Below are 72,089 nucleotides of genomic sequence, written 5' to 3' on the forward strand. Positions count from 1 at the left end.
CGGAATGGGACGTTTCGATGCCGCCGGTTCATCGCCGGCCGTTTCGATGCCGCCGGTTCATCGCCAGTCCATTTAATCGCCGTCATATCTCGCATTTCCTAGAATTCCTAATTAATACTAAAAATAACTAATAATTGTAACTGTCGAAAATTCGGAAATATATCAGATAGCGATTAATTGACTGGCGATGAATCGGCCGGCATCGGCATCGAACTGGCGGCATCGAAACGGCGGCGATGAAACGTCCTAGACCCCACCGGAGGGACCGCAGACGTTCGGATACAATTAGCGTTTCTTTGCAGAAACAATGACGTCGACTTTGCTAAGTAACAAGACATTTACCCAACACACATTACACATTACACTCATATGTATACCTTGGAACAGTGCTCAACTCGAAATGGGATCAAACAACCGAAATACGATCTAGAATTGAAAAGGCCAGAGCAACATTTAACAACATGAAAAATATATTCACCAAATTCGACATATTTTATCTATCCCACTAAAAATTCGACTGCTAAAATGATATATTTCCGGTCTTGGTGAATGGAGCAGAGGCCTGGACAATAACGGAAACATTAATGAAAAAGCTAGAGGAATTCGAAATGTGGGTGTACCGACCTATCCTCAAAATATCCTGGACGACTCACATTACCAACGGAGAGAGGTATTGCGCCGAGGGAAAAACAAAAATTAAAAATCTCTTTCACAATTTATTTATTAAGCGCAACAGGCCTTGTAGGCCTAGGGCTAAAATGTTTACATTTCTGATTACATAACTTAATATAACTTACATAACTTATAAATTTTATTTAAATACACTTCAGTCTTTTTATACACTCCTTCACAACCTCTCTCCATCTCCTTCTGTCCAATGCTAGTTCTTTCCACCTCTCAATGTTACTTTTCTTCAAGTCTTCATATACACTGTCCTTCCATCTTTTCCTTGGCCTGCCTTTCCTCCTCTTTTGTATTGGTCTTCGTGAAAGTACCATTTTTGGCATTCGTTTACTTCCCATTCTCTCTATGTGCCCCAAGTATCGTATTCTCTGTGCTTTGATCGTCGTCGTAATCGTTGGCTCTTGATATAGTTCTTCCAATTCTTTATTGGTTCTTCTTCTCCACTGACCTTCTATTTTCACACCTCCATATATTGCTCTTTGCATTTTTCTCTCCCATCTTTCTAACAGGTCTGTTTCTGACTTTTTGAGCACCCATGTTTCGCTTGCGTATGTTACTGTAGGTCTGATAACAGTCTTATAAATTCTTATTTTTGTTTTTCTTGATACGTATTTGGATTTCAATAATGTGCGTAATGCTCCATATTTTTTATTTCCTTTAGCTATTCTTGCCTTTATCTCCCCTTCTTCATGACCATTTTCATCTATTTTGGCTCCCAGGTAAATAATTTCTTTGGCTCTTTTAAACGAGTATGTTTTTTCTCCATCTATTTGTACTATGATGTTATTCTCTTTTTCTTTTTGGATCTCTCCCATTATCATATATTTTGTCTTTTCTTCATTTATTTTAAGTCCGAATTTTTTGGCTTCTGTTATTATGTTTTTCATTAACTTTTGTAGTTCTTTTTTGCTTGTTGCTAATAGCGTCAGATCATCTGCAAATGCTATGCATTGGTGGCCGTTTTTAAATATCGTTTCTTGCATGTTTATTCTGCTTTTCCTGATTATTCCTTCCAATGTTAGATTGAATGCCATTGTTGATAGTGGGTCTCCTTGTCGTAATCCTTCCTTGGTTTCAAACTTTTTGGATGTATACCCTTTCCAAGCTATTTCGTTTGTTGTGTTTTCCATCGTCATCTTTATCATCCTGACAATTTTACTTGGTATCCCCAATTCTTTCATCAGTTCGTACATCTGCTGTCTATTTACTGTGTCGTAAGCCTGCTTAAAGTCTATGAACAAAGCATATAGTACTGTTTTATGTTCGTAACAGGTAGTCTGTATTTCTTTTAAGGCAAATATTTGGTCAGTCGTTGATCTGTTGTTTCTAAAACCTGCCTGGTATTCCCCCAGTATTTTTTCCGAATAATGACTTAGCCTTTTTCTTATACTTTGTGCCAAGATTTTGTAAACTATTTCTAATAGTGCGATGCCTCTGTAGTTTTCGCATCGCATTCTATCACCTTTTTTATGTATAGGGCATATTCTTGCTATGGTCCACTCTTCTGGCATTTTTTCTACTTCCCATATTCTTTTTATCAGGTCATATATCTCTTTCTGTAGTCTTTTCCCTCCTGATTTTATCATTTCGGCCGATATTTCTGTTATTCCTGGGCTTTTGTTATTTTTCAAGCTCTTTATTTCGTTCTTTATTTCTTGTTCTGTGGGTATTTCTATTGCTATCTGATCATCTTCAATTTCATGGTTTGTTTCCTTTTGTACTTCGCTCTTATTTAGCAGTTCTGTGAAATAGTTTTGCCAGTTTTCCATTATTTTTTCAGGCTCATTTAGCAACATCCCTTTATCATCTCTCATATATGGGTTGTTTTTTTGATATCCTCTTTCCATTTTTTTTGCTTCCTGGTAGAATGATCTTATTTCTTTTTTTTGAAATTTTTCTTCTATTTCTTTCAGTTTATTCTCGTTGTATTTTCTCTTTTTGCTTCTACATTTTCTTTTCATGATTTTTCTCAATTCTCTGTATTCTTCTCTAGTGCTTTCTTCGTCATTTGTGAGATTTTTGAGTCTTACTTTTCTTATTGCTTCTGCTACTTCTTGACATTCTTCATCATACCAATCTTTTGTTTTGTGTTTTCTTTTGGTTTTCGCTAGGATTGCTTTACTTGTGTCCAAGATTACTTCTTTGATATTTTGCCATTGTTTGTCTGGGCTTGACGTTTCTTGTTCCCTGATTAGTCTGTTGGTTATTCCCTGTTCATACTTCTTCTGTGTGTTGTTATCTTTTAGTAGTCCTATGTTAAATTGTTTTCCAATTTTTTCTGTTGTTTTATTGTTTCGCTTTATGTTATGCTCGATTTTATATTCTGCTCTCACCAGGTAGTGGTCAGAGTTACAGTCCGCTCCTCTCATGCTCTTTACATTTATTACATTGTTTGCATGCTTCTTCTCTATTAAAATATGGACTATCTGATTTACTGTCTTCTTATCAGGGGAAATCCACGTTCCTTTATATATATCTTTTCGGCGTAATTGTGTGCTTCGTATCACCATTTGCCTTTCTGTTGCAAAGCCTATTATTCTTTGGCCATTATCGTTCGACATCTCATGCTTACTATATTTACCTATTATGTGTTCGTATATATTCGTATATATTCTCTCTTCCTACTTTGGCGTTGCAGTCTCCCATTATTATTTTGATGTCAAACACTGGTTTTTTATCATATTCTCTTTCCAATTGCTCGTAGAATTCATCTTTTTCTTCTTCTGTGGCATCTTCAATCGGTGCGTGTACATTTATTATACTTATGTTTCGTTTATCCCCTTTAATCTTATTGTGCATAGTCTATCTGATATTGGTTGGAATGCCATTACTCTTTCCTTTCATTTTCGCTGTATTATAAAGCCTGTTCCTAACCTTCTGGTTTTTCCCCCGCTTTTAAAAAATACCACGTCTTCTATTTCTACTATTTCTGTTTTCATTTGTTTTGTCTCTTGTAAAGCTATTATTTCTACATTATATCTTTTAATTTCTCTAATTAATTCTTTGAGTTTTCCTGTTTCGTATGTGCCTCTTACATTCCATGTACCCAAGTTGACTTTAGTTTTCTTTTTGTTATCTTTACTTATTGCCTTGTCCATTGCCTGCGTCGTTTCCGTCTTATTTATCTCTGTTGCAAACTGTATCTTGTCATTTTTTGGCTTTTCTTTTTTATTGCTGTCTTGATTTGTTTTATTTCCATAGTTCGTAATCCTATTCTTTGCATTTTTCGTCGTCATTTGTTTCCTTTCATTGCTATTGCTTAGTTTTTTGCTTTGGTCTCTACCACCAACGTTTGGTTCATTCCATCCCAGCGCCATATTTCATGATCGGCATATATTTTCTTATACCCTACTTTCACTTTTCTCCTTTCCTTTCTTAGTTCTTGCGTTTTTTGTCTGACACGTTTCTGTACAATTCTGTCGTTCTTTGATAGGTCATCGTTGATATATACTAGACCTTCTTCTCGATTTCTCAATTTGGTTTTGTTTCGCATGATTTTTCTTTTATCTTCTTCCTTTTCAAGCTCAACCAGACAAAGTTTTTCTCCTAACTTCAGAGCCTTCTCTATTTGTACATCTACTTCTAATTCTGTCTGCATAAAATTTTTCATTGCATGTTATAGGATATCTGGCCCATTTGTATCTATGTTCAATCCCTGTATAATTATATTTTTCCGCCTTTTTTGATTTTCTAAACTTTCAAGCCGTTCTTCTATTTGATAAACTGCCTGTTTTAGTTTCGTGTTTTCTTCTCTTAATGTTACATTCTCCTGGCGTAGCTCTCTTATTTCATCTCTATATTCTTTCTGCTCTCTACGCATCTCGCTAAGTTCTCTTGATTGTTCCTCGATTTTTAGACTTACTCCTGCCATCATTTCCATAATTTTTTGTATATTCTCCTCCATTTTCTCCTTTCTGTAGGAGGGAGATCTGCTTATTTTTCGACTTTTGTTAAAAGCCCGTTCCAATTCTTCCTCTTTTCTCTTCTTGCCGTTTTCGTCTGTCGTGGTACCGTCACTTTCTGTTCGAAATAATAGCTCTTCGTATTTTTATCTTCTCTGCTCATTACAACTGGTTCGTTTTACTGCGATAAAGGTCTCGTTCGGACTATCTCCGCGGAAACTTAACCTTTCTCAGTGTAGCGTCTTACTTTTTTTCTTTTTTTTTTTTGTATAAAATTATATTGAGCAGTATATACTATTTCGCTCCTCCGTACTTACAGGACTTCCCTGTCGACTTGGCAACACCGCGTTCCAATCAAACAAGAATCCACTTCGAATATCGTAATATCGATGACGTTTTATTTGTTTATGTGTTACGCTTACCTTTGATTTTTGCCAATTTGGAGCACAATTTCAATATTTAGTTTATTATTTTTCGTTCAGCGCGAAGATTACTCACTTAACTTCACACTTTATGCGTTTGCTGTAATTGATTTACTCTGCATTTCGCGAAAAACTTTCACAATTAAGGAACGGAAACCTGAATATTTTGATCATATTATGAGACATGATAAATATCGTATACTGCAACTTACAATACAGAGTAAAATAGAGAGCAAACGTTGACCCAGAAGAAGAAGAAGACACTCATGGCTTCAATAACGTGCCAATGTCCGCAACGGACGAGGTACATGAAGAAGAAGAAGAATAAGTTAAATTGAGATATTCTTCTATTTCTCACGGTGCTTATCCGTTCCGGATGTTGGCGATCAGCATGGCTATCCTAACTTTGCTTGCTGCTATTCGGAATAGTCTGTTTGTCGATGTATTGAACCAGTTTCTCAGATTATGAAGCCAAGATATTCTTCTTCTCCCTGGTCCGCTCTTCCCAAATACCTTGCCCTGAAGAATGAGTAGCGGCAATCTCTGTTCATTCCTCATAACATGGCCAAGGTATTCTACTTTGCGCTCTATGATAGTAATATGTGTTTATAATCTCGCATTCCTTGCCTATTGCCCATTCTACGTTAGACCTAGGGATGGAGGTTGTTGATAAAAAACCGGTATTCGGTTATACCGGTTTTTTTACTTACGGTTTAATCTGACGGTTATAAACGGTCAAAAAAACCGGTTATTCGAAAAACCGGTTTTCGGTTTTTTAACCAATAGCTAATACTTAATAGGTTAAAATGTTACATTTATATTGTTCTTTAGTTTGCTCAATTTTCCTCCCGAAAAATTCCCCAACCATTTCAATTTATAAAAATTTTCCCAGGCGCTTTCAAATTACCCTAAAATTGGGCGAAAGTACCCCAATCTGGCAACTCTGACTCGTCGCTCGTTGTAGACGGCGTCGGCGTGTATTGCGTTGGCAATTGGGATATTCCCAAAAGTGATGATCCTATCGATCTATCGGAATGTTCCTTGAATCTACCGAGTTTTAAAAAAAGTATCCAAACGCACTTATATTTTACTTACGACAACCCAATTCATCTTTTATTTCTATTGCCATAAAAAATAATTCTGGAGTATTTTTAATACGTTTGTATAATACCTTTTAATTCCTAAGAATAATGTACTGTTTAAAAATTACATAATTGAGATTAATAATCATATTCCGGTATTCACAATCATAATATGTCATACAAGAGTCTCAAGTACTCAAGTATAAAACAATTATTATAGTAGATGATGGTTGCAATATCGATTTGAACTAGAGAGAAAACTCTGAAACTTTTTCTCTGAATTAATTTTTTTCCAAAAGATTTATTCGGTTTTCACCGGTTATTGCTTAAAAAAAACGGTTATAACCGGGACAAAAAACAACCGGTAAAACCGGTTGCTGCGAATTAAAAAACCGGTTTTAGGTTATAATCGGTAGGTTTTTCCTATCCCTAGTTAGACCTCAACATTAGTCACACGACCCATCCACGAAATTCTTAAAATGCGACTGTAACCACATCTCGAATGCCTTGAGTTTTCTTAAAAAAGCTTCGGGAAGAGTCCAGGCTTCTACTCCGTATAATAATCTAGAAAATACATAGGATCTGATAATAGAAATTTTGCTACCAAGTGGTAAATCGTGACTTCTGAAACGAGACTTCATCATTATGAACGCTTATCTCGCTTTTCCTATGTGTTGTTTTATTTCACTAGAGTGGTCCCTTTGACTGTTTATGTTGGTACCAAGGTATGTGCAGCTGTCCACTCTGTCAATTGGTTGTTGGTTAACCAAAAGCCGTGTATGTAATATATTTCGCTCTTACCAATTCGCTGACTACCATTACTTTCTTTTTTTCATATTAAAATTAAGACCATGTTCACTACTTAAAATGTATATCTGATATGCATGATATGCACTTATTAAAATAAACATTATAGAAGTTTTCAGGGACTTTCGGCCCTAAATAATAATGTAATCTTTCATTCTGCCTTTATATTTTTCAAAAATATTTATTAGTTTTCACAGGACTCGAAAAAAATGAATACATTTAAAACACATTGAACATTTTGACAGGCGAAATTTTGCGCCTATGTCCTTAAGAAAAATGTGGTAAAATAAAATATTCATTAACTGAGATATACATAACAATGTGAACATTTTGAAAAAAGTAGCATCATATTATAAGGTTATGTTATTTATAAGTTATGTTTTTGCTAAGAATGTTTTTTTTTCGATAAAATATTAACTTTTTGGAATATTTGCAAGAAACCGTCTAAAAACGTGGTTATTTTGTTGGAAAATGAACATATTTACTCACAAATAACTAGAAAATTATTGACTTTGTGAAAAAAGTGAAAAACCGCTATAGAACAAAAGTTGCTTAGAATTAATCAATTTATCCATTTCCGGGCTTATTTTGAACGTGTATTTTTTGCCAGGACCAAAGCATACATCGGCACAGTATTACTTTTTTCTTTGACGTATTAGCTATATGTATGCCAAATTTCATGTCAATCTAAGCGATTCTTTAAAATTTGAATGTTACAAATTTTACCGTGAGTGAACGGACTATTATGAAACTGCATTTTGCATACTTTTTCAAGTCCAGAAGAGGAAATGAAACTTTTTGAAACATCAATAAATTAAAATATAAGTTTCTCTTACCTTTATAAAAGTGATTACCACAAGCTATTTTTACTTTTGATGAACAAATACTTTGTTTATGAATGGATGAATGAACTTTATTCAAGAAAAAAATTACAGCTTTGTATACATATATAAATAAAATATTTGAATAAAGTAGTACATATACCGATAAGTGTCTACACACTTGTTTCGGTTACATAATAATATAAATAGGTATAATTTATAATCTATAAAACTATGTATAAAAATTTGAAATTAAAATAATATAGATTATTTAATTCGAGGGAAATATAAATTCAACAATATGTACAATATAAAATTTATAAAAATCAATTTAAGTTAAAAATATGGGCCGGTTGTTCGAACGCTAATCAAGAATGATCATTATCAAATAATTAATTACTGTCAATGTCAACTTTGTTTGGGTTGTTAAAAAGTCTGTGGAGTCTATAATCAATTAATATAACAATCATTATTAACATAATTAATAATAAATCTCATAATTGTAATTAATTATGTTTTCAGCAACCCAAACAAAGTTGACATTGACAGTTTTGGTGACAGTAATTAAATATTTGATAATGATCATTGTTGATTAGCGTTCGAACAACCGGCCCTGAATGTCTAATAATATACTAAAAGGTAACAAAAACATTTAAATCTAACAATTCAATCTACCAATGGATCATTATAATATATCAAAGTAGTTGTGTATAATTGATCTGTCTGTATTCAAAAGAAATATTTTCAATTGGTGTTTAAAACTATATAAATTAACAATGTACCTAATATAGTCCGGAATAGTATTATATAGTTTGGGAGCCATGTAGGTATACGATTTTTGTGTACTAGTTTTATTCATAAGAGGAACAATAAAATGGTCTCTTTGACGAGTATTATATTGGTGTGTTGGTAGTGCATCTAAACTTTTATTTGAATAATACCTGATGCCAGAACACAGATAGTATAACTGCCTTACATCCAAAATTTTCATTTCAGTATATAGACTATCAGATGCATACACTGTACTTCTGGACAAGATTAATTTAAGAAATTTTCTTTGCATAATTTCTAGGGAGGTGATATGTGTTTTATAAGTTGAACCCCATACTAAAATTCCATATCGCAGATGAGTTTCAACCAATGCAAAATATAAAGTTTTCAAGTGATTGGTAGGTACCAGTTGTTTTAGTTTTCTAAATTTGTACAGTATTACTCTTAATTTATTTATTAAATACTTTATATGTAGATCCCATTTCATGTGGGGGTCTATAATAATCCCTAAATATTTCATTTTCTTTTCAGGTGCAATGGACATTGACTGTGTAATACATAAGTGGTTAAATTGAGGAGCACCCGAAGAATAGCAACTAAATGGTAGATAATTGGTTTTACTTAGGTTGACTGTTAATAATTTATAGTCCAACCATTTTTTAATTTTTAGAAAGTCAATTTCAGCTGTATGTTTTAGTTCTTCCCAATTGGTAGCATTATAGAATATTACGGTGTCATCTGCAAAGCCGATAATGCTTCCAGTAGATTCCAATGAAAATAAACCATTATATATATATATATATATATATATATATATATATATATATATATATATATATATATATATATTAAACAGGATAGGTCCAAGTATTGAACCTTGTGGAACTCCATAATCAATAATACGTGGACTACTCTCTACATCGCTTATTTTTACAGTTTGTTGTCTGTTAGTTAGATAACTATCAAACAGTTTTAGTGATTTATTTCGTATACCAATATCTTCCATAGCTTGCAAAAGTAAATGATGACTAACTGTGTCAAAAGCTTTTGATAGATCTATAAATATGCACAAATACGGCTTACTTTCATTAAGAGATTTATTTATTTTTGAGGTTAGTGAAAGAATGGCGTCTTGTGTGGATGTATTTTCCCTAAAACCAAATTGTTTTTCTGAAAGTATTTTGTACTTTCCTAGGTTTTGATTACATTTTCAAATATTTTTGAAATGTGGGTAATGAGAGATATAGGTCGATAGTTATTCATATCAGTCGAGTTTCCTTTTTTATATACTGGAGTCACAATAGCATGCTTAAAAGCTGAAGGATAAATAGAACTGTCCACACATTTATTCAGTATGTATGTCAAAGTTTCAGTGATATAATCAAAAATACTTTTAATTGTTTCTGCTTTTATATTGTCAATACCGACTGCTTTACCATTTTTTAATCCGAATATTATATTTTTTATTTCATCACTTGTAATCGGTGCAAATACAAAAGAATTAGAGACAGTATGTCTGTTAGAAATGTATTCATGATCTTGATGTATTTTAGTTGCCAGTTTTTTACCGATTTCACTAAAATGTTTATTGAATTCATTAGTAATATCCAACTTTTCGCTTAATAATTTGTTTGTGTTTGCTTGCTTTATACTGTCAATTCCTTCATCTCGTTTTTTCGTCTTGGTAATTTGTTGTACCACTTTCCATAGACTTTGACAGTTGCCTTCGTTGCTCTCAATTTGCTGTTGGTAATATCGAAATTTTGCTTTTTGTATTAGCGAAGTTAATTTATTTCTGTATATTTTGTATCTGTTTTTTAGAATAATGTTATTTGGGTCGTTATGAAGTTCAGTATACATTTTATTTTTTTTATTTACAGAAATTAGCAGTGCGCTTGTTATCCAAGGAGCGATTTTATCACGTTTCCTTCTTAGCCGTTTTTTCTCACTACACGCTTCCAGGTTATGTTTCAAGATTCTCATAAATGTATTCGTCGCAACTTCTGGGTCCTGTAAAGAATATATTGAATCCCATTTAGTATTTTGAAATGTATAAGTTAACTTTGTTGTATTAATAATATTTCTGAATTTTCGAGCGTTTTTTTGTATGCTTCCACCAGTTACTAATTGTAGAATTGTTATATAATGATCAGTAACTGAAGATTTCAAGACTAGTGGCAAAACATAGTCCAAATTGTTAACTTCTATTTTCAAAAAAATATGATCTAAACATGACTTGCTGCTGGCCTGAACCCTAGTAGGTTCATTTATTGTTGAGATATAGCCAAACTCACTTAAAATATTTAAGTACTCGGCAGTGTAGTTATCATCAGGCTGCAACAAGTCAATGTTTATATCTCCCACAAATACAGCATACTCATCTGAATCAGTCTCAGTCTTTTCTAGAAACTCATACAAACTGTGATTAAAATCATTTAAGTTACTACTGGGTGATCTGTACAAAGCAGTCACTTTAATTAATTGACGATTTTCTAGTTTTATCTGAATTTGCAACAAATTTATATTATTATAAAAAGGAAGTATTTCAAATTTGTACTTTAAAGATGTTTTTATGTATATAACAACACCATCGTTTTGATTGTAATGGCTCTCACTATATACGACATCATATCCCGGAACATCAAATACATTTATATCAATTATTTCCCATGTTTCACTTAAGATTATACAGTCAATATCAGAATTAATTTTATTTAATGTTATTAAAAATTCATCTAGATTTTTGTTTATACTGCGAATATTCATATGCAAAATTTTTAAATTTTGATTGTTTTTATTTATTTCTAAAATCTGTGAACATTCTTCTGGTGTGTCCAGAGTGTAAGTTGGTAATGAGTATATTTCAAACTCCCGAATATATTGATCCATTGTTATTAATATTATCACTAATTATGTGTACCGCAAATCGATAAGAATATTACTTCTATACTAACAAATAAACAGTTTACAACACTATAAATTTACATCTAACAACTATCCTATTGATAGCAAGTACCCACTATTTTTTATTTGTGGATCCAAAACGTGTTCTGGATTTTATTTCACTAGTCTTTGATGTCGGATTTGTTGGTTTTGGTACTTTTTCGTTAATATGTGTGTTTTTATCGTACGAATCTATATCTGCAACTGACGATTTTTCGGTTGTGCCTCTTTTGGGGGTGTTGGGAGCGCTGTTTGCCTGTATTTGATTCCTTGTCGCTTCAATTTCTTCAATTTCTAATATGTCTGGAGCAGTAAATACTGTGCTATCAACAAACAGTTTTCACCTTTAATGTAGCACTTATTCGATGAATTTTTTAATCTTTTTAGATGTCTGCTAAGTATTGCATATGTTTCTCGCTGAGCTGTTGTTTGATCATGTGATATTATAATGTTTGAACACTTCAATTTAGAACAATTTCTGAGAATTTTTGTTTTATTGATGTTAGATGTAAATTCTACTTTTATCGGTGCTTCTGGTGACTTTCCCAGACTATAAACGTTATTAATATGATCGACTTCCAATTGTAAATTCAACAAATTATTTAATTTATTACAAACACTATCCACTGATACATCTGGTATATTTTGTTTAATACCGAATATTACAATATTATTTTTTTTATTTTGTCTTTCTAATAGCTCTACTTTCTCTTTTAATATTAAGTTTTCTTTTTCTAATGTTTTAATTTCTTTATTTAACTTTTCTTCTATCTTTAATAATATTCGAACTTCACTTGCTTCTACCAAATTTCTTATTTTCTTAATTTCGTCTAATATTTCGGCATTGGTTGGCTGTGACATGTTTTCTTGCATGGACCGTTTTATAATATTTAATGAATGTTTACGGTTCGATTGAGGTTTTTGCGGTTGTTGCCAAAATAACAACTATGTTAAGTATGTGTTTTGCTTTAGTTTTTCTAATAGTTCATTTTCAAAATATTAGTTGTAGATAAAAATTAAAAAGATATTGTGTCTTACAGTTTAGACGCTCATCCACTGATGCACTTGTATACCTACATTTATTTTCCTGTTTTTACCATGTTTTAAAACATTTCACTACGGAGCTCACAAAATACACGTCCGCTTTATGGATACTAAAAGTTCACTACACAGACTACACATTATAAAACTTATAACGAACTATAAAAAAACTATAAAACACGACCAGTCTTAATTAATAACTCAACAATAACTACTGTAAAGTACATAACATAACACAAAATAATATTCTACAAATATACAAACGTGTTAAAAGTAATATAAATATGATAATTTTTTTTATGGTAGTAAAAATAAAAGAAAAATTGCATTATCCAATTTATTTTTAAGTAAAATATTTATGTTGATATTATTTTTTTTATTTCCCATTTCAAAGAGTCTAGGAAATTTTTTATAAGTTGAAATGGTTGGGAATTTTTTTGGGTTTGGGAGGAGAGGGAAATTGGTGGGTATTTTAGAGGATTATATTTTTAAATGGTAAATTAAATTTGCATCATAAATTAAATACAATAATTGCATATTATATTCTACTCTCATAAATATATCCAATGACGATAGAACCTGAATTATTTCAGCGCTCTCTGTTGAGCAGTAGTATAATAATAATTTTGGTTTACTGTTCTCTACATCTGACTACTGAAATTCACAAATCTTTGGGATTCACACAAATCAAATTTTATTTCGAATTTCGATCCCATGTATATGTTACAGTTCAAGTTGATTTTCAGTTAGAGTTGACTCCAACTAGTTGGAGTCAACTCCAACTGAAACGAGCAGTAAAAGTTGATTTTAAAAATTTAAATCAACTTTTACTAGTTGGAGTTGACTATTCCTGGATCGATTCAGTAAATGTTGATTATACGAGAATCTCAAGTGCATTTTTGATGAGTGTGCGTTTCTTTGTTTTGACCGTTTCAATTACTTAGTAGTATAGTCTGTAACGTCGCCCCCGTTAGGTAAATTATTCTGATTCTATTTTTTGCACAAACTTACTCAAAAAAATACATCCGTATAACAATCCTTATAACAAATACACAGGGTGTCACGCGGTACCGCGGTCGAAAAATTGTTTAACCAATTTTTGTTAACCAAATTCACAAAAATAATTTTTATCTACTCTCTCTCATATTATGTAAAATGTAAAGGTTTTATTGTGTGAAAATTGTAAATATAGATAGCAGTACATGAAGAGTTTAAAGTGTGTCTGGAGTAACAATGTATTTTAAATGGGTTTTACTTTTTGGCACTGTTTTTTAGCACAGTTTCATATAATTAAACATCCTTAACTTTCGCCTTCGGGAGGAAATCAGACACGCCCTTGCAACGGCAACTGAAATGCTCACAAAACAGCGACCACGGAAGCAAAGATATATGACAGAGGAAATATTGGATTTAATGCATGAAAGAAGAAAATGCAAACAGCACAAAGCAATAAATAGAACCATTAAATAAAAAATAAAAATTGCAAAAGAAAAATGGATAACAGAACAATGTGAAGAAATCGAAAACTTAATATAAAAAACATGATGACTTCCATCTGTATAAGAAACTCAAAGAATTCACAGGCACGACATACTCACAAGGACCAAATAATATATACCTCGTCCAATTTACTTACCGTTGCACGTCATCCGCGCCATAGCCTGTGACACGATACCAACACGAAATATTTAGGCGGTGGGTGTGTTCTTTTGTAGAATCAAAATGATTCTAAAGGGGAACACACCTACCGCCTAGATATTTCGTGTTGGTATCGTGTCACAGGCTATGGCGCGGATGACGTGCAACGGTAAGTAAATTGGACGAGGTATAATCAACGCAGAAGGCAAACTGATTTCAAGCCCTGAAGAACAAATAAACATGTGGGAAGACTATATAAAGGAACTCTTCTATGATATCAGAGAACCTCCTACATTAAATACCGAAAACGACGGAGGTCTTCCAATACTGAAGTCCGAACTGGAATATGCTCTACGTCAACTAAAAAACAACAAATCTGTAGGAAAAGATGAAATACCAGCTGAGCTATTGAAGTTAGTCAACGAGGAAAACTTAGACCTTCTTCTTGGACTATTTAATAATGTTTACAATACAGGGACTATCCCTAAAATATGGCTTGGATCAGTCTTCATACCACTGCCTAAAAAGAAGAACGCCAAATTATGACAGTACTTCCGCCTTATAAGTATATTAAATAACATTCTGAAGCTTTTCTTGCGTATCATACAGAACAGAATATATTATAAAAAATGTGATGAGGTCACCCGTCAAGAACACTGGCTTCAGGAAAGGTATGGGGACACGAGAAGCAATATTCTGTCTTCAAACTCTGGCACAAAGATACAAAGATCAGCAAGCAGACCTTTTTATCTGTTTCATAGATTTTGAGAAAGCATTCGATAGGGTGAAGCACAAGACCTTGATACAAAGATTGAACGACACCGGAGTCGACAAAAGAGATTCTAAAATTATAGAGGCTATTTATTGGAATCAGACAGCAATCATAAAGATCAATGGTAATACGTCAAGGCCAATTGAAATACAACGAGGTGTTAGACAGGGTTGTGTGCTATCACCCATACTTTTAACGTCTACTCTGAGGTAATATTTGCGAACTCTTTATCGCACCCTTCAGAAGGAATCAGGATAAACGGTCAGAGAGTAAATAACATCCGCTATGCAGATGACACAGTATTAATGACTGATTCGGACCATAGGCTGCAGATACTGTTGGATAGGGTTACTGAGAGTTGTGAAAAAATGGGGATGAAGATCAATACTGCGAAAACCAAAGTTATAAGAATATCAAGGAACAAAAATTTACCTCTTCCAATAAATATGTGAAACACCAACAGCTTGAATACGTAAGCCAGTACAAATATCTTGGTTGCTGGTTCAACAATCAACTTGATTATTAACAAGAAGTCAAGAGCGAGAATAGAGGTAGCCCGACAGGGGTTTATCAAAATGAAAAGCTTATTTTGTAACAGTAGCATTAATATCAGCCTTAGATGTCGTTTTCTGCATTGCTATGTGTGGTCAATACTTTTGTATGGAACGGAGACCTGGACACAACACAACACTGATGAACAAGTTGGACGCCTTTGAACTCTGGCTTTATAGAAGAGACTTGAAAATACCTTGGACAACCCACACCACCAACGAATATGTTTTGAGGAGAATAGGTACAGATAGGGAACTGCTAAAAATCATTAAAGTCGGAAAAGTTAGCTACCTAGGACACATAATAAGAAGCGAAAAGTACCTCCTCGCGCAACTGATCATCCAGAGTAAGATTGAAGGAAAACGGGGTCCCGGTAGGCGCCAGATTTCATGGATTAGAAATATCAGAGACTGGACGGGCCTTGATTTAACATCTTTGTTTAGAGCTGCATTGGACAGAGACAGATTTGCCAGTGTAGTCGCTAACCTCCACTAAAGGAGAAAGCACCACAAGAAGAAGAACTTTCGCCTTGTCATGGTGGTGACATGTGAGCAATAAATTACAAAAAAAAGTTTTGACACTTTTATGGTTTGACAGAAGTTTGAATTTTTAAATGTCAAAATGGTGCAATGATGCATCTCACTCGAACTCACATTTGTAGCTGCGTCAATACGCTCCTAGCGCTCATTGTTAATAATTAAAAATATGTAACCGCTTAGTAATACAATAATAACAAAAATTTCTTCAGTATCTTGTAGGGGGTCGTTAAAATTTTATTTGGTGACTTTTGGACTTTCATAATAATAATTTTTAACTGAGTTATTAAACCTTGAAAATGGTCATTTTCGTATTTTGCAAATTTTAAATAGCGTATAACTCGAGAACAATAAATTTTACAGAAAAATCACGAAAGACCTCTTTTGCTCCGAATGACCCAAATGATGTAAAGAAAATTGTCGTAAATGAATTTTTTTGTGAGTTTGTTTAAAAAAAATGTTTAAACAATTTTTCGACCACAGTACCATCTGACACCCTGTGGATTCGTTATAAGGACGTCTTTTTGGTAAGTTTGTGCAAAAAATTCGAACTCGAATAATTTACCTAACGGGGGCGACGATACAGCCTAGACTAATTTGAACATATTCAGTAACATTTAATTTCTAGAATCGGCTGTTTGTGTGAATCAGAATCAACTTTTACTAAATGGCATTGGGAAGAGTATACTTTTCCTAGTTGGAGTCTACTTTTACTAGTAAATGTTGAGTATAAATCTTCATTTTATATTTATAATCAACTTTTACTGAAACCAGCCGTTAGAGTTTGGAGTCAACTCCAACTGGATAATCAACTTTAACTGTAACATATGTTTTAATCTTACGCTATTTTATATTTAACAATAATGAATAAATATATAATAATAATAAAATAATAAATAAATATATTAATTAATAGAATAAAATGGTTTTATTAAAAATTGTGTTTTATTTGTATTGATATTTATGTTCTTTCAATAGTACTAATTTTGATCATATTGATATCGAGTCGAATGGAGTATCGCAAACTAAAGTGCATTGTAAATGTAACTTTGTAACCTATTGAATTAAAAAAACCGAAAACCGGTTTTACCAAAAACCGTTTTTTTGGCCCGTTATAACCGTAAGCAAAAAAACCGGTGTTTTGTCAAAAACCGCCATCCCTAGTACCTACTTTATAAAGAAGACTAATTTTTGTTTACCATGTATTATGCAGTGGTGGGTTGTTTGAACAATAACGATAAAAAAAGTAAATCTTTTTCGAAGTGTCGTTTTTTCGTGTTTCCTAGAGACAACTACATACGTAAAGTGTGGGTCTCCAAGTGTTTTCCGCGAGACAAATTTAATGTAGATACCGCGAGAATAATATGCTCAAACATTTTACAGAAGATGACTATTGTTTAAAAGAAAAACTATTGGGATTACTTGACAAGTGGAAGTTAAGAAATGATGCAATACCTTCTCTTCATGCAAAACATCGATGCAAAACATCGATTGAAAATGCACGCAAAAGAAGAATAGAGATAAGAAATGTATTAAAAAACATGTAAGTATATTGATTTTATACACAATTTAACGACAGACAAAATGTTTCTATAGATACTAATGGCCATTTTAATAGAACTCTGAATTCGAAGTAACACTTTATTTTTGATAGCTCCATAAATACCTCATTTTGGATGTATGTTTTACTACGAATATGGTAATGAAATGTGTTCTTTATATATTTAAATTTAATTACAGAGAAAACACAAATGAACTACAACCTGAAATGTCAAATGTGTTATATCAGATTGCAAAACAAGCAGTAGAAGGAACTTGCGACACAAAATTTAAAGATGTCGCTACTTAAAATGTAATGTAAGAGAAAAACCCTATTTTTAAAATCTACAAATTTACATAATACATATTTGTTATGATCTACTTAAAAATTATTTAATTTAAGTGAAAACGACACAGTCAAAAAAGCCATGGAATAAATAAAGAATTTGCAAACTGAAAATAAAAAATTGGAGGAACTTCTTAGTAGGGAGAAGGAGGAAAAAAGTACAGAAAGATTTTTTACTAAAGGGCAGTTAAAAAAATTAAAAACTAATATACAAACTGAGTGGTCAATTGAAGATATTGCTTCAGCAATTTCTTTGCACGCTGCAGGGGCAAGGTCCTATCGTTTATTAAGAAAAAGAGGCTACCCCCTCCCAGCTGTAGGAACTTTAAGACGATGGGATTCCGGATGCTAACGATAACTCGTTTATTTGGGTAAACCACGTTTCTGAGCGTGGCTTACTAAAACCAACCCTGGAATTTGTAACTAAATGTAGTGAACTAGAACATATTTTTCGTACTTATAATCGCAGTACATTAAAAATTAGTTAACATTATCTGAAAAACCTATTAGAAGCCGCAAAGCAAGTAAATCTCAGTGAAGACGTAACATTGCTTTTTTTTTTAGATGTAAAATGTATTTTAAAATAAGGATGCTAAATAAAAATATTAAAGATAATTATAATATCCGCAAGAGAAAAATCATAAAGATTGTCAAATAATATCATAAATAAATAAATAATAATAAATAATATTCATAAAGTCTGAAGTATGACAAATTTTTCGTTTATTTTTCAAATTATTTACATTTTACCGATATTTAATTTATGTCTTATAGCTTTATTTATTTTGTTTGTAATGTACACAATCAAATCGTACATTCATATATTTCTATAATTAATTTTACAAATTGATTATGCAGTTTCAAACCACGTATTCACATAAAGTAACTAGTTATGAATTCTTAGTGCAACATGTGGCATCAAGGGCCACTCACCGTTAACAGTTCAAGTTTCAAGTTATTCATTTATAGTAATGAAACAGCGTTGCCATATGATTCATCGTCAAAATAAGATACAAACAAGTTCCCTGGTTTAGTCTCGCAGTGACGTCATGCGCCAGTCGATTGAATTTAGAATTGCAAGTGTGCATATCTTCCTGTCATAGTATCATGGTCCTATGTGGGAGTCCAAATACACATCTGCGCGTGGCAAACTAATTGAAAAGGTGATAAGTGATTTAAATGTAAATGTTCTAAATACAGGTAGCAGCACATATTTTCATGTCCAATCTGGCAGCACATCATCTATTGATCTAAGTATTTGTGACCATAACCTTAACTTTATTTCTCAGTTTTGTTAAATCTGCCAGTCACAACTTTGACACTATTTGATTTCTTCCCCCCCCCCCCCCATTCTCACAACATATCATCATTCGATTCAAGTTTTCGCCCTAGGTCCAACCAAACTTCGAAACAAAAAAAAAATCGTTCATATCATAATACTTCCACTCTTTTACCCTTAGGGTTTAAGGTCTGGTCTCTGGGTCTCCCAGCCTTTCTTATCACACCTCATTACAGTAATCAATTTTGATATCCAACCATATATTTTTCATTAGTTATTAATTAATATTTACCAACAATTCCAGCTTTATTCCAAAACACCCTCATACATCCATCCAATTTTAAACCTTTTCAATTTAACTCAGTAACTTGTTAAAAATATCCCTAATTCTCGAAACACTTTTTTAGTCCTAGATGTTTATGTTACATAAAAGGACCTTACATTTCTACCCAAGTTACGAGTTCAATTGATACCTTGTTTTCACTTCCAATTGATACACCCACCTATCTATAGCCAACCAACCTACATATCTTTATATCATATCAGCCTCCTCCTGTAAATTATACTACTTATCATAATTTCAACACTACTTTGATATCAGACCTCCACATACAATAGACCAGCGGTTCTCAATCTGTGGTACATGTACCACTGGTGGTACATATCACTATTTGAGGTGGTACACAAAACACACGAAAAATTAAAATAGTAGTACTTAGTAAGTCTTGGTAATACAATCTAAACATATAGGTGGTACCAAAAATAATAAAAAGAACTGTAGGTGGTACATGACTCAAAAAGTTTGAGAACCGCTGCAATAGACTATCTAATTTACTCTTACAATTAGTACATTTAAACCAATTTTCATTCATAGTAAACTCAACTTTCATCAACACAGTTGGACTCGCTTCCATTTTAAATTCGATCCACAATCATCAACCTTTACACATAAATAAAACATCGTAGCAATAAATTTTTCCCACTTAATTACTGGGTCCCAGATGTTCCTATACATAAATGGATCCATTTTCGCTAATTAATTTATTTTCATTATAATTATGTATAGATGGTTGCATACAATCTGGCTAATTCTCCACCCAGATTATAAAAATCATTTAATACAACCTACATAATTGGGATAAACTTTATTATAGCCACATCTTTGTTGATGTTAGTTATTACTGTTGGAAATTTTTAAAAAATATCATATCACAATCAGTTGGCTGAGGTAACACATGGTAACTATTATGTCACATTGTCACATTGTTCGGTTTGATCTTTGACACCTTTCAGAAACATCACTCAACTTTCATTCAGTTGCCATAAAGTCATCGAAATGTAAACAACTCAATTTTTTGCATCCCACATGTTGGGAATTTAAATACCTTACCTTAGGGCATTATTCCTGTTGCTATTTGCCCATCACAAGGCATTTTAAGTAAATATGCATCTGTAAAGCATACATTTTATATTTGAAGGGTTATTACCCCTATATTTCTTTGGTGACTCAGCTAGCATCCAGACTGTGAGTATAACCGCTTGTTTTAAACCTTAGTCAGAATTTATATATCAATTTTACATTAATAAAATAGGATATACTTACTTTTAGGTCTTACACTGATGATGATGTTGTAATAAAATCGAAAACGTTTTGTTCTGATGTAGCCCTTTAGGGATTTTAATAAATTTTATACCTTTTACAAAGGATTGATTCCAATTTTTGTGATTGATGGTATACAGCCAACTACAGGAAAACTTTTCTTTCCTTGTGGAATCTGAAAGATAATTCAAAATCCCCATTAGGACGCGATACAGCAACATCTCTTAACAAATTGAAGAGTCTCAGATGCAGAATCCACCAAAAATGGTAAATAGTTATTTAAATCTGAGACTATTCGTTTTGAAAGTTATTTCTGGTACATCCTTAATCTGCGACTTTTTCAATTAATAAGACCGCAGACGACGAATATAGAAAACGAAAAGGAAACAATCACATTCCGCTTTCATTCGTCTAGGAAAAAAGGACAGAAGAGGAACTTTCAGTACTCAAATCCGAGTAAAGATAGAAAAATAATAAATGATGGTTTCGCTTGTTTCGATTCAGAGGGATCCACACCCGCTAGACAGGCTGTTTCTACCATTGTAGGCGTCATCAGCAGCGTTCGTTAGCGTGCACTCCTCTGAATCGAAAAATAGCTGGACGCCTGCAATGGTAGAAACAGCCTGTCCAGCGGGTGTGCATCCCTCTGAATCGAAAACAAACAAAACCATAATTTATTATTTTTCTATCTTTACTCGGATTTGAGTACTGAAAGTTCCTCTTCTGTCCTTTTTTCCTAGACGAATGAAAGCGGAACGTGATCGTTTCTGTTTCGTTTTCTATATTCGTCGTCTGCGGTCTTATTAATTGAAAAAGTCGCAGATTAAGGATGTACCAGAAAGAACTTTCAAAACGAATAGTCTCAGATTTAAATAACTATTTACCATTTTTGGTGGATTCTGCATCTGAGACTCTTCAATTTGTTAAGAGATGTCGCTGTATTGCGTCCTAATGGGGATTTTGAATTATCTTTCAGATTTCCTTTAAATTGATGGTCCAGCTATTTTTCGATTCAGAGGAGTGCACGCTAACGAACACTGCTGATGACGCCTGCAATGGTAGAAACAGCCTGTCCAGCGGGTGTGCATCCCTCTGAATCGAAAACAAGCAAAACCATCATTTATTATTTTTAATTAATTTAACCTTAAGTGGAACCCCACTAAAAGTAGTACATCAATAAAAAATTTTAGGTGTAATTTTTGACAAAAGTTATCTTGGAGATGTCATATTCAAGAATTAAAAGGTACCTGTCTTAAAAGAATAAATATCTTAAAATCACTAGCGCATGATCAGTGGAGAACAGATGAAGATATGTTGCTGAGGATTTACCGACATTTAATTCGTTCAAAAATAGACTATGGAAGTATATTATACATGTCAGCTCCCAATTCACAACTAAATTGCCTTAATATCATCCAAAACACCGCTCTTCGAATATGTATTGGTTTGTTTAGATCTGGTCCCATTGAAAGTATTCAAGTCGAAGCTAACGAACCACCTACTCATATTCGCCGTCAGCGACTTCTTTTGTCATACTTTGTCAAAGCATCAGCTAATCTAAGTAATCCAGTCAACGGGTTAATCAACTACCAAACCAATAATAGTAAACAAACCCAGAACAGTAAAACCAGCTTCTCAAATTCTTAAAGAACTAGTAGGTAATATAGACTTACGAACTACTACTCCAATCTTATATTCTAACATTTCACCATGGACAATAACATTGCCCACTATAAACACCAGTCTATCAACATAACGTATGGTCCTAGAGTTTTGGGAAAAATTTCAAAAGCATATAACTCTGACCACAATAATCTTATATTTTTATTAAATTATTCAACAATTTAACTTAACTATCCTTATTATAAATCAAAATTCAAATGACAGAAAAGGGACCATTATTTTCGATTTGCCTAATAATTCCCCTGACACGTTGTATCATCCTTTGGACGACCTCGGCGTCAATTTCTCTAATTTTTGTATATAGGCGGCGTCTTAACTCTTCCTGATTTTGTGCTTTCCATCCGTTATTATAGATTTTCCGACTTAATATTGCCCAGAACTCTTCAATTGGACGAGCCTGAGGTAGCTTGGGGGGATTGTCTGCTTTCGGTACAAAGGTAATGTTGTTAGTTTCGTACCAGTCCCTTGTGATCCTCGCGTAATGACATGAAGCAAGATCTGGCCAAAAGACTATTTGATCATTTGCATGATGTGTGTTCACAAACTGAAGCAATTTAGAGAGATATCTTTAAATATAAATATTTGCGTTTAAGGCTTCGCCTCGAACAACACCAATGTAGGGCTGTGAGATAAAGCCAGCCTCAGAAATTGCACACCATACCAAAATTTTGTCCTCAAATTTTTTCTTACTTTTGAATTTTATTTCATCAGGTACATTTTCGTAATCGTTCGTGTAAAACCCATCGTTACCCTTCATCTCAGAGTTGGACAAAGTAAAATATTTTTCATCGTCCATCACGATCAACTTGTTGACGAAATGCACTCGCCTTAACCTCTGTGTATTTTGGAGCTTTCCTTCTTTTCCGGTAGATAATATTGTTACTCGATAGGGTCCTGTATACTATAGTCTTTCCAACATGAAATCTTCTGGCCAGTTTTCGCTGTGAGACCCCAATTTTGTTCTTAGCTGCTTCAATCAGTCTTGCCTCTCTTATATGGTTCAAAATCCGCGGTCGGCCACTTTTACGCAAGTTAACACATGGTATCCCTTCTTCACATTATCTGATTGTGCGATAAATTGTCGATTTGCTTATGTTTTGATCTCGATAAATATTAACAATATCTCGTTTCGACATTCGCCCAACCATATTATAAACACCTCGACGAATATCAATTTTATAAGACATTTTGCAGAGCACAAACCAAAATATTCTGCTTTGTTTATTAAATGTCAATAACTGATGACATTTCAATTCCATGGCCTTCTCTGTTAAATGCATTTTGCTTCTCAATCAGACCAGGTGAAATTTTTCCCAAAACTTTAGGACCATACGTTATTATAACAAAAAAGAAACCCCTAGTTCCGTCCTAAAGTCATCCTTCTTCGAGCTCATCCACACCAAACAGTATGACTCAATCATGTACACAGATGCTTCTAAATTCGAAGATCAAGTTGGTTTTTCTGTGACTACCACCAACGAAGTTATAGCTACCTACCCTCTTTCATATTACTGTAGCATCTTCACAGCCGAACTATATGCTGTCTTGAAAGCACTTAGTTGCCCAACCAACAAAAGCAAAAACCTTGCAATCTGCACTGACTCTCTATCCTCCATACTATCCATGAAGGACTTTTACTCCCAAAACCCACTAATTCAAAATATCCACAATGCATGCCACCTATTATTAGATAATAACGTATCGGTTAGCATTATTTAGACTCCATCGCACGTAGGTATTACAGGAAACGAAAACGCCGATCAAGCGGCCAAAAAGGCATCCCGTTCTGATATTCCAGTGGAGAGTATACAACTTGGTGTAGATTTACAACATACAGTAAACCAAATGTGCTTGAGAGTCTGGCAAAACCTCTGAAATAGAACAAACTCAAAACTCCATAATATTCAACCCAGAATACCTGCCTTAAAAATACCAGCACTTTGTAGAAGGGACAAAGTTGTCATAAGAATTGGATATTGCCGTCTTACACATGGTTACCTAATGAGCCAGGGAGATCCTCCTTGGTGTCATACCTGCAATACTCGTGTCACCTTCAAACACATACTAGTTGAGTGCCAGCTATACACGAACACCCGAAGACAACAAAAACTGGATGAAGACCAAACCGCCACTCTTAGTGATAATAGTAACTTTAATAATGTGATAATGTTTCTCAAAGACTCTCGGCTATACTACGCCATATAAACGTTGTTTTTCATCATTTTGCTGATATTGTAATTTCTTAATTTAAATTATTAATTTTCTTAATTCTTGTAATTTAAACATATCATTATTGTAAACCTTATTTTTGTAACCGAGTCAATGGCCTGTGTTGCTGAGACACGTTAATTTAAATTAAAAAAAAAAATTCTCCATCGCACCTAAAGAAGTGTGTAAATTAAAAACATTTAGGTTTTTTAAATGAACATTGGTGGAAATAATAATAGAAGGTTAATATATTTTGAATAAAGTTATCTTATTGTACTCGTTTATTTAAAAAATTATTAAAGTTAACAATTTTAAGCACAATATTGGATTATGTCGGTATATAACATTATTTTCCATCTTCAGAACACCATACAGGGCTAAGACATGCATTAAATTTTAATGAATCAGCACAGCTGGAAATTTGGTCAATTAGACTCATACAGTTTTTTGCAATTTTCCTAGATTCCTCACTGGCTTTTTGATGGGACTCGATATCCTTGTTTACGTTTTCCATTATTAACTTTCCATTATCATCTATAAATTCTCTTTTCTCCATAACACATTTAGCAAAACAGAGTGTCTTATCGTCCATTTCTTCCTTTTTTAGCTTTTCCACATAATCAGGGGGAAGGCCATGCAACTCCAGACATTCTTTTATTTCATCTGCATATGCTTTGTTGACACATGCAATCTGAAAAATATATTTTTATTAGGTACAGATGTGTATAATACCCTTAGCCTAAAGACATTATTCCCAACTTTTGTCAAGATACTATAAAACTATTGAATGATATATTCATATACAGTTATGGGGTCACTAATAACCGGTAAAATAACACAAAAGATCGAAAACATAACACGTTGTGAAATAAAAAGAGATGAAACTAGTAGAGGAACTAGTAGTAGAGCAAAATTATCGATAGGAACCTCTAAAATTTACATTACATTGCATACTTTCCTACCTTTAGACGTATCGGAGGATTGAGTATGACAACTGCCATTGTTGGGCCTAGCCGGGTAAGATGATGAAAAGTGCCCCCAACCCGATTCGAATTCCATATAGGTCACCGTTTAGCATATATAGTGAAATTAACTCACTGAAATTTTTAGCCCCCTAGGTGGTCATGTGACCCACCTAGAGCCGAATTAGGGTTTTTATGTTTTTATTTTTTATCTCAGCCGCATCGAGAACTAGCGAAAAACTTTAAATAAAAAAGGTGTAAGCTTTCAAAAGTTCTGTCCGAAAAAATTTTGTTTTTAATTTTTGGCGGGAAATTTAAATTTTAGAACGATTTCAAAATTTTAAATGAGTATAAAAAAATAACTAAGACAGTCGTTTTCACGAAAAAAATATATAACGTGTATTTTTGCATAATGTTTCACCCTTAATTTTTTCAAATTTTTAAAATTGGTGAAACGTACCTTTAAAAATAAAAAACCGCATTTTTTCGATTTTTTTGAAGTTATACTTCTTTAGGCGCGATTGAGAGTAAAAATTTTCATAAATCTGCGCGCATGCGCACACAGACAGTATGACGTTTAGCTGCTAATCTTTCAAATTATGTATCAGCGCAAATAAGCCATTAAAATAATATATTAGTGTTTTTTAGTAAATATATTATTTATTATAATTTTGTGTCTTTGGATTTGTCTTCCTTGGGCGTAAAATAATAAAACATCTATTTTTATATTTTACTTGTCACCGTGATGTGTAATTATGTATATCTGAAACGCCAATAACATGCGCCTTGATGGCCTGGTTGGTAGAGCATTGGACCAGAGATCAAGAAATCGCGAGACTGCAGGTTCAAATCCCGGACGATTCATACTTTTTTCTTTTTTTTTAATATTTGGCATTGTTAAGTTTTGGTTAACTTTTGTTAATTATTGTAAATTTCTTGTATTGTAACTGTTAAGTACATTTATTTCGTTGAAATTATATAATAGAAGTATAACTTCTTACGTGCGTACAAAGTACACACATATTCTTGTTTAGTTTTTTGATACAATTTTATACATATTTTTCAAAAAAGGTAACACCGTCACTGGAGTAGGTAAAGAAATGAAAAATAATTAGGGTTTGTTTAATAAAAATTTTTAATAACGCCATCTATTTTCAAGATACAGGGCGTCGAAGAAAACAAAATTTTACATATTTTTTACGATTTTGCCGAAACTACTGGCAACATTGTAATAAAATTTGGCGAGTTTTAAGAGGTAGTTGTTGTTTGTTTTTTGACATACAATTAAGAATTTTATATTTATCATTGGCGCGCATAGGGGTAATGGTCTGAAGTTTTTAAAGAAAAAAGATAGTACGCCACTGACATATTTCAAATTAAAATAAAAAAAAATAAAATAAAAAATAAAAACATAAAAACCCTAACTAGGCTCTAGGTGGGTCACATCACCACCTAGGAAGCTAAAAATTTCAGAAAGTTAATTTCACTATATATGCTAAACGGTGACCTATATGGAATTCGAATCGAGTTGGGGGCACTTTTCATCATCTTACCCGGCTAGGCCCTTTCATAAATTTCTCCTGTCACAGACGTAAAGGTGAAAAACTTTACAGTGTCAACTATGAATAATTTGTCAAGAACAATAATATTAGGCTGTGTGAGCTGCTCGGTATGGGGACCAAGACATTATTTAATTTTATTGTATTAAATGTAACTTTACTTTGTGTTGATTTTAATGGGCATATAATTCTGATTTTGTGTAATTATTTTGTTGCGAATACTATTATCTTCACAGTCTAGTTGTCAAAGTCTTAATTAATAATGTGTTTTTATTAATATTCAACAAATCAATTTTTACTTCATACTTACTTAGGTATTTTAATATTTTGATACCCGGCCAACATAATAAAATTTCACCTAATTGTTGTTGCAATTAATATTTGCCTCAAAGAATCACGAATACAGCTGAGTCCAGGGTTCTTTACCTGTGCGTCATTACGGTACCGGAGCCCAAGCGGGGATTTTTGCAGTAACTCGAGCGCGTCAGAACCCTGGAGAGAACCCTGGTACCCTGTAGATGTCTTCTTCTTCTTAAGGTGCCGAGACCGCTTGTCGATCGTTGGCTCTCATGTTGTGCAGCATATTAACAATCATTGTCTTATTTACAGCCGCACGAAATAGTTCAGTGCTAGTTTTCCCAAACCATTGGCGTAGGTTTTTAAGCCAAGAAGTTGTACGGCGGCCCACACTTCTTTTTCCCATTATTTTACCTTGCATGACAAGGTGAAGTATGTCATATTTTTCTGGGTGACGCATTATATGACCAAAGTATTCCAATTTGCGCCTTTTAACCGTGTTCACTACTTCGCAACTTTTATTCAAACGTTGCAAAACCCTTTCGTTTGTGACTCTTTCTACCCAACTGATCTTCAGAATACGGCGGTAGACCCACATTTCAAATGCTTCTAGGTTTTTTAAAAGCGATTCTGTCAGTGTCCATGCTTCAACCCCGTAAAGTAGTACTGGGAATATATAACATCGGACCATTCTTATGCGAAGTTCCAAATTTAGATCATGACTGCACAGGATTTTCTTAAATTTCATAAAACTTGTTCTTGCTTTGGCAATTCTACTTTTTATTTCTGTACTAGGGTTCCAGCTTTCATTAATATGAGTACCCAGATATACAAGATTACTTACTCGTTCAATTGAGTCATTACCGATTGTTACGTTATAGTTATTATTATTTACGGCTGCCTGTTTACTAATAACCATAAACTTTGTTTTTCTTGCGTTGAGTTTGAGTCCATATATCGCGCAGAATGCCACCATTCGATTCAATAACGCTTGAAGATGTTCAATTGATCCAGTCAGCAACAAGGTGTCATCTGCGTATCTGATATTGTTCATAAGCATACCATTAATGAGTATTCCCTCTTTTGCGTTTTCCAAGACTTCATTTAAGATTGTTTCAGCGTAAAGATTAAACAACATTGGTGACAATATACAGCCTTGTCGAACTCCGCGCTTGATTTTTACTTCTTCAGAGCACTGATTCGCAACCCTAATACATGCAGCCTGGCCCCAATACAAATTTGCGATTATTCTAATGTCCCTACCGTCCAGACCGGTAGTTTTGAGAATATGTAGCATTTTTTCATGGCGAACTTTATCAAAGGCCTTTTCAAAATCAATCGCGCACATGAAAACGTCATGATTTACATCTCTGCATCTCTGAATTAAAACTTGGGTTGCGAATAGTGCATCACGCGTTCCAAGGCCACAGCGAAAACCGAATTGAGTACTTGAGATTCTTTCCTCAATTTTTCTATATGTTCTTTGATGAATGATTCTAAGAAACGTTTTCAATACATGACTCCCTGTAGATGTACCTCTACCCTATATTGGCTCTAAACACAGGGAAGTTCGTTAAGTGGGGGCCGAAAAAAAAATATATCCTTAGAAAAACTCGAAATCGTCAGATTAAGATAAGGTAAGTTAAGTACATGCAAAACAGTGTATATTTCAAAAATCTGACGATTTGGGTGGAGCGTACAGAAATGGGTGAGTCACAAAGTTTCACAAGAAGAAAGCGAATATTTCGCGAAATGAACGATAGATCTAAAAACTAAAAAATACGTGCTCAATATTTTATCAAAAATCTATCGAATGATACCAAACACGACTGCCCACGGAGAGGGGTGGAGGTAAATTTAGAATTTTAAATACGAAACCCGCGATATTTCGCGAGATGAACATCAGATGGAAAAACTGAAAAATACACTTATTCAATATGTTTGAAAAATCTATGATGTGGGGCATCGTCAGCATAGTCAAGAGGGGGGGCCGATTGGCTAAATTTCTATGAAAAAAAAAAATGAATAAGTGAATGTTTTTTATATTCTTTATATATAAATTGGTTTGAGAGGGGTGGGGGCGATGGCCCTCCTCTGGATCCGCCACTGGTATATTTTACTTTGATATTAATTTACATACAAAGTTAACCTCATTCACAGTTATTAACGGATGGTTTGGTTTAAATTTACGTAAGAGTGAAATAAATAACTTTCTTTCTTTCTCCCCTTCCTTATACCCTTTCAGGTGTCGGATTTGGGTTTAATTTAGCTACATATTCACCCATATCTTCCATTCTTTTCGGTCCTGTGCTATTAGTTTCATTTCTTCTAGCGTTTTCTGTTTCATTTTTCCTGCTTCTACTATTTGCTGTATCCATTTTTTCTCGGCCTGCCTTTTTTCTTTTTTGTAATATTCCTTGTTTCGTGAATTTTCCTTGCTAGTCTACTAGGTTTCATTCTCATCAGATGTCCATACCAGTTTAATTTTTATTTTTTTATTCATTATTGGTTCCCGTTTAGTTATCCCTCTTATTGTCTCATTTCTTATTCTATCCCATTTGGTCTTTTACAGCACGTAAATGTCTCATCTCAATTGCATTTATCCTACTAATATGCTTTTTCTGTAAAGTCCAATTTTCGCTCGTATACAGTATCATCTCTATCACAATCGTATTATATATTTTAATTTTTGTTTCGTGGGACAATTCTTTTTTCCTCAGAACTGGCGCTAGTGCGTAGTACAGTTTGTTTGATTTTTTAGTTCTGTTTGTTATTTCCATATTTCCATGTTATTATTGTTAATTATACTTCCAAGATAATCATATGCGGTAACTATTTCCAGTTGAGTATTTTTGCATTTTATATTTACTTCATTTTCTTCCTTTTCGCCGATGACCATTTTACTTTTCTCGATGTTTATTTCCATTTATAATTTCTCTATTTCTTCTGTCCATATATTTATGAGTTTTTGCATTTTTGTCACGGAATCTGCTATAAGGACTATGTCATCCGCATACAATAGGGCTTCTATTTTTATTGGCTGTAATCTTTGGTATCCTATTGCTGTCTGTATTTGTTTCGTTCTTTCTCCAGTATTTCTAGTCAATTCATTCATGACTATTATGAATAGTAGCGGACTAAGACTGTCTTCTTGCTTGATACCTCTTTCCCAATTGAATTCTTCAGATTTTTCTCCTGCTATCTGTACACGTCCTTTTACTACTCCGTATATATTTTCAATTATTTTTATCAGTGTACTTGGTACTTTCATCTTCTGCAAGCATTTCCATATAATTTTTCTTTCTATAGAGTCGAATGCTCCCCTTAGATCTATGAATGCTAGAATGAGCTTTCCCCCGAGTCAATACTTCTTTCTATTATATTTCTAATGATGTAAATGTTATCGTTTGTCTGTCTTTCTGGTCTAAACGCTGCTTGTTTTTCTCCCAGTTCTTTTTGTATCTCTTGTCTTAGCCTCTTCTCTACTATTTTCGTGTATATTTTTAAACATACCGATGATAAACATATTGCTCTATAATTTTCGCAGTTAACATGTTCTCCCTTTTTGTATATTGGCACTATAAGGTTACTTTGCCAGTCTTTTGGGATTTGCTGCTTTTCCCATGCCTCTTTGTATATTTTCAACAACCAGTTTATCCCTTCTTCTCCCATGTACTTGACCATTTCCGGGTCTATGTCATCATCCCCTCCAGCTTTACCTATTTTTACTTTTGATACTTCCAATATTACTTTTTCTCTATTTATTTGCTCTAATTCTTTGTTCTCGTTATCTTAATATGTTTCATTTCTATCATCTATTATTGCATTTCTAAATTTGTTTTCATAGTATTCTTTCCATACTTTAGCTATTTGTTCTGGAGTTGTTTGGATTTGGTTTGTTGTATCCCTTACGGCTGTTATTTCTTTATGTTTTCCTTTCTTCATATGTCTAATTGTTGTCCAGAAGCTTCTATTATTTGCTACATAGTTTTGTTGTAATTCTTCTCCAAACTCTTCCCACGTCTTTGTTTTTACTTGTTTTATGGTGTTTTTCGCTAATCGTCTCATCCTTTTGTATTCTTCTTTATCTTCTTCCAGTTCGGTTTCAATGTATTTTTTTCATGCTATTTCCTTTTTCTTCACTGCTGTTTTAACTTCATTGTTCTTTTATGGAGTTCCATCTCGTTCTTTTATGGAGTTTGTTATGTTTTCTGATTCATAATATGATTCTGATGAAATAAATAACAAAAAGAAAATAAATGTAGTAATGAAACACAGACTTACTCACAATCATTTAATTATACTTTGACGACCGGTTTCGATCTCTACATTATACAGATCATCTTCAGGTCGGCGTTACAAGTAGTTAAATGATGCCGTTACAAGGGATGCGTTGCCACTTAGTTGTTATCATATTAATTCGTCCAACTTATGCTGATTAGTTTGCTGGTAGGGTTATACGGCAAACAGACATGTTACGCAGGTCAAAACAAAGTAAACGCAGACACTTTGAAATCTATGAACTGCATAGAAATTATAAGAAAGAAAGTCAATTAAATGAAAAAGTAGTAAAAATGATCAAAAAGATTGGTTAAGAACTGTAAAAGTAAATAATAAAAAGATTAGAAAAACCAGGGTTATTTTGTTTGAGCTATTGTTTAAAGGAATAAGTTCAAAGAAAAGAAAAGATATTGGTAGGGTGTTGGCACTTACTTGAGAATATTTTTTAAAATAAATAAATAAATTAACACATAACACACAAGATTAAAAAGCACAAAGACATAACAATTATTGATAAAAAATTGATAAAAAATGCATGATAATTTCTATGCAGTTCATAGATTTCAAAGTGTCTGGCACCTACTAGTTTATTGAATTTATGACATCCCTTAGTCATTTGACCGGGAACAAGACATTATAATTCAAGTTAATTATTAAAATAATTTCCTGTTTGTCATTTCCTATGCTTTGACCTCTGCCCGTATCGTAAAACATCTACGAGCTAAGACCATCACATTTGTACATGTGTCTACAATAAGATTTTCATACCTGGCTACATTCAATACACAACCACTTGAGCATTGTCTTTCTCCATTCTAACAAGACATCACCAGTTTCACAGCACGCATCTTCCTTCAGGATCCTTTCCAAATTCAAAAATTTACTTTGTTTTGACCTGCGTAACATGTCTGTTTGCCGTATAACCCTACCAGCAAACTAATCAGCATAAGTTGGAAGAATTAATATGATAACAACTAAGTGGCAACGCATCCCTTGTAACGGCATCATTTAACTACTTGTAACGACGACCTGAAGATGATTTGTATAATGTAGAGATCGAAACCGGTCGTCAAAGTATAATTAAATGATTGTGAGTAAGTCTCTGTTTCATTACTACATTTAATATGGACTCACATATGCAACCCATTCAATATTTAAAAAGAAAATATTTTATTTTCAAACATTTATATTATAGCAAATATTTAACATCACTAATGATATTAAAATAATTTATTAAGTTACTTCAAATGTAGCTGTAATTCTGCACCAAAATTTTAAATTCTATTTATTTTATAACGTCAAATTTTATAATATATGAATACGTGATCGGAGTAATTAGTATAGTATAGTTGATCCAAAAGATGGCATAACCCAGACATCCAAAGTGAAAGTTATCCTTCAACACCAAAGTGTTCTATATGGTCCACACAATGTCCAGAAAAAGTCACACCATTTTGAGCGTCGGGTTTTGGGGGGAGAGGGGGGAGAAATCGGTGAATTCGTAGTTTTTTAAGTTTTTTGCCAATATTTCTAAAACTATGTGGTTTAGCATGAACAACCCTCTATACAAAATTGTTCTACATTAAATTTGAAATAAAGAAGGCCCTATGTATAATCTTTCTAAAATAATTGGTTCCAAAGTTACGGAGGTAGTATAGTATAACTGGTCCAAAAAAAGGCCTAACCCAAACATCCAAAGTAAAAGTTTTCCTCCAACACCAAAATGTTCTATATGGTCCACATATTGTTCAGTAAAAAGTTACACCATTTTGAGCGTCCGGTTTGGGAGGGAGATGGGAGATAAGCCGGTAAATTAGTAGTTTTTTTAAGTTTTTCGTCAATATTTCTTAAACTATGCTTTAGCGTAAACAATGTTATATACAAAAATGTTCTACATGAAATTTAAAACAAAAAATGTTGTATACATAATTGTTATAAAATCAACGGTTCCAAAGTTACGGAGGGTGAAATGTCGAGGTTTTGCGGTACTTTTTATATTTTTTGGGTAATATTTATGATATAACTATACCAAAAACAAAGACATCCACAGTGAAAGTTATCCACCAACACCAAATTGTTCTATATGGTCCACGTAAGGTTCAGAAAAAAGTCACACCATTTTGAGAGTCGGGTTTGGGGGGGGGGGAGAAATCTGTAAATATAAAAAGTATCGAAAACCTCCACTTTTCACCCTCCGTAACTCTGGAACCGTTGATTTTATAACAATTATGTATACAACCTTTTTTGTTTTAAATTTTATCTAGAAAACATTCCTTACGGTAAAGCATAGTTTTAGAAATATTGGCGAAAAACTTAAAAAAACTACTAATTTACCGACTTCTCCCCCATCCCCCCCAAACCGGACGCTTAAAATGGTGTAACTTTTTACTGAACAATATGTGGACCATATAGAACAATTTGGTGTTGAAGGAAAACTTTTACTTTGGATGTCTGGGTTAGGCCTTTTTTTGGACCAATTATGCTATTCTACCTCCGTAACTTTGGAATCGTTCATTTTAGAAGGGTTATGCATAGGGCCTTTTTTATTTCAAATTTAATGTAGAACATTTTTGTGTAGAAGGTTGTTCATGCTAAACCGCTTAGTTTTAGAAATATTGGCGAAAAACGTAAAAAACTACAAATTTGCATATTTCTCCCCCCTCTCCCCCCAAACCCGACGCTCAAAATGGTGTGACTTTTTTCTGAACATTATGTGGACCATATAGAACAATTTGGTGTTGGAGGATAACTTTCCCTTTGGATGTCTGGGTTTGGGTCTAACTATATCATACTAAATAGCCACTTTCTGTCACTTGCTGTTGCGTGGACTAGATTTCCGACTTATTTCGTATGCCTTAAATGGTGACGCACGGATAAAGAATAATTAGTATGATACATTTGATTAAAAAGATGGCATAACCCAGACATCCAAAGTGAAAGTTATCCTCCAACACAAAATTGTTCTATATGGTCCACATAATGTTCAGAAAAAAGTCATACCATTTTGATAGTCGGGTTTGGGGGGGGGGGGGGGTGGGGAAGAAATCGGTAAATTCGTATTTTTTTTAAGTTTTTCGTCAATATTTCTAAAACTATGCGGTTTAGCATGAACAAACTTCTATACAAAAATGTTCTACATTAAATTTGTAATAAAGAAGGTCTTCTGCATAAGCCTTTTAAAATGAACGGTTCCAAAGTTACGGAGGTAGTATAGTATAATTGGTCCAAAAAAGGCCCAATCCAGAAATCCAAAGTAAAAGTTTTCCTCCCACGCCCAATTGTTCTATATGGTCCACATATTTTTCAGTAAAAAGTAGCACCATTTTAAGCGTCTGGTTAGGTGGGGTGATGGGGGAGAAATCGGTAAATTAGTAGATTTTTTAGGTTTTTCGTCAATATTTCTAAAACTATGCTTTAGCGTAAACAATGTTCTATACAAAAATGTTCTACATTAAATTTGTAATAAAAAAGGTCTTCCGCATAATCCTTTTAAAATGACCGGTTCCAAAGTTACGGAGGTAGAATAGTATAATCGGTCCAAAAAAAGGCCTAATCCAAAGTACATAAAAATTAAAACAAAAAAGATCCTATACATAATTGTTATAAAATCAACGGTTTCAGAGTTACGGAGGGTGAAAAGTGGAGGTTTTCGATACTTTTTATATTTCTTGGGCAATTGATGATGATTTTGAGTGGTGAGGTTGACGTTTATTCAAGGGCTTATCACTAACATACCATCGGCCACTGAAATAACAAATTTTATTTGAAAAACACAATCCTGTTAAAGAAAATTTCTTCATCAGTAGTAATATTATAAATTGCCCAAAAAATATAGAAAGTATCGGAAACCTCCAATTTGACCCTCCGTAACTCTGGAACCGTTGATTTTATAACAATTATGTATAGGACCTTTTTTGTTTTAAATTTTATTTAGAACATTTTTGTACAGAACATTGTTTACGCTAAAGCATAGTTTTAGAAATATTGACGAAAAAACTTAAAAAACTACTAATTTACCGACTTCTCTCCCATCTCCCCCCCCCCCCCCCCAAACCGGAGGCTCACAATGGTGTACATTTTTATTGAACAATATGTGGACCATATAGAACAATTTGGTGTTGGATGAAATCTTTTACTTTGGATATTTGGGTTAGGCCTTTTTTTTGGACTAATTACACCATACTACCTCTGTAACTTTGGAACCGTTCATTTTAGAAGGATTATGCATAGGGCCTTTTCTATTTCAAATGTAATGTAGAACATTTTTATATAGAAGGTTGTTCATGCTAAATCGTATAATTTTAGAAATTTTTACGAAAAACGTAAAAAACTACGAATTTTCCAATTTCTCCCCCTCTCTCCCCCTCCAAAACCGACGCTCAAAATGGTGTGACTTTTTTCTGAACATTATGTGGACCATTTAGAACAATTTGGTGTTGGAGGATAATTTTCACTTTGGATGTCTGGGTTTGGGTCTAGTAGTTATACCATACTACATGGACTTAAGTGTAAGTCACAAATTAAAGCAATGAGGTATAGGCAATCCTTAATAAATAATAAAGTAACATAAAATAACATTTTATTACAATATTAAAACACAGACTGTTCACGTGCTGAACGAACTAATAAACAAATATGAAATGGATGTCGTAACATTACAAGAAACTAAGCTAACTCATACCATCAACATCAAGTTTCCCGGATACGACATCTACAGGAACGACCATAGAGCAAATTCAGGAGGAACTGCTATCCTAGTGAGACAAGGAATAAATCATACATTACAACATACGCCAGCACTAAACACTATGGAACCAACAACAATAAAATTTCAGATGAGACAAGGTGAAATAAGGATCACTTCAGCATACGTAAGGCCAACAGATCCTTTAAACGACGACGATCTGAATGCGTTCCTGAACATCGAAGAACCGTCCATAATAATAGGAGATATAAACGCCCGATCTCCTAACTGGAACGATAGAGCTACAAACAGAAACTGTAGAATACTGAATAATTATCTAGTGAACAACATAGCCCAATGGTAATTGGGCCCATCGAACCAACATAGTTTCCTGGAAATGCTCTACAAACCCATTTAGATGTAGTAGTGGCTAAAAACCTAGGACTACAAAGAGAAAGCCGAACCTTAAACGAGGGAAAAGGAGACCACAACTCCATACTCATAGAAATAGGTACATGGTGTTGGATTTTTGCAACACCAAGGAAATAATTTTACACTGGTTTTACACTTCTGAAGCTAGGAATAACTAAAGACACTTTTCACAACTAATATTTTATTACAATAACACAAACTTTTGGTATTAAAGTAATTTTTGTGTGGGATCGGACACACGCCCTACTTTCCCGTTTTTTATTATCTTATTATTCTATATAACAACACCTTGGCAACGAACTTTTTTTTTGAATATTGCGCCTTTGTGTACACTTTGAATTATAGAACATAAAAACATAGAAACATCTTTGTGAAGTGTACACAAGGCGCAAACCACTAAATAAAATATTGAAACAAAATATAGTTTTACTAAATATTAATGTTGGGAATTTATTTCTCCAACATGCTGGGGGGCCTTGGTTTTGATACCAAAACAATATATTCCACCCCTTTTTTTTACACATTTTTTAAAGAATTTATTGCTTATATAAGTATAAAACTTTTACAAAGTTTTAAATTTAAATAGAAATAGTTATAAAGTTAAATTTTATTTATTATTATAAATTCAAAAAAAAAAATAATTTAAATTTGTTCATCGTTAATTGGAAGAACAGCAATTTTTGTGACAGAACGTAAGTATGTTCCCTTTTTAGTTTTTACTTCCACCACTCTTACCTTTCCGTCTTTACCAGGAATAACTTTATTAATCCTTGCTATAGGCCACCCAAAAGAAGAAACATTGTCCTCCTTTACAAGCACAAGCATGCCTTCTTGTAAATTTGGCAACGATTTTCTCCATTTAGATCTGTTTTGAAGTTGTGTTAGATAATCTTGGTACCACCTTTGCCAAAAATGCTGCTGCATTTGAACACACAACCTCCAAAATTTTAATCTATTTTCAGGAATCTCAGTTAAATTAGTTTCAGGGAAAGTTGTCAAAGGAGCACCTATTAGAAAATGACCTGGGGTCAAATATTCTAAGTCGGAGGAATCATTATTAATTGCCATAAGAGGCCTTGAATTTAATATTCCTTCAACTTGAGTAATCAAAGTATTAAACTCCTCATATGTTAAAATATTATTTCCCATCACCCTTTTTATATGATATTTAGCACTCTTCACCCCGGCCTCCCATAGACCCCCAAATACTGGAGAATAACTTGGGATGAAGCAAAATTCAATTTTATCATCAAGGCAAAAGTTGTTTAACTTAATGTTGTCGTTTAGAAGTTTTTGAAGTTGATTATTTGCTCCCTTGAATGTGGCACCATTGTCACAAAAGATCTTGGATGGTTTACCCCTTCTAGAAATGAATCTTTTTAATGAAGCTAAAAAAGTATCTGTTGTTAGATCAGAGAGTAACTCCATATGAATTGCCTTCACAGAAAAGCAAACAAACAATGCTATATATGCCTTTGCCGTTATAGACTTTCTAATCCGTGACTGTTTAATTTGGAAGGGACCACAGAAGTCTATACCAACATTCTGAAAGACCCTCGATGAACGTACCCTTTGTTCAGGAAGAGATCCCATTAACTGTTCACTGCACTTGGCCTTACATTTAAAACAGGTTACGCATTTGTGCAAAATCCTTTTAATTTCTTTAGTGGCACTAATAATCCAAAAATTTTGATTTAATGAACTTAAAACTTGTTTCGGACCTGCATGTAAAAGTCTTAAGTGCTCTCTGTGAATCAAAAGATCAGTGATATGATTGTTTTTGGGAACGATCAAAGGATGTTTTTTATTAAAAGAAATATCTGAGTTCTCCAGTCTACCACCAACTCTTAACAGTCCCTGAGAGTCCAAGAAAGGATATAAAGAATTTAAATTAGACTTAATTGCTGTGTTGTTGGTTAGACATTTTATTTCCTCAGAAAAATGAAAACTTTGTTCATACTTAATAATGGTTTTAAGGCTATTTTCTAGTTCTACAACTGTTAAACTTCCAGTAATCTTTTTATTTTTATTTTTATATTATTTACAAATCGTAGGCAATAAGCCACTATTTTTTGAAGTTTTGTTAAGCTAGAGAATTTTATGAAGAAAGATTCTGGTTTGACCTTAGCTAAAGTGACAACTTTATATTCAGGCAAATGGTCTGGAGTAGAAAATGGAATTTCAAAGTGCAAGAATTCAATATTTGAAAGAATTTCAGGACCATTAAACCAAAGATTGTTTGAATTAATTTCATGAGGTTCAAGTCCACGAGAAAGACAATCTGCTGGATTTTCCTTAGTGTTTATATACAACCATTTAAATTCGGATGTCATTTCTTGAATTTTAATAATTCTATTGGCAACATAGGGATTCAATTTCAAAGGTTCGGATTTTATCCAAGCTAAGACAATGTTTGAATCTGAATATAAAAATACCTTACTGACTTTATCTTTTAACAGTTCAAAAACCTTGTGAGATAGTTTTGAAAGCAACAAAGCACTGTTCAGTTCAAGTCTTGGCATAGTTAGTTTTTTGTTTATAGGAACAATCCTAGATTTGGAACAAATCAAATTTACATGTACTTTATTTTCAAAAATAGTCCTCGCATAAATAACAGCTCCATATGCAATCAAGGAGGAGTCACAAAAGCCAACTATTTCAATATGAAGAGCACCAGTAAAGTTTAAATTTCTTTGGACAGTCACTGTGGGCATGCTCATTAAGCTTTCAACAAAATTTTTCCAAGTGTCAAGTAACTCACTGGAAATTATAGCATCCCATTTGACCTTACTTAACCAAAGTTTTTGCATAATTACCTTAGCAGCTACTAAAACTGGGCCCACTAATCCCAAAGGATCATAAAATTTGGAAACAAAACTGAGAATCTGTCTTTTAGTTACACATTCATTTATATCAACTTTTGGACAACTAAATTTAAAATTATCTGTTTTTGTATCATAAGTCAATCCCAGAGTCTTTACCGTTAAATCGTTTTTGCTGATGTTAATTTCATCAAAATTTTGTTTATTTTTAGGAATATCATTTAAAATTTGTAAATTATTTGAGCACCATTTGTGCAACTCGAAGGACCTTAATTTGAGCAGCGAGATAAGTTCATTTTTTAGTTTTATCGTTTCTTCGATTGTGTCACACCCACACAAAATATCATCAACGTAGGTGTTATTAAGAAGAGCTTTAGAAGCCAAAGGATAGCGTTTACCTTCAGTTCGGGCTAATTCTACCAAACATCTGGTAGCTAAAAAGGAAGAACTTCTTAAACCATATGTTACAGTTTGAAGTTGAATACATTGTAAACTGCCATTTTTCTCTCGCCACAAAATATTTTGTAACTGGCAATGGTCTGGATGTACCAAAACCATTCTATACATTTGTTTAATATCTGTCAAAAGGACGTAATTATATTTTCTAAAAAGAACAAGAATATCGAAGAGCTCATTTTGAACTACAGCACCATTATAGAGATAATCATTGATGCATTTTTTCTTTTTTGATTTCATGCTGCCATCAAAGACTACTCTTAATTTTGTTGTTTTTTTGTCTTCACGTATCACTGGATGGTGAGCCATGAAGTATAAAGAACCACTATTTAAGTCATATGTACTAAGACTTACTATTTTTGCATGCTTTAGAGCTAAATATTCATCAATAAAACTTTTGTATTGAGAGTACAGCTCAGGATTGACTTTAAATCTTTTTTCTAGATTTTCAAAGCGTTTTAATGCTACAGAAAATGAATCTCCTAAATCCAAATCAGGTAGATTTTGTTTTAATGGTAATTTAACTTGGTATTTATTATTTATTACTTGCAAAGAATTTTCAAAATTAATCTCACAAGCTTCCTGCTCTGTCGAATATTCCGGAAAAATTTCTGGAACCTTCTCGGTTTCCCAAAATTGAGAAACAATATTTTCTAAATTATTTTTCATGCTTAAATGAAAAGCAGAAAAATTACAAATTTGTAGTGATGGAGCAGAACCACTAACTATGAACCCAAATAGAGTATTTTGTAATATAATCTGGTCTACTTGTATTTTATCGGAGAGCAAAATATGAAATGAAATATTTGCCCCAAACAATATATCAATTGTGCCAGATTTATTGAAGTCATCATCAGACAATTTAATATTTTTAGGAATATTTAAATTTAAAACATTGAAATTTGTTTGTGGTATATCACTAGTAATTTTATCAACCACAGAACATTTTATATTTGTGCTATAATCAAACACACATGACTCAATTTTTAAATTTACAGCCTTTTGCACATTGGTAATATTCTCAGAAATACCTAAGATATTGACATTATTATTAAATGTTTTTAAGTTTAATTTACTTACCAATCTACTTGTTACTAATGATATTTGAGATCCTGTATCCAGGAGACCTCTGGCAGTGATATAATCACCCCTTTTTGTTCTAATTTTTACCTTCACTGTTGGTAACAGAACATTATTAATGTTTTCATTTATTGAACCAAATGTAGTCACCCTATCGTCTGCATTACCACTGTTACCCTGTCCAGTGCTGTCTAATGGAGTTTGTCTGTCCACATGCAGAAGAGAATTATGTTCTTTTCGACAAACTGAACACCTGAAACTCATTTTACACCTACCAGGATGATTATTCAAACAAATTCGACAAGCCTTATGACTGTCTATAAAAGACACTCTATCATTTACTGAAACAGATTTGAAACTGGAACAATTATAAATTTTATGGCCTGAGGATGAACAAAAGCTACACCTGGTTTCTAATTTGACTTTACTTGTAGCCAAGTGAGTTTTTTGATACCTTTCTTTGTTAGTGCTACATTTTTTATCTGGAGTGGTTACAGTTTCTAAAGCTGTAGCCCTATTTTCAATATAAGATAAGAAATCTTTTAAATTTGGCAATTTTGAGTTGTCCCTATCAATTTGAAATGATCTATTAGTATAGTGATCTAGTTTTTTAGTTAAAATGCAAATAAGGATCATATCCCAACTTTCTACGGGTTGCTTTAAGTTTTTTAGTGCACCTAACTGCTGTCTCACTTTACTAATGAACTCACGTAAGGCGGTGGAAGTTCCTTTTTGAATGGAGGGAATGTCAAGTAGTTGATTGGGAAGAATAGTATGATAAGTCAAAAATGCTTCATTTTTAGTTTATATCAACAAACTACTCAAAATAAATGGATCTATGATGGAGAAAAGTATTGTAAGTGCAGTTTAAACGACAAGCACTAGAGAGCTCTGTGACCAAGTATGGCATCTCCCACTTCCACACAACCGGTGTGGAGAAGACTCGGGTAACTTAGTTGTCTACAGTTCGTGCTAAGCTTAGGTCATTTTTATTCAATCAATACTATTATAAGTCAAAATATTAACACTGCTTGCATCTTATTAGTGAATATTTTTGGAGCAAGAGAATTATATTTCAAAATATCATACTCTTCTTTAACAGGTAAGCATTTATTTTTATTATAATTTTGGTCAGTATGATGATTACAAATAATATGATACTCTTGAATAAAATAAGTACACCTGTGGGCATTTTATCTTTATTTCATTTTGAGTTAACATAGTTTTGAATATAATTTTGCGCTAAGTATAACGTGATATTTTTAGTTAACATTGTCTTCAACATAATTTAACTCAAATCCAAGAAATGATTTCGTTTTATCATTCTATTCCTTAAAATTTTTTTTTCTTACTAGATACTTAATAACGCATTTTTTTTCATACGCAGGAGAAAAAATTCGTGTTTGCAAATCCTTCTTTATGGCAACTCTTTGCATTAACTCTTAGGTAATTAAGACCATTTTTCGCAAACAAAATAATAAAGTAAATGGAATAATACAGGCAGATAATCGAGGTAGACATGGAAAACATAGCAGTGTCCCTGAGGCGTTGAAAGAAGAAGTGCGTAGTAATATTCGATCTATTCCTCGGATGGAGAGCCACTACTGCCGATTTCAATCAAAGAAAGAATACATTGAAGAAGGAAAAACTATTGCCGACCTGCACAGAGATTATGAGCAGCGTTGTAAAGAACTCGGGAAACCTAACGTAAACTACTTGATGTACTCCAATATATTCAAAGGAGAGTTTAATTTATCTTGTTTTGTTCCAAAGAAAGATAAGTGTGATTTTTGTCAGGGTTTTACTAATGCCTCCGAGGTAGAAAAACAAGAACTTCAGGAACAGTACAATAACCATATTGATGACAAAGAACTGGCAAGAAAAGAGAAGGACATGGATAAAAATTCTCCGGATAAAATTGACGTTGTTTATGATATGCAGGCAGCATTGCCATATCCACAAGGGGACTCGTCTTCTTTTTATTATGTATCAAAACTAAGTGTGTATAATGTAACATTGTATGAGCTTAAAAGTACGGAAGCAATGTGCTTTATATGGCACGAAGGTCTTGCTCACAGAGGTGCAAATGAAGTGGGTTCGCGCGTTTGGAATTATTTGCAGTCTGTGAACGCCAAAAATAATAAAATGGTAGATGTATTTTATACTGACAACTGTTTCGGACAAAATAAGAACCGCTCCGTATTTGCTTTATACATCTATGCAGTTTCTATTCTGGAAAATATTAGGTCCATCACCCATAAATTTTTAATTAGTGGTCATACTCAGAACGAGGGAGACCACGTTCATTCTGCAATTAGAACGTTCAATTTATAGAACATATATAGTGTTATAGAACGTTTACGTACCAGATAGATATGTAACATTGGTTAGACAAGCAAAGAAGCATGGAAATCCATTCAATGTACATGAAATTAGTCATGAGAAATTTTATGATCTAAAACAACTATCAAGTGATATGGGCATGAAGGATTATTTTAAGACGGAAGAACGTGGGTCAGTCCCTCTCTCAGGAATATGCGTTTTAAAATTTACCAAATAAAATCCTAGTCACCTGCTATATAAAATGTCGTACAAAGAACAGGAATTTAAAACCATAAACGTTCTTCAAAGCAAACGACGAATTCCATCAGCACGTGACGTTACTCTAAAACAAACTTACAAGAAGAAAGTGGGAATAAGTGAAAAAAAGAAAGCTGGCCTGCTCCCTCTTTTTGAAAAGAAAAAAAATATTTATAGCAAATTTTTTGGTTTTTTATATTTGTTGTTTAAACTCTAATAAAACATTTAAATTGTTCCGTTTTATTGTTCCTAGTAACCTTATAATTGTGAAATAGTACAAAATTTTTATGAAGAAAAGTATTATAACTCAAAATGGGGATGAAAAATATGAGTTGGGGGTGGTATATGGATTGGATGTAAAACCCATATTGTCAGTTAATACTGTAAGTTTTAATTATTCTGATGAAAAGGATATTTAATATTGTATTGCTTAAGTAATCCGATCTCGTAACCCATCTCAATCTTTAATTGTCTTTTCTGAAAACTTAATGTTTTTTAAATATCATACTATTCTTCCCAATCAACGACATGCAGAAGAGAATTATGTTCTTTTCGACAAACTGAACACCTGAAACTCATTTTACACCTACCAGGATGATTATTCAAACAAATTCGACAAGCCTTATGACTGTCTATAAAAGACACTCTATCATTTACTGAAACAGATTTGAAACTGGAACAATTATAAATTTTATGGCCTGAGGATGAACAAAAGCTACACCTGGTTTCTAATTTGACTTTACTTGTAGCCAAGTGAGTTTTTTGATACCTTTCTTTGTTAGTGCTACATTTTTTATCTGGAGTGGTTACAGTTTCTAAAGCTGTAGCCCTATTTTCAATATAAGATAAGAAATCTTTTAAATTTGGCAATTTTGAGTTGTCCCTATCAATTTGAAATGATCTATTAGTATAGTGATCTAGTTTTTTAGTTAAAATGCAAATAAGGATCATATCCCAACTTTCTACGGGTTGCTTTAAGTTTTTTAGTGCACCTAACTGCTGTCTCACTTTACTAATGAACTCACGTAAGGCGGTGGAAGTTCCTTTTTGAATGGAGGGAATGTCAAGTAGTGAATAAATGTGAGAATTTATTAATATTGTTTCATTGTTATAACGGTTATCTAACATTCTCAATGCATCATTATAAGAGTCATTTGTTAGAGGTAGATCATTTATTAGGCTTCTTGCCTCTCCTTCCAAATGATTCTTTAAATGAAAAAGTTTTTCAACATTTTGCAGTGACTTATTTCTATCAAAAACAGCTAGAAATAAATCTATAAAAGGTCTATAACTTGTTAAATCTTTGCCGTCATAACAAGGAATTTCTATTCGTGGAATATTTGAAGAATAAAAAGAATTATTTACATCTTGTGGATTAGTACTTACGCTCTGTATTACTGTTTTTGAGAGTTGACTATTAATTTTAGCTAATGTGTCAAAGTATTCCTCTCTAATATTATCAATGGAATCTGCATACCCCTGTTCACAACATAAAATTTCACAATGAAGATCTTGAAGTTTATTAAAATTTTCTATTAGTAAGTCTTTCCTAGTTTGTAATTGATTAATTATTAATTCAGAAATTTCTTTGTCCAAATGTTTTTCAACAAACCTTGTAATAGTTTTAATAGACTGAATTTCTTGAGATTTTTTAGTTTTTAGCATTTCAATATCCTTTTTAGCGGGCATTTTTTTTTTATATGAATCTACCTAAAACTTAAAAGGTAAAAAAAACTATTTTAAATATCAAAATAACAAAAATGTTGACGATTATTTACAAACCAAAACACAAACAGTCAATTTATTTAATTTTGTATTCACTGTCAATGTCAGTTTTCTGTCACTTCATATATGATCGATTTCATAAAACATCGATTATTTCTCTCGATCGCTTGATAACCATTCGACGTCGGTCGTTCGCCCTCTTTTACATAGATGGCGCTATTGTATGAGCTTGACGTTTTACAAAATTAATTTTTTAATGATTTTTCTTTTTTGTAATTTCTTTTCTAATAATTTCTTTTTTGTTCAATAATTTCTTCTTTTTTTTTATTAGGTGTGTTTCTTACCTTCTGGAAATTGAGTAATTCCTAGCTTCTTTTTATATCCGGCTCGAAGGACCAAACTTGATCTTGGATTTTTGCAACACCAAGGAAATAATTTTACACTGGTTTTACACTTCTGAAGCTAGGAATAACTAAAGACACTTTTCACAACTAATATTTTATTACAATAACACAAACTTTTGGTATTAAAGTAATTTTTGTGTGGGATCGGACACACGCCCTACTTTCCCGTTTTTTATTATCTTATTATTCTATATAACAACACCTTGGCAACGAACTTTTTTTTTGAATATTGCGCCTTTGTGTACACTTTGAATTATAGAACATAAAAACATAGAAACATCTTTGTGAAGTGTACACAAGGCGCAAACCACTAAATAAAATATTGAAACAAAATATAGTTTTACTAAATATTAATGTTGGGAATTTATTTCTCCAACACATGGGAAGAAGATAACAAAACAACAAAGAAAATAAAGAAAACGAAGTGGTCTAATTTTAAACGCATAGTGTGCATAGGAATTGGAAACATTCCTATAATCGATAATCCACAAGAAATAGAGGAAAAGTCCTAGAGGTTGAAAACATCATCAGGAAATAAAAGAAATGATAAGGGAAAAGAACCAGGAAAATGAAAAACCAGAAAGATAAAAATAGGGCAAACCGACTGAATCGATAAGTCAAACAGGCACTAATAGACCATAGAAGCCAAAAGTGGGAAAATTACATAAAAAAATGGAGGAAAGGAGCCAAAATATGTAAGAAATATGGAGGCTCCAAAGAACTTTAAGAAACGATAGAAAATCCATTCTCCCACTACATGGAGAAAACGGAATCGTCTACACAAAAGAAGATAAAGCCAAGGTGATGAGAATGACTCTTGAAAGAGAGTGCACACTGAATTATCACCAATATGAAGATATATACTTTATCGAAGAAGTCGAAAACACAGAACTAGAAACGCCCGAAGAAAAAGAAGAAATAATAAATCCCATATCACCAAGATAAATAAGTGAACTGATCCGAAAAATTTCACCAACGAAAGCACCTGGTCCAGACGAAATCGCTAACAGAGCTCTGAAGTATCTTACTTCGAAAGTAGTTGTGTATTTAACAAATATAACAAACGCAATACTAAGATACAGGCTATTCCCAAATCGATGGAAGGAAGAACCACATATTTCCTCAAAATTACGGGCCTATTAGCTTACTTCCAGCAGTCAGTAAGGTAGTAGATCGGGTCATCCAAACCAGGCTCCAATCAGAAATAGACAGGATAGGCATATTCCCAGAAGCACAATTTGGATTCAGATCTGAACATTCCAGCGAGCTTCAAGTACTAAGACTTACCGAATATATAGCAGCTGGATTCAACGACCAACAATGCACGGAAGCAGTCTTTCTGAATGTAAGCAAAGCCTTTGATAGAGTGTGGCATAAAGGACTGACTTACTAAATGAGAGATTATGTATACAGCGGGGCCATGATGAAACTCATCTCCTCGTTCCTAAGCAACAGGAGGTTCAAGGTCCGGATAGGACCAGTTCTATCAGAACACGGAATCCCGGAAGTTGGAGTACCACAGGGGGTAGTTTTATTACCCCTTCTGTATAGCATATATACAGCAGATGTTCCAAGGACACCTGGAATATTAATCAGCCTTTATGCAGACGACACTGTAATTGATGCAAAATACATGAATCTGGATACAGCTGTTCGAAATTTAGAGACGGCATTGGATACAATAGAAGAATGGAGTATCCAATGGAAAATAGCAATAAATCCAGATAAGACACAAGCGGTTATCTTCAAAAAGAGAAGAGATAACCCAAAAGAACAGCTAACATTGCAAGACAGACGCATCGAATGGCAAAACGAAGCTAAATATTTAGGAGTCACAAATGACCAAGGTCTAACTTTCACATCACATGTCAACGCAACAGTCCAGAAAACAACAGCGGCCAGAGCGGCAATAAGAGGACTCACAGGAAGAAAAAGCAAATTAGCGATGATTAAGACTGATGAATTAGACACAATTAAGACTGATCAATAGGATTATACTGCCAATAATTACATACGCATCCCTTGCATGGGGTCACACAAGTCAAAGTAACAAAAAAAGATACAAGCGGCACACAAAAACTGCCTCAGAGAAACTGCAAACTTGCCCAGGTACGTCGCCGAACGGTTCTTATTTAGAGACTTAAAACAAATAAGAGTACTGGATATGATGGAGGAAAAAGCCAGAACAAAATTTGCTGAGCTGGAAGACCTCCCAAACCGGATCCTGCAAGAGATATTAAGGTATGATGTGTACCATAGATGAAAACACAGAAGACCCTAACAGTAAATATATAATAAAGGTTAGATAATCATATCTCTATCAAAAGAAGACAACGTGTTCAACATTATATCACATTATTTTATTGATGTTGATTTTTATACGTTTCAGACATCCCTAAAAAAATACAGGGTTGAAAAAAACATATTTTTTAATTTCATACAAAACACATGTTTTTCTTTGTTTTAAACGTTTTTTTTTTTTGTTTTAAACATGTTTTATTTTGTTTTTAAATTTTATGTTTTAAACAAATAAAATATGTTTAAAACACATGTTTTTAATTTTAAACATTTTTTTCTGTTTTAAACATGCGTTTTTTATTTTAAATTTTATGTTTTAAACAAATAAAACTTAAAAAAACATTATTTAAATCATATTTTCTTAAACATAATATTAATAACTTTGATTTTAAATTTTCTTTAACATGATAGATAAGAAAACCAAGTGCAATTAGGAGCTATTGCCTGGGGGAACCCCAGACTATTTACTATTATTTATAAATTCGCCTTGCAAGTTGGCTATTGGAATAACGCCTACTGGAAATTATTTTGTGGTGTTTAGTATTTTTTTGAAACATGCAAATGGCGAGTTTTTGTACATTATACGAAGGAGCTTCAAGGAGCGTATGGAAATGGCTTTGACCCTAGCTCATTGTTTGGTAAATTTGCTTGGCAAGCGCTTTAGTGGAACTAAACTTATCATTCATCCATTACAAATTATCATCCAGTAGCATTGCCAAATATTATTAATTACCAGGCAAAGTGTACATTACCAGTACTCTTTAAACCATATATGTTTTCTAAACATTTAATTGAGAATATACTACCATAGACATGGTGGAGTACTATGAAAAATGTAAATACTACAGCATTGGAACTTGCTCAACAGCTCCACACAGATAATGCATCGTCAGCCAACATAGAAAGACTCTTCTCCTCAACATACGGTTTACCATTCTAAACTACTTAATCGGCTAGGCCATGTAAAAGCTGCTAAGATGGTTCAATTTTTTAAGAGCTTAAATTGCATCAGTGATGACGTGGCTGATCAGATATCAGATTGATAATTTTAAATTACAAGATTACTATAGGACTGGAACCGTTCGTTGTGAGAAATTTAAACTCTTGTATGCAAAATGCAAAAAACGCTTGTTTACTTTAAGTGTTTTCAACGTGTTTAAAACATATATACATGTTTAAAACATGTTTAAAACAGTTGTTTAGAACAAAGGGTTTAAAACAAAACAACCCTGAAAACATATCTACAAAATACTTAAAAAACCGGTTCCGGACACTAAAAAAAAATCAATAACAATAGTCGCAAGCCACAAAAAAAATATTTTAACAAAACCCTAAAAACGGGCAAGAGGGGCCCACATCCTCGAAACCGAGTCACCGAACTGGACGTAGCCCAGAGCGGGGACTCGTCTTCCAAGCAAGCAATACAGATCGAAGATAAGTCACTAGAGATAGCGGGAATAGAGCGCCTGACGCTGGCCTGCATTGATCGGGGTAGGATTTCATGTGGGAGTCCGTGTACCCAGGACTCTCATATGACATGCACTTTGCTGATTGAGAGAAGATTGAGAGCCCCTATAGCGCATCAGAGTGCTATGGGGGGGGGGGCGAGTGGATGGTCTGGAGCATTGGAGCGGGGTGGAGTAATTCTTCGGGGTGACTGTTCTCTTTAAGAAAATTTTCTTTAAGAAAATACTCAATCCAAGTTTCGACCAATCTTCTTCTTCTTCTTCTTCTTCTTCTTCTTCTTTTTGTATAGACATGGCTCTGTCTGTCTTTTCAATGTGCCTCTAGTAAGTTGCCGTTCAATCGTTTTCGTGGTCTCCCCACTGATCGTCGTCTTATTGGGGAACCGTCTCTTGCTATCCTGACTACCTTATTTTTTGTCATTCGGCTTATGTGGTCATTCCATTTTATTCTGTTTCTTATCCAGTTATTGATGTTATCCACCTTGCATCTCCGTCGTATATCTGTATTTATAGCTCTGTCCCATATTTTCATCTCCGCTGTTTCGAGCAATCTTTTGTCCTCTCTGTGTCGGGTCGTGTTTCTGCCGTGTATGTCATTATTGGTCTGATGACTGTTTTGTAAATTCTGCCTTTCATTCCTTTTCCGATATTTTTATTTCTCCGTATTGTGTCATTCAGGCAACCTGCGGCTCTGTTTGCTCTATTCTGTTTCGAGCCTCCCGTAGCTATATAGTGTGTTGTCTAGGTATTTAAACTCCATCACTTGTTCTATTATCTGACCTTCCAGCTAGAATTTAAATCTTATTGGATCTGCTGTTATAACCATGCATTTTGTCTTTTTTGACGAAATTAACATGTTACATTTTCTGGCGGTTATGTTAAATTGGTGCAGCATACGTTTTAAATCATCTTCACTATGAGAGATTAGTATTGCATCGTCTGCATATCAGATTATTTTAAGTTGTTTTCTCCCATTTGGTATCCTTTTTAGTTCTTATTTTTTTGTTATTTTGTCCATGATCAGGTTGAACAATAAAGGACTCAAGGAATCCCCCTCTCTTATCCCATTGCCGGCTTTAATTGAGTCAGTTAGTTCATCTTCCACTTTTACTTTTATTGTGTTGTTCTGGTAGATGTTTTCGATCGTTTTAATTATTCCTAGAGGTACCTCTCTCGAGTATAACAAATGGAAAACGTCATTTAATTTGACCCTGTCAAATGCTTTCTTAAGGTCCACGAAAAATAAAGATGCCGGTTTGTTGTATTCCAACGATTTCTCTTGAACTTGCCTTATTATAAATAAAGCGTCAGGGCATGACCTTTCCGACCTAAAACCTTGTTGTTCTTCTGCTAATGGTATCATTTCATTCAATTTGTTTGTTATCACTTTGGTTGTTAATTAAAATGTTGTGTTTAATAAGTTAATTCCTCTGTAACTTTCTGGGTCCGATTGTCTCCTTTTTTGAAGAGAGGTATTAGGATGCTTGATCTCCATTCTTGTGGTATTCTGTTTTGTTCTGTTATTTTTTGTATTAGTTATAATAGTTGTTTAATTAGATCTTATCCTCCGTACTTTAGGAGTTCGTTCGATATTCTGTCCTCTACTGGAGATTTTCTATTTTTTAATTTACTTAATGCTTCCTTTACCTCTCCCTCCTCGATGCTTATTTCTTCGTTTATCGTAACTTCAGGTGTTGGTGGTTCATTATCGTCGCCTTTAGCAAATATAGATCGGAAGTAGTCTGCCCATGTTTCCTTCTGAATGTGTTTCGCTTTTATTAATTCGTTCATCTCCTTTCTTTGCCCTCTGCTCATTCTCCATACTTCTTTTTGTGTTCCGTAGAAGTCGTGTTCCATCTGTTTTGAGAAACTCTGCCAGTGCTCTCTTTTATTTTGTCTCACTAAAGTATTCGTTTCGTTTCTGATTTGCTTGTAGTGGTTGTATGGTGGTTGTGTTTGTTCTGTTCTGTATTGTAAAAAGGCTTTCTTCTTTTCTTCAGTCGACCAATCTTATATACAAAAATAAATATTTTGCTATGTTAGTAATTATAGACAAAAGTAGACTATACACAATACTAAAAATAGTTTGAACCTAATAACTAGATTTTTTTATGTCAAATCTCTACAATTCTTCAAGGTGTTAATTTATAAAAAAAAGTAGTTATCTTTTAAACTACTTCGTATGACGTTACAAATCCTTATATTGCAAAAACGATAACATTTAGAAGAGCCAAAAAATGTAAAATATATCGAGTGTTCCAATAATAAATATTTTTGGCCCTGTGCGTATATTTGGACATATCTTATAGCCACTTTACACGATGCAACTAATTGCGCAATTAATTGCGCAATTTCTTGCAGCAATAGAAATGGCATCGTGTCATACGAAAATTGCACAAAAAAGCTAAATAGAAAAAAGTTGCAGCTAAATAGGGCATGTCCTATTTTTCATGCAACTTTTTCTGCAATTTGGTTATAGTTCTAGTGACTTTTAAACCTACACTCTTTGTTTTTACTACATTGACATTCTGTCATTCTAAATTTCAAACTATACAAATTTTTAACAAAGCTAGAGGAACTTTCTACCAATTTCACGCTGCACAAATATCATTATTCTGGTGGATAACTTTAATTATGCAACATAGGGATTAAAAAAACTATTTTCTATTTGTATTTCTTACAACTTGTTTCCTTTTGTAAATGAATAATGTATTATAGGTAGGGTTACCATAATTTATTAAGGCCAAATCCGGACAGGGGTAGTCCAAGGGGTTGTAGAAGATGTAAAATGTGAATTTGACTGCGTTGCTACCTCTACATTGTACATATATGCGAAATGCATATGGCAGCATTAAAAGTACAGCTGTTTCGCTACAATATGCAACTAACATTGAAAATCTCTGCCAGTTTAAAATACATATACCTATGTTTTAACATACTTTAGACCTAAGGTGCTGCGCAGAATGAAATTTCCCACCGTTGGGCATCGTATTTACCATTTTTTAGTAAAGAAAAAAAATCCGGACATTTCTCATATCCGGACCCCAATCCGGACATGTCTTTCAAATCCGGACTGTTCGGGCGAAATCCGGACGTATGGTAACCCTAATTATAGGTATATTACTTGCATTAGGTATTACTTGATTTTGTTATAAAACATATTATTATAATTTTCTCAAATTATAATCTAACATTTTTAATCTAATATCTGATAACTCTACTCAAAAAATTACATTTAAGTAATTTATAAAAACAACATAACCTAAAATTTATGCTATTCTGTCAAAGTTTTTGTCTATTTCATGTCAGTTTATGCAACTGTTTGCACCGTGTAATCACTTTATTGCAGAAAGTTAGTTGCAATTTATTTCACAAGTTCTTGCGCAAGAAATTGTGCAATTAATTGCGCAATTACTTGGATCGTGTAAAGTGGCTATTATGTACTTTCAAAGTACACGTATATATTCATACGTATAGCTGTATAGCTCCAACTATTACCTACATATTTTTTTTTGTATCTCTTAAAAAATTAAAGAAAAAGAAACATTTTTGCAAAACATAAGAGAAAATAAATAAATAAAATTTAGTTTTATTCCTATTCTGAGTATGGCGGACTAATCTTCGTTTAAATTTTACCACGCTGGGCAGGCGGGAAATGAGATGCAACTCTTAGATCTCCCTCGGGCTTCTTTGCTCCGGCAATTCGTTGGTTTGCAAATTTTAGAAACCAAGAAGGGCAGCAGAAGATTGGTCCCAATATTATTTTATTTTTGATATTATTTTTAATTTTATTAAAAGTAAAACTTTCATTTGTCACTTGTTATAAGAGAAAATATTAAAAACGTTTCTGTGATATAAAAAGACTAAAAAGAAAAGAAAATTACCTGTATAATTAGTACAGCAATACATATCGCTAATATGAGTTTATGCATTGTAGTAATGATTTGGAACTAAGATCTAATTTTGAAATGCAGACTGTATTATAGGCTTTATTATTAATAGGCACCATAATATATATATATATATATATATATATATATATATATATATATATATATATATATATATATATATATATATATATATTGATACATGTATCCATGTGACTTCCAAAGTAGATTCTCGTAATACGTTGTTACTTCATATATACCGTTATGACTTCCGATTTCGGAAGTCACAACGTTTTGCCTATATTTTTACGAATTTGGCTACTAGATGGTATCAGAAGGCTTATATTAAAAATTTCGCTGGAAGTCATATCGTATCTAACATACTCATAAGATCAGATTTTAGTTCGACGGTATATCACCAGCGCTAGTGTCGCTCCCGTGCTACTATACAGGCTATGTACACAACGCGTAGCGTCTTCCGTATACCACACCGCTCGGTGTGACTTCCGTTTTTTGGCAACCCTGTGTAACGGTTTCCAGACATTTATCTGTTGTAGATTCGCGGTCCTAATCGTACTTAGTGTTTTGTGTGCCTTTTGTTTTTAAACATGAATAATAGCATATCTGCTTTACTTTTAAAGTTAGCTTTAAATGAAGGTACAATAAGTGATTATATATCTCTATAATTATATATTTTCTGTACTTATTTTAATCTATAATATTTACTTACCTATTTACTTATATAAATTCATTTTTCTCGTGTTTTTGTTTACTTCCTTTTTTACAATGAACTTCTAATTTAATCTACACTCACCGGCACGAAAAACGGGCACCCCAAAAAAATGGGTAATTTTTGATGTCTCGTATCTCCCAAACCTGTTGTCCGATTTAAGTAATTTTTTTTAATATGTTATAGCCTTATTCTTTAACAAAATAGCTATGATAATATTGTTGATAGACAGGTAAATTTTCATTGTATACCGGGTGTACCAATCAAACTGGGTTTTTTTTCTCAATTTTCACAACACCCTGTGGAATATTCTAGCCTTTATAAAATATTTAAATCAAAGCCTAACTATAGCTCCAGGTTTTATTAACATTCTGTTTTTTTATTCATTCGCTTACGTTGGATAATAAAAAGTTAAGGACTTTAACAACTAGCCATGTTCTTTATCGATACAGGTGTTTCTAAATATAGGTGCGACAAACTTTAAGGTGTAATTTCTGCATGAAAAAATAATGATCGTTTGGCAAAAGAATTTTATATTTGCAAGCATTTGCGGACATAGCTTTATCAAGTAAACGATCATTATTTTTTCATGCAGAATTACCCTTAAAGTTTGTCGCACTTATTTAGAAACACCATGTATTGATAAAGAACATGTTTAGTTGTTAAAGTCCCTAACTTTTTTATTATCCAACATAAGCGAATGAATAACAAACAGAACGTTAAGAAAACCTGGGGCTATAGTTGGGTTTTAATTTCAATATTGTATAAAGGCTAGAATATTCCACAGGGTGTTGTGAAAATTGAAAAAAAAACCAGTTTGATTGGTACGCCCAGTATACAATGATAATTTACCTGTCTAGAAACAATGTTATTACAGCGATATAGTTAAAGAATAAGGCTATAGCACAGGGGTGGGCAAAAGCCGGCCCGCGGGCCGGGTCCGGCCCTTTCGCTTACTTTGTCCGGCCCGTTGAAAAACCCCGCAAGGACCTAATCTTTTTAATCCCTTTTATGTGATTTTGTTAAAATCAACAGTATAATAGTTTGCATAGTGTTCACATAAATTATTAAATATATAAATAATAGAGAGTATTATAATTACGAACAGCCTTAGCTAACTATATTTTTAAAAACTGTTTAATTGTAACTATTTACTTTAAATTTCTTTTAAAATATAGGGAAATCCCCGGAGATTCATAATTGTTTATTCGGTATTAATAATCGTATTTAACTCTCAAGGTCTCAAGACAAGCACTCGGTGTTTGGGTATCTATTTCAACCATATCACTGACAGTTTATGATCTAAATACCTCAGCACTTTGGTCCCAATAATATGATTCTTTATTTATTAAATCTGAATTAAGTATGGTTGTTTGGAATACCTACTTCAGCATAAAATTCATTGTTACCGATTTTTGCCGAAGTTTTACAACTACTTCGAAAGACGCGTATAAGTTTATTTTGATTTAGCACTGGTCGTATTTCCTATTACTCCTCATATTTCTTTTGATACAGTGTGTGTTATTTTGCAAATATATAATAAATTGAAAAAGTGGAGGACATTTTGTAAGTAAAATTTGAAAACATTGTTTTTATTTTATTGTATTAAAATATTTATTTGTAAGCATTTGCAAAATGATACAATCTAAAAAAAGAAAAGTTGATTTGGAATGCAGAAATTTTAATGAAGCATGGACAGAAAAATACCTTTTTACGAACATTGGTAAGAAAGCAATTTGTTTAGTTTGCCATTAAACCATTGCTGTTTTCAAGGAATATAATTTAAAGAGGCATTTTACATCAAAACATCCAAAATATGCATCGTTTTCTTTAGAAGAACTTAAAAATGCTGCAGACAACTTAGCAAAAAACTTAAATAAACAACAAAATATTTTTAGCAAACAAAGTAACATCGAGAAATCTACCACACAAGCAAGTTATGTTATTGCACACAAAATTGCTAAGTTATGTAAACCTTTTTCTGGAGCAGAATTTGTTAAACAGTGCATGGTAGAAGTGTCGGAGATATGTTGTCCTGAAAAAAAACATATTTTTGAAAATTTAAGCCTGTCAAGGAGAACAATAGTACGACGGATCGAAAATATTTCAGGAAATTTACTCGACCAGCTAAAAACAATAATTGCTGATTTTACATATTGTTCTCTGGCGTTGGATGAGTCCTGCGATATTACTGACACAAGTCAATTATTAATATTTATTCGGGGCATTAACAAAAAATGTGAAATTCGCGAGGAACTTCTTAGTGTGCATCCAATGAAAGATACAACTACCGGTGAAGACTTCTTTAACGCTGTTGAAGAGTGTTTAGTTAAAGTAAATTTACCTTGGAACAAAATAGTAAGCATCACTACGGATGGCTGTCCTAGTTTAACAGGGAAAAATGTGGGCTTACTAAAACGAATCAGCGACAAAGTAAAACAGTTGCAGCCAGAACAAGACATATTATTTTTACACTGCATTATTCATCAAGAAGTGTTATGTAGAAAAGTTTTAAAATTGAATCACGTCGTTACTGTTGTGACAAAAGTTGTAAATTTTATCCAGGAACGTGCCTTAAATCATCGACAGTTTGTTGAATTTTTGAAAGAAATTGAAAGTGACTTTTACGAAATTCCTTACTACACTGAGGTGAGATGGCTTAGCATCGGTAAAGTTTTGGACAGATTTCAATATTTGCTTGATGAAATAGTATCCTTCTTGTCGATAAAAGAAAAACTACATGATTTTCCTGAATTGCAAAATGAGGCATGGCTAAACGATTTGTCGTTTTCTGTAGATATTGTAAAATATTTAAATGAACTAAATGTAAATTTACAAGGGAAAAACCAGTTCGCTTTCAATATGCACTCAAATGTCAAAGCATTTATGATAAAACTAAACTTATTTGCTGAGAACTTTAATAAAAAAATATTAAACCACTTCCCATCATTACAAACACGACGAGAATTATTGAAAAATTCTGATTTTCTTAAATATAGTTCAGTAACACAAGACCTGCATACTGAATTCCAAAGAAGATTTCAAGATTTCAAAGCTATTGAAAAACCTTTGTCATTAATTAGTCAACCTTTCAATTTCGATGTGCAAGAAGCTCCTGTTGAAATTCAGCTAGAATTAATTGACTTACAGGCAAATAATTTATTAAAAGAAAATGTTCAATCAAACGAATTGAGTGCTTTCTACGGTGCTTTGAATACAGAACATTTTAAACATTTTTTAAACTATGTTCAAAAATACCTAGTTTTATTTGGTTCGACATATATTTGTGAAAGAACTTTTTCGTTGATGGTTTCCACGAAAAATAAATATCGATCACAAATTACTGACGAAAATCTACACTCGGTATTAAGGATTGCTACAAGTGATTTGGATCCCAATTTTGAAGAAATAATATCACATGAACATTCGCGATTTCACGTTTCGCATTAACTATTATAGAAGTTATACTTATAATGAGTATTCTATTAATTTTAACGTTTAATGTTTGTCTTTTTTTTATAATTTTATTTAATATTAGGTATATTTACAAAATATGTATCAATATAAATTAATTTGTATCGTTAAAATATAAATAAATAAGAAAATAAAATCTTTCAATAACTGATTTATTTAATTACCATTAATTTATTATTATTCTTCTAACGCCGACTCCACTAATGAAGGTTGGCTAAAACACCATTGCAAATTCGTCTCTATTTTCTGCTTTTTTTAAAAGCGTCTGTGTGTTTAACCCGGTCCAGTCTCAAATGTTTTCAGTCAGAATATTTGTCGTCTACCAGGACCCCTTTTTCCTTCGAACAACTCGTACATATCATTTCTGAGCATGTGCCGTAAATATGCTGTCTGTCTCCTTTTAATGGAGGTCAAAAGTTCTCTGTCTCTTTCCATTTCGTGCAACATCATTTTGTTCGTATATGATCGGTCCATGGTATTTTCTAAATTCTCCCAAAAAGCCACATCTCAAAAGCTTCCGGCTTTCTCATTAAGTCAGCATTAACAATCCAAGCTTCGGCACCATAAAAAAGAATAGAGTGGATATACAACATTTTATCAACTAATATCAGATTTGCAGATTGAGTCTTTGGTGACTCAGAAATGTCCTCATCTTCAAAAAGTCTACCCTCAATTGCTCTATTCTTGATCGAATTTATGATTTCGAATTTAAATCTTCCGTAATCCAGACTCCTAAGTAAGTATTTCATTTTGTCCACTTGCTCAATATCTTCATTTTTTATCTGGTTCTTTTCTGGATCTTCTTATGATTTAATATAATGACCATTTTTTTTTCAATTACGTGACATATTTTACTGGGCACAAGTTTTTCGCATGTATTCCCAAGTAGGACAATTTATTATTACCATTTTCTAATTATTAACAGTCAAATTTCTTTGTCCAAATGCTTTAAAATAATACTTATAGTATTTATTTCTTGGGCAGGGAATAAACTACACCAAAAAAATTCGCGTGGGCACAGCGTACATATCCGGTATAGTCCTCCGGCCCGAGAGACATTTTGAAACTTTCATTTTGGCCCGCGCTTAAAAGTAATTGCCCACCCCTGATCTAAGCGGTTTTTTAAAATTTATGGGTTTTGCAATATTTTACCGTCAGCGAACGGACTAATAGTAGAGGATCCGATATAAGGCCGATCTGCATCGATCTATTTAATGGATAACGTGTGCGTGAAGTAACAATGTATTTTAAACGGGATTTACTTTTTCGCACTGTTTTTGACACACTTTCATATAATCAAATATCCTTAACTTTCGCGTTGTCATGGTGATGACATAATGAGCAATAAATTACAAAAAAAAATTTGACAGTTTTGTGGTTTGAAAGAAATTAGAATGTTTAAATAATTTCTAAAAATTGTAGAATAGGAATGAATTCCAGTGATGAAGAGTTACAGTTTTTTTATTTGTTTATCGTAGATAAAATATTGTATGAAACTGTGCGTGAAGTACTTTTTGCGAACTTAAGCGATGTATAGCACTCGCTCCGTTGTCGCTTGTGCTCTAAACATCACGTGCATTCGTAAAAAGCATACTTCACGAACTGTTTCATAAATAACTATTTTCATATATTAAAAAAAATGTTTCGACCCGGGTAGATATTATTCCAGATTTTCAGATTTCAGCACAGTGTTAGATGGTTGGGGCATATATGGAGAGCAGGTAGCGTAACAACTATAAACTCAATTTTACAATGGAAACCCGGGGTTAGAAGGAGACGCGGAGGAACTAGAATAAATGGTTACAGGAAGTAAAGGAAAATTTATATAGGGCAGGAATTAGAGACTAGCAGAAAAAGACAGAGGATAGAAAGAACTGGAGAAGCACAGTCAATAGTATCGAGTAGCAGACTGGGACTAATCTGCTCTAAAAAGATGGATCTAGATAGCTTTTTAGCAGCTCAACCCCACCTGGTGTATTTAGCCATTTAATTTTCTTATTACACATTATTATTGGTACATCAAAAATTAAAAGGACGGTGCCTGTAATAAAATCTAAAATTCAAAATTTAATCAAGAAAAATAATAAATATTAAAATTTCCTATAAGTTCAAATTTATTTATTAAAATTTTTGATATAATTTTCATAAATAAATTACTTACTAATAACACTTTTTTAATTAATTCCAAAAAATCCATTTTGCAGCAATAATAAAATATTAGTATTTGTAAAATAAATATCAATCATATCATAAATACTACAGGTTTACAAAAAAAAACTAAATTTCGGACTATTTGACGAAACCATGTTACAAGGGGGTTTTTGGGGTGGCTGATCACGAATCCGGGGTCCGCTCACCTCTTTCACGCCAGGTAAAGGTCATTTCAAGGTCAAATCAAGATAAATCGACAGTCGCTCTGAGAAAGTATATTAGGGCGTTTTTGGTGTCGCTGATGACGAATCATTAGTCCGCTGACCTCTATCACGTCTAGTTCATGGTCAAATCAACATAAATCGACACAATCGCTCTGAAAATATAGGGGTTTTGGAGTCACTGATCATGAAAACTGCGGTCCGTTGAGCTCTACCACGTAAGGTAATGGTCATTTCAAGGCCAAATCAGGACAAGTCCACAAAACTGATTTGACCTTGAAATGACCTTTACCTGTCGCGGTTGAGCTCAACGGACCCCAGTTTTGTGATCAGCGACCCCAAAAACCCCCTAATATACTTTTTCAGAGCGATCGTGTCCATTTATCTTGATTTGACCTCGAAATGACCTTGAGCTAGACGTGATAGAGGTCAGCGGACACAAATTCGTCATCAGCGACCACAAAAACCCCCTAATATACTTTTTCAGAGCGACTGTCGGTTTATCTTGATTTGACCTTGAGATTACCATTACCTGACGTGATAGAGGTCAGCGGACCCCGGATTCGTGACCAGCGACCCCAAAAACCCCCTAGTCATATGGTTTCGTCAAATATTCCGAAATGTATTTTTTTTGTAAACCTGTTTAATCAAAAGAATATCAATCTTTTAATTTAAATAGACAACTTTAAAACATAGAACTGCATTCACAACTGTATTCACAGTAAAAGTTTCAAAAGATCACACATTACGCTTAAAGTAAGAGGTAAATCAGCAGACGAGTCGTTGTGACTTCCAAAATATGACAACACCGCTGGAAGTGACAACGCACCTTGAACTACCCTATATATGGAAGCCATAACGTATGCTGTACGCTTCGGTATATACGTATATATATACAAAATTTATTTTGGTAAATCCTTTCCCCTCAATAGGTAGACCCATTTTATAAGCCCCCCTTTTACCAAATACACAATTTTTAAAAAATAATTCCTAGTAGAAAAGGTGGAAGTCGGACAGCCTCTTCTGTATACCGGAAGTCACAACTTAACGTGCATCAATATATATATATATATATATATATATATATATATATATTTATGCACAGATATCAAAGTGAGGTCCTGACATTACGCGCACTTAGTGAGGACCGGTAGAAAACGTAGACATAATCGTTTCATCTCTTCATAGTGACCTTGACAAGTAAATAGCAATTAAAAAATGACGAGTATACACAAAAAAAATTACGTATATGTGCCCCGTATTGTTCAAGTATATTGCCACCCAAGTGAGGCCATTATACGCAGCTATTAAAGTGAGACTGTATATACTTTTTCGTTATGCGCACAAAGTGAGGACAACTTTACGTGTATATTTCCTTACAGCTCATCAAGTGAGGACCATACAGTGTTGTCGATAAATATGAGATTAATCGTTTCTACTGCCTTTTTCTGTATAACACAGTAAGAATTATTATTGTTTCGATGTTTCAGTCACTTGTAGTTATAAGAAGATGTGGACTCTTTGTTCTTGCTCGTACTGTTTGTTAATTTTATAACATTTTAGTACCTCAGCATTAAATCACGGTAGCCTTATCGGAGACTAGCGTTAATAAAGAAATAGTTTTATATTTTTTAATAATTTACGTTAAAGATGGATAGGAAAGCAAGAATTTTGAAAATAGCGTTAGTTGAGAACAATAATAATCAAAATGGAGGACACAGTGATAGTTCAGTTATGTGAAATTTATATTGAACTTAACATATAAATATAAAAGCCCGACTTTTGATCTAAGGGGAACACAGTTTTTACGGTACATACATATCTGTCATTTGTCAACCCCCTCCCTTCCATTTCCCCCACCCCTTATTTTTAAATAGGGAAGAGGGGCGTGTGCTAGCTCATTTGAAAGGATATTCAATTCTCTATCCAGTATTATTAACATTGACATAATTATCTATACAGAGTGTATTTTAGTATAGGTACTGTTGCCCCTGTCGATTTTCATTTTGAAATGAAAATTTTAGAACCTTAATTTTAGTATACAAGATGATTTACTTCATTTAATTAAACTTAATGTACCTTTTTTACTGACTTAATTTTACAGTTATTCCACTAGATGGCAAATACAGTGAATATTTGCATATGTTTTATTTCGAATAATCATTTTAAAATAGTTTTAGTTTTCTATTTTCTCTGAAAATTGTTGCAAGCTTCTTGTTCTTATACTTAAAATCATGTCACTACAAATTTATACGAGACTACATATTAAGAGTATAGAAAGTATTATAATATATGACATACATGCTTTTTTCCATTTATTGAAGATATTTCACCTTATCCTGAAACAATGCAATGTGACCAAGTGTCCTCAACTAAAAAAATATATCCCACTATTTTGATATTAAATGTATATTTTGTACTATAAACCGTATTGAAATAGATTGCAACATGTGTGCGTGGTTGGGATATTGACTGCGAAACCTAAGGCTTCATTCGCCTAATCATATTTACCTTTGATTCTTATAACAATAAATAAAATTGATTAACATTTTATATCAATATTATTAGTGTTTTTAAACAATATCAGTATGATATATCAGTATGATAAAGTCAAGATGAACAATACTATAACAGAAAGCTTTGAGGTCAAACAAGGACTGCGACAGGGTGATCCATTATCGCCTATAATGTTTAGCATATTACTAGAAAAGGTTATACAGGAATCAAACATTAATAGAACAGGTCTGATCTACCACAAAAAACATCAGTGCTTGGCATTCGCAGACGATTTGGTAATCTTGGCTAGGAGCAAAATAGAACTTATAGAAACACTCATGAAACTCGAGGAGAGGGCAGCAACCAAAGGATTGTATATAAATGAAGCAAAAACAAAGTATATGGAATGGACAAATAAGCAATTCGTTCGGGGGCAATACATAACAATGACAACAGCGAAGGGAACACAGTATAAATTCGAAGAAGTTGAGAGATTTGAGTACTTAAGAACTGTCTTCACAAGAGATCCTAACTGTGAAGAAAAAATACAAAAGAGAATTATGTCGGACAACCGCGCTATATTTGCTTTTAATGGGTTGTTAAGAAGTAAACATATATCACGAAGAGCAAAACTAAGAACTTACAAGACCGTAATAAGGCCGATAGTAACGTATGCTTCTGAAACATGGGTCACAACAAGAAACATCAAGAGTTGTTATTAGTTTGGGAGAGGAAAATGCTGCGCAAAATCTTCGGTGGGAAAAACTTAAATGGACAATGGGTAAGAAGAACAAATAAGGAACTAACTGAGCTCTATCAAGATCCTAACATACTAGCAGTAATTAAGGCGCAAAGACTTAGATGGTTGGGCCATGTGCAGAGGATGATTCCATCTAGAATTCCCAGAATGGTACTATCTAGTGCATTGGCAGGGAAAAGACGAAGAGGAAGACCGAGGTCACGATGGAGTAATGGAGTTAGAGAAGATATGAGAAGAATTAACTTAAGGAACTGGGAAACAAAAGCGACTGACAAAAGGGAGTGGAAAAGAATAGTACATCAAGCCATGGGCCTACTAGGCTCGTAGTGCTTACATATTATAATATCAGTTTTCTAATATTATCCAGTTCCATATCCAGTTCCGAATCCAGTGGTTATATTTCTTCCGTATTGTTTAGTTTCGCTTCCAGTGATTGTATTTTTTTTCTTGTTTTTTTTTGAAATATTTATTTATTATTTTATTACTATATTTTTTTATTGTGCTCATAATAGATTGCAACATTGTCTACAGACATGAATGCAGTAACAATAAATAAAAAAATCGGAGATCCACACCCCGGATTTGAAATCGAAACCTCTGCTTTACGAATTCGAGATCCGAGGTCTACCCACTAGGTCACTAGGCTATCGCTCTTAGACAATATTTTTTCCTGAAACGGGGAACTTTTAAAGCCGTGTCTAGACTATGTAACAAAATATGCTAATAACAAAGTTGTACAACAAATTTGTTGTACAACTTTGTTATGTAACTTGTTAATAGCATGAGTATCCAGACTATATAACAAAAAACAAAACAACAACATGAGCATAAAGTTTGCAGCATTTTAGATGGATAGCTGGTGGGTTAGGTAGTATATAAAATTGCGTCATATAAGTATGGAGGATCTCTTCATAACAACAGCAGCTTGTGTAATATTGTGGAGGCGACACCGGCGTGTTAAATTAATATTTTGGATGTGTCCTTCATTAGCAGCTCGAGCAAAATATAGGTAGTGGTACAGCTCTTTTAGCTGATCTGGAAAGAGATAACATAGACCCATCGACAGGAGACATTAAATGTGATGGCAGTTTTAAAAACTTCTTAAGAATAGAAAGTTCTGATTTTGAATTTCTTATAAATGAAATCGGCCATAAAATAGGCAGGAAAGACATTTCGAGATGCAATTCCAGTAAGAGAAAGATTAACAGTTATATTATTAGCAAAGTATATGAGGCGTTCTTTGCAAAAACCCCAGTTGTCCTTTTTTTTCAGAAATGGACTTATGGCTTCTATGGATTGAAGGACTAATTACCTACGTTCCTTGCGTAAGAAACTTGCATTAAAATTACAGTAGTTCAAAATATAAGCGACAAAAATATAGGCGATTCCGCCTAAACCCCATATGTCAAGCGCAATTCCCTTCAAAACCATAGTTGTTATTGGTGTTTTTGCGGGAAACTTTATCGCTTGGCTGTCAGAACCGTGGGCTGTCAGTAGGTTTTTATAGGTTAAATATCCTTCGAATAGTTGTGTTGCGTGATATTATAAGTAAACACCATTTTTCGTTCATTTTTTATTTTGGTTTATTACTATAAATATCGTTTTTCCTATAAATTAATGAAAAATTCCTGCAAAAACCCCATATGTCAAATGAATAAATGTCCTTCATAAATAAACAAAAGGAAAAAATAATGTTATTTATATTGTAAACTGTGTGTAATCATCAAAATAATAAATCACTAATTTGAGAATTTCCGTAAGCTTAATAGGGTTCAATTAAATAACTTTTTTTTAAATATCTCCGATGTTGTAAAAAGTGACATATGGGGTTTTTGCAAAGAACGCCTCATATTTTTTAAACTTTTTACTCATTGTTTCAGAGAGGAAGTATAACATTTCTGTAGAATTTAATTCCTCAGTATTATCGTCTTCACCTGTTCATGATTGAGTGTCACTGTCTGTTTGAATTGGTGTAGCTGGAGAAGTAGCGGATGTAGGTGTAGTGGACGGAATAGAAAGGCTCAGATATATTGTATGATTGAGTGCCTGTTTGAGTAGCTGATGAAGCAGTCTGAATCTGGTAGCGAATGAAGTGAATGTTACAGGTTTTATGTCTGAACACTCTGCTCTGTATAGAATAGTATTTATGTCAAATTTAGAGTTGATTTGCATCGATTTGCTGTTAAGGTTCCGCGTACTGCTTTTCTTTTGTTGGCTTGAGTTATAGGCGTACGTGCATTGCATTAGTTTTAACTACAGTTTCTGTATCTATTTTCACTTCTATTTCAGTCTATTCATCGTGTTTTTTATTTGTTTTTTAAATTAATAAATGTAGCTCATCCCATAGCAATCCCATAATACTCGTTACTTACGAAATAGCTCAATTAAATGAGTAGTCAGTTCTTTCGACAATTTCATCGCGTAAATAACCCTACGTGAACAGAGCAAAGAAAAATCTAGCACAATCACTCCAGAATGAACAAGGCGATATGACTCCAACGGTTGCTGCTCGCGTAGGTACTATGCCAGAGAAATGTTTCAATAACATGTTTTTAGGTGTAGATCAGTCGCGGTGCGGTTTTATAACTTTCTTTGATGTTTACCGACATCTGTTGGATAACATAAAACATGCTATATAACCAGAAAAATGTTATACAACACTGTGTTTTAAAACTTGTTTATTTAAAATTTTGTAACAAGTTACAAAACTTTGTTATTTAACATGTTTTGTTACATAGTCTGGACCCAGCTTAACGGTAACTTCTTATAGGTAATACACTACAATTTCTGAATATTTTTTCTGAAATCTATCGAATGGTACCAAACACGACCCCACGGAGGTGGGGGGGGGGGGGGTTACTTTAAAATCTTAAATAGGAACTCCTTTTTTTTATTTCAGATTTGGATTCTTTGCGTAAAAATAAGCAACTTTTATTCGAAACGTTTTTTCTAATTACGGATAGGTGGCGCTATAATCGGAGAAAACGGGTGTTGGAAATGGAAAATTAAATTAAAATATGGAAAGTCCCCACTAAAATGGAAAATTTTACTTAACTTTTTTGGTTTTAGAACCTAATAATCACAACCCAATAGGTCCCCAAAGCGCTCGAGTGACTGCACATTTAGCATACTTTGCTCCCCTACTATATATGTATTATAAATAATATGCGAATTGCGAAGTAATTATTAACCCAAACAACCATAATTCAACTTTTATTTACTAATAAAGAACTGGACGAAAGTGTCACATCAGCTTTTATGAAACGCATGAATATTTACATAAAAAGGTAAGTGATCTGCTTGAAATCGATATTCCCAAAATCATCTAAAAATTGTTTATACTTGAGTACTTTGAGACTCTTGTATGAAATGTGAATACCGAAATACGATTAGGAATCTCCATTATGTAATTTTTAAATAATACATAATTCTTAGGAAATGAAAGGTATTATACAAATGTGTTAAAAAATACTACCTACTGAAATTTTTTGATGGCAATAAATGATGAATTGGTTTATCGAATTTATTTTTAAGGTAATACAGTAGCGATCAACAGGTAGCCAAAACGCGTTCCAAGATTGAGGCTGTAATTTTGAATATTTTTTCGAGATATTTGGCACACATATTTGTAATATAATAAAGAATGGCGGTACAGAGCCCAATTTGAAAAATATATTAATATGTGGAAATTACTCTGTAAATAAATACAATATTAAAAAAACGAGTCTGTACCGCCATTAAGAAGAACAAAAAAATACACTTTCTTCAAATAAACTTTTTTATCAGATGCCTAGATTTTGTGTCATTTTGGAACTACTAATGAAATAAAAAATTTTAGTAGTTCCAAAATGACACAAAATCTAGGCATCGGATAAAAAAGTTTATTTGAAGAAAATGTATTTTTTTGTTCTTCTTAGTGGCGGTACAGGCTCGTTTTTTTAATATTGTATTTAATTACAGAGTAATTTCCACATATTAATATATTTTTTAAATTGGGCTCTGTACCGCCATTCTTTATTATATTACGAATACGTGTGCCACATATCTCGAAAAAATATTCAAAATTACAGCCGCAATCTTGGAACGCGTTTTCGCTACCTGTTGATCGCTACTGTTTCCTCTTAAGTAAAATATGTCATTTGGATATTTTTTTAAACTCGATAGATCCTAGGGACATGTCGGTAGATCGGTAGGATCATCACTTTTGGGAGTTTTGGGAATATCCCAATTGACAACGCAATATACACCGACGCCGTCTACAACGAGCGACGAATCAGAGATGCCAGATTGGGGTACTTTCGCCCATTTTTAGGGTAATTTGAAAGCACATGGGAAAATTTTTATAGGTTGAATTGGTTGGGGAATTTTTCGGGAGGAAAATTGAGCAAACTGAATTGCAATATAAATGTATTGTTATGATCTGCTTTTTATTAATTATATATTAATTATTATTTATCTGATTAATTATTTAATTGTCGCAAATCATACATAAAAATGAATAAGAAATCTCAGGGTGCCTTTTTATACTATAAAAAAAATCTAAATTATCTCACGTTATACTTATCTTCTCTCGTGGGTTCAGTATCTCTTAGTTGATCCTAATCGGGATAAAATAGGGAAAAGAAATAAAGCAAAATATTAAAATAAACATACAGAATTGTCTTTTATTTGTCAAAATCAATACTCTAAACTCTATCAAATCTAAAACCTGTGGACACAGATGTCTGAATGAAATCTTTACCACTTAAATTTATTATAGTTAAAAAAAAACAATTTATCGGTTTGTTCCCGGTGACTTTGGTAAAACAAACTAAACAAAACAAATTTATGTATTCGCAAGATTAGCTATACTTCCTATTTACTTTTAGAAATATTGGAATTTTAATCCATATGCCTTTTACTCAAAATTTTAGTTTCCGAACATAAAAATATCTTTCACATAAGTTGACTGACCTTTTGCTTCACTCACTCTGATGTCTTCTCGTGACCCAAAACAGCTCTCCCTCGTTGACTATGTTAAAGGCTACTCATCAAAGCTCTCTCCGTTCTCCAGCTTCAAAACTATCAGCATACCAGCACCAATTCTCCAACAAGCCGGGCCTCTTTTGACACGTACTCGATTCAAACAAAACTCCAAAAATTCTCTGCTCTCCTTCTCACAATAATACAGAATCAAAGAGGTATTTCGTCTCAATTTGATCTGTCTCTCGTTCCACTTTTCAACACTATTCTCCACTATCAAACAGCCACTGGTATCTGCTAACTATCTATCCACTAAAACGTCGAACCGGTCCTCAGCGATGCCAAAAACATAATGACTTCCCCTTCAAACTCTCTTAATCATTCAAACTACTTTTCCCCTTCCACGTTGCCAAGAATCTGAAACATCGACTTTTCCATTCGACAAACAAAACAGTCACCCTCAAAACCATTCCGACCATCCTAATTACCTTCTGAGAACTATACAACATTTACTCGTGTTGAAACAAAGATACTAAAATTCCACTTTCTCCTAAAACCACTTTTCTAGAAATTGATAATTACCTCTACCCTAAACAATCTTTTTCCATTTTAAATCAAAATACATCGTTATTTTCACTTTAATTATTCACAAAAGTCTTTAATGGTTCATCGGAAAGCTCATTAAAAAAAGAAATCCACTTACATCCAAACTAAATTCTAATAAATATTTACAGATCAATATACAGGGTGTATCAAATTTATGTGCCCGCGTTATTAAAAAAAAATTAATTTAATTTTTATTTTGCCTTTGATTGATAAAATTGAAAACACAATATTATGTAACACATAACATTATATTAACATTATAACCTATCGAGTATTTGCTTCTGATTAAAAAAACCGAAAAATGGTTTTTGGAACAACCGCTTTTTTTGACCAGTTATAACCGCCAGGTTAAACCGTAAGTAAAAAACCGGTATAACCGAAAACCGGTTTTTTGTTCAACAACCGCCATCCCTACCTTGGTTGTTACAAATACAGTTCGCTGGAATAAGTTTTACCCCCCTTATTAACTTATTTATTTTTAGCACATAAGAAAAACGCTCGGATAGGTCGATTTTTAAAATAATCATAGTATATTATAGCGTAAATGTTTCGAACTTTACGCGATCCCTCTTCTTCAGGTGACAGGCACAACTTTGATTTTTTTAAATAGGAAAGTAAGTACATCATGTGACACCTCATTTAAAGGCTTTTTTCTACAACCGTGTTAAAAATGCAATTTTTAGAACTCCATACGTGCGTTAAAAATGCTACTTTAAGGCAGGGCCGGTTTTAGGGTTCTGAGCGCCCCTGGCAAAATAAAATTTGGCGCCCCTTCATATAAGAATATACAAATTTACTGCAAATATAAAAAAATAGGAAAAAATCAAAATTTTACCATAAAGAACTATGTAAAAATATATTTATTTAAAAAATAGTAGGATAGTTATTACTTACAACTTATCCAACATAGGGCATAGCATAGCGAGCACATTTTAAGTTCAAGCGACGAAGAAGCGAGGTAAAAGATAAATGCACATTATCAACAACCAGTAAAAAATGTGTATAAATAACTATTTAGATGGAAAATAAGCCACAATTAAATTGAAAAAAATAATTTTATTATCGTTTCGACGCCCAAATCGGGTGTCGTTGTCAAAATACTACTAAAATAAACAAAAATGTTGTTGCTTAGTAAAAAATTCGTCTAATAATTTATTTAATCTGACTCATTTATATCATTTAGTGTGTATAAATCTTCTACAAGACCAAAAAACATGTTGATTGTGCGCAAGATATAGCTGCATCCCCAATAACTAAATTGAGGGAGTGGCATCCACTTAGCATAAAATAACATGCGGATATTCTTTGCAAACGCGAGCTTGTACATCTTTATTTTTTCTCTTCCTTTTAGAGCCGTTGTGATATCCTTGGCCTTACAATCATCTATGCAAATTCAAATAAAATCATTCATTATTTTTTTTTATTATCTCATGAGCTTTTTATTATCTCTATGACTCGATACCTATAGAACCAAGCTATGGTTTTAGGTATCGAGTTACTAGGACAAACAATATGCTGCATACTAAAATTAAACCCGGTACTGTGGGATAAGAACATCAGTATAAAAACAAAAAGAAGAATATAATATAACACCATGACAAAAAGTATTCTGAATAATGGGTGTGAAAATTGAATAAAAAATACGAAAACCAAATGCAAAATAAGAGCAACAGAGATCGAATACCTAAGTAGAAGCTGTAGAAGGGATAGAATAAATAACATAGAGATTAAGAAAATAATGGTAATGAATTCAAGGGATAATAGACAACATAGAACAAAAGAGATTAACCTCAACCTGGTACGGACATGGCAGAAGAGCAGACCAAAATCGTTGATAAACAGAATAACAGATTGGAGCCCGATAGGAAGAAGGAAGAGAGACAGACCCCGAAAACCTTTTAGAGATAAAATGGACGAAGCAATATTAGAAAAGAAACCTGCAGGACTGGAAAAACAGAAAGAACTGAAAATAACGGTCAAGTGAAATAATACAGAAAAAACTATGGAAATCCAGGGTGGTCAAGAAAAAACAGGATGTTTCTAAATAAATGCAACAAACTTTAAAGGGTAATTCTATATGAAAAAATAATGACAGTTTGCTCTATAAGCGTATGTCAGCAAATACTTCGTTTCCGAGATATGGGGTGTTGACATTTTTCTTACAAACTGACGATTTCTTTATTGTTCTAAAACCGGTTCAGATATGCAAATGAAATTTGATGTGTTTTAAGAGGTAATTATTGCGCATTTTTTGACATAAAATTAATAATTTTATATCTACTGTTGAAATGGTGTGAATTTTTTTAAAGAAAAACATAGTACGCCACTGAGATATTTCAAATAACAAATCATTTTGGAATTACTCGTTCAATTTATGATATATACAAAAATCTATTATTCCTTTTTTTCATACGTCGTTCGTGCCGTTTTTATGCAAAAAGTGAAACATCTTAACGCGTACAAAGTATTCGAAATAAATTTCTATATATTCATATTATGAAAAAGAACTTGTCAATTCTAATTCATATAGATATACCTGGTTTGTTTTTTTTTATTTCAAATTACACACCCACGGACACACGACAATGTTGATAAAGCAAAGTTTACAGAACAGGAAGACAAAACTATCTAACCATTGAGGCTATAATGACAAGTAGCAGTATAATAATATCACTGACTATTCATAAATTTGTTGATACTTCGTAAATCTGATCTTCGTGTATTTTAAGTATGTATGTATAACATTGTAATACCATAAAAGTGATAGGTATTACCTGACAAAAATGACCTTTAAAAGCCATAACAGTTTTTAGGTTGCATTATTTTTATTAGAGAATTTTTGTGAGCTAGAAATAGTTTTCTTATTGTTACAATTATTTAATATTAATTGTCTTAGGAGTAATCTTAGCCCAAAGATAATCTATAAAGTCCAAAAAAATAGTGAATGTAAAAAATATTATATTTTTTTTTTTGTTTAGCTAATGCCTCGACAACTAATGGCCATTGGCATGGTAGGTACGGTAATTTTGAACAGTTAGGTACCTAGTGTCATGTGTAAGTAGTGTGGGTGTTGAGTAAGTGGCTTGTTACTTTGCAATGTCGACGTCATTGTCTTTGCAAAGAGACG

The 72,089-nt window shown here is 33.1% G+C and overlaps 1 protein-coding gene across 1 annotated transcript; it reads right to left on the bottom strand.

Annotated features, from left to right (window-relative positions):
* Nucleotides 1-24,877: 24,877 nt before the first annotated feature.
* LOC126881502 (uncharacterized) lies at nucleotides 24,878-53,647 on the bottom strand. The gene is made up of 2 exons (XM_050645794.1): nucleotides 53,557-53,647; nucleotides 24,878-25,317 (listed from the first exon to the last, which is right to left on the bottom strand). The coding sequence occupies exons 1-2, from the start codon at nucleotides 53,602-53,604 to the stop codon at nucleotides 24,973-24,975; spliced, it is 393 nt and encodes a 130-aa protein (XP_050501751.1). The 5' UTR covers nucleotides 53,605-53,647; the 3' UTR covers nucleotides 24,878-24,972.
* Between the last annotated feature and the right edge of the window lie 18,442 nt (nucleotides 53,648-72,089).

This window comes from Diabrotica virgifera, chromosome 3, assembly GCF_917563875.1.
Source record: "Diabrotica virgifera virgifera chromosome 3, PGI_DIABVI_V3a".
Taxonomy (NCBI): Eukaryota; Metazoa; Arthropoda; class Insecta; order Coleoptera; family Chrysomelidae; genus Diabrotica; species Diabrotica virgifera.

Bases quoted from the DNA above. Each gene is read 5' to 3' on its own strand.
- LOC126881502 (XM_050645794.1), bottom strand. From the start codon at position 53,604: ATGCATAAACTCATATTAGCGATATGTATTGCTGTACTAATTATACAG. The intron at 25,318-53,556 runs GTAATTTTCTTT...TATATTTTTCAG, and splicing joins TTGCTGTACTAATTATACAG to ATTGCATGTGTCAACAAAGC.